The sequence below is a fragment of the Pinus tabuliformis genome, chromosome 3_1 (genome assembly GCF_031772625.1).
Source record: "Pinus tabuliformis cultivar Carrire ecotype Pingquan chromosome 3_1, CPIR1, whole genome shotgun sequence".
Classification (NCBI taxonomy): Eukaryota; Viridiplantae; Streptophyta; class Pinopsida; order Pinales; family Pinaceae; genus Pinus; species Pinus tabuliformis.
The window spans coordinates 991,132,061-991,204,149 of record NC_142301.1 but is presented as its reverse complement, the minus strand read 5'-3'; the positions used below and the strand labels follow the sequence as shown (position 1 = coordinate 991,204,149).

General features: G+C 35.9%; 1 pseudogene; it reads right to left on the bottom strand.

The window, feature by feature from the left end:
• Positions 1–37,874: 37,874 nt before the first annotated feature.
• Positions 37,875–38,493, bottom strand: LOC149191196 (uncharacterized; annotated as a pseudogene).
• Between the last annotated feature and the right edge of the window lie 33,596 nt (positions 38,494–72,089).

The window sequence follows — 72,089 nt, the reverse complement described above, 5'->3', positions numbered from 1 at the left end:
GACATCTAAATTACTTCTTTAGCGATCCCAACAACATAGGATTCAATATATTCAATTTTTCCTAACGCCCCGTTGGTAATAAAATGAATAAAAAAGAATCTCAAATAAGAAATTTAAGCTTATACCTCCTTTATGATAATAAACAATTGCATATATTAGCCTTTACACATATATTTCATTCTTACATATATAAAAACATGAACAAAATAACAAATCACCTTTCTAGACTACAATTGGATTCAAAGACCTATTTCATTCCATACTAGAGGATGGATACTCCATAGATTTAATAAATTCACCTTGGAGCTACTGTAACTCATATTTATTTTCGAGGGCTTAATAAAACTTCACCATTTTAACAAGATAACTATTTATGTAACTCTTTTCAGAAAATAAATAGTATGTTGATATAGGTAATTGGGAAAAGAATTGACTTCTGGTTATATGTAGAATCATAGGAAAATGTGAAGTGCTATATGCTCTAAATGAGTATTGGGCACTTTTTTTTGGGAATACTCAAGAGAATGTGACAATGTAATTGTGTTTACTATAGATAAAATTATGGATTTTTTAATAATAATAATTTAATTTTTAATGAGTTTAATAAACTTATTATTATCATTAGCTAATTATTTTGGGATAATTGTATATGAGAAAATGAGTTGATGATGAATGCTATAATGTAACTTAACCATTGTTTAGCATAAGAAATTGACATAACTTGATGAAAGAGAACAATGAACAATGAATAAATATAATACTATTATAAAACTTTTAATGTGAAAATATGACATAATATTGAAGTCAGCGATAATAGCATGTGACCTACTTCCACTACAATACAAAGGAGGGTTTTAAGACAATATTTAAGACAATTTTTCGGCAAATTGTCTTAACTTGAGACAAAAGAAAACTTGTGTATTGTTTTAAATATTGTCTTTAAGTGGGTGTCTTAAATTAAATTGTCTTAAAGTATTGTCTCTATAAAGACAATATATAACACAAGCATTTTTGTCTCTCTAGATACAATAGTTGATATTAAAGACATAATGTCTTTAAAGAGACAACGTCTTTGATCCTAACTATTGTCTCTCTAGAATAATAAAAAATTGCATTCAAATATAATACAATACTGCTTTTTTTTCTTTAGAATCAATATAAAATAATGAATCTAGAAAAATATGTCACCACTGAAATAAACCAATACTAAAAGTATTTAATTAAAAATAAACTGCAATATCATTGATTAATTCATATTAGGTCATAGTGGAATCGAACCACTGACGTCTTGTTTATAATGGAGGTGCTCTTCCATTAAGCTAGCACCCTTTAAATAATTATGTGAGAGTTATGGTAGTATTTCAAATTGCGTATATAGCAATTGATTTAAAAAATATGCTCGACACATAATCACGTAATCTTTTTAAAATCTAAAATCATGCAACCCCTATTTTAAACTTGATAAAATTAACTCAATGGAGTTAGCTCAATGTCACACCCATATAACATGATTCAAACAACAAGCTACCATTATAAATAATTTACAAACTATTTAATCTAGTCATACAGAAAAAAACTAACTAGAATTATCACAAGCCTTCAATATCTTGCAACAACTATTCAATGGTTTATGTTTACCATGTTTCCACTCTTCATATATTCCAGAAATATGAATTTTTTCAAGGAATTTTTCACACCAGCTAAAGATAAAGTATAGAGAAATTAGCATAGCCATCCTCCTGTCTATCCCTAAACTTTTTACAGCAAGTTAGATAATCCAACACAATTATCATTACCTGTTAGTAATGATAAAAAATGAGAGTCAACCATGTCCTCATATTTAACTTTGACCCTAGAAGAGAAGGCTAGTGCACAACCAGCATCTGCTTGGCCATTCAATGTAACCAAACCTCACAGCCTACTCTGAAATTACACTTCCAAAGAAGTCATGCATAGCTTTGGAAACTTGATTTAATCCTACTACATGGAAGTCAAAAGAGTATGGTGTATTTTGTTTTACCACATATCCAAATTACACCTCGAAACCACAAAAGTTGAAGCCCTAATTAAAAAGAAAAGTGATCAAGTTGCCTTGACTTCATCTTCAGGAGCTGCAGCAGGGCCCATATCACAACATTTTTGGGGTAAATTTGAGGATTCTTCACCCACAAGTATCTTTGCTAGATCTTGATGAGAAAATCTAAGAAGATCCTTCCCGGGAAACAAGTTAACCACCTACTTCCTCTGATACACAGACTTAAAACAATCAATCCTAACAAGAGGAACTAAACTCACTCCAACCTCTTCCTTAAGTCATTTGCAATTTCTACCATTACATACTTACATTTAACTTGTAGATGAGTGTCTTCGTTGCAAGTAGAATTATACTCTCTGTACATGGCCCAAACATCACCCTTTTGGGGAAATATCCTAATAGTTAATTTAGGACTTTTCTCCCATGCAAAAATATGAGAAATGATATTTAGCACGTCGTTGTTGGCAGATTTTCCATTCTTAGAATGCCCACAACCCTGGTAAAATCCATCATCCAGCTAGTTAGTGATAGTCATACCTTCAATGAAATCAAGATCCATTTTACAAGAATTACAATCTATGAAGACTAGCTAAAAAGTGCAAAGTTTTAACCAAAATTCTAAGCACAAACAAAAAAGTAGTTAGATTAGCGAGCACATATATAGAAAAAGAAATCGTAAATACTACATATAAATCTTTTGCTGAGCAACCAAAGAAATAAATAATAACATAATACTCTGCCAAATTAGAAGCCATTGCAGACAGAACAAAGAATCACCAAGGTGCACATGGAAGCAATTTATCAAGAGGTTCCTTATAGATAACTTCAATGGAAACAAACTCACCTAAAATATTCCCTACATTAATCTCAATGGCTGGACCATCATTGTTGGAATCTCCAAAAGCATCCACTCATCTGCCCCAATCACTGTAGATCTAGACAATATTATGGCATTGTTGGTAGTCTCCTTGATATTTACTAGATTTAACTCAATCTAGTATTGATTGATCTAATGGTTAAGATATATCCTCTGAAGATACAAAACCATGCTCTAAATCATCCTTTTTATCTTTAGTGATTTTAACATTACTTCTATTTCCTTCATCGTCATGTCCTTCTTCAAGAAAACATTCCTCTAGCAATAACAAAGAAGAATTTGCAGGGAGAGAATTTCCTAGTGAAATTTCGGCCTTATTGCTAGAATCCCTGCTCCCTTCGATGTTTTGTTGACCTATAGGTTGGAAATTATCATAATTTACGGCTGCTCCTTTATGTGTTGTTCCATTGTATTTCCTCTTAAGAAGTATTCACATACGAAGAGATTTTTCCACAAAATCTAGATTCCAGTATACTTGTGCATATATTGTACATATTCAATTAAAAATTATACATAAGTTTGAAATGAGTAGCATGTGAAACATTGTACAAGCTAAGACAATTCTTATTTAAATAAAGGTCATATAAAGGCCTTGAATTATTATTGTCTACTTTCAAGACAAGGAAAAATAAAGTAAAATGATTCAAAACTAACTTGTTCTGGATGACCAAGCTGGTATCCTAGTGGCCCAAAGAGAGGTTCATGTTCAATCAATCAGCAGATAAGTCTACGACATGCGCATGCTTCCACTTTTTCCTGAAATCCATTAGCAGTCGCAACTAATGCACGCCTGTCAATCTACATATAATAATAAGAGATAAGAAATCAAATCTATAAATTATAATTGAGATTATACCAGAACACTTTATGCCTTAGTCATAAAGCAATATATATACCTCTTCTTGCCTCATTTTTCTTTCCTTAACAATGCTTGAATAGCTTTCAACACAATCATAGAAAAATCATTTTCTAAAGCCACAACAAGATCAACTAATTCACAACATTCCAACCATGCAGTCCCCATTGCCTCAAAATTACCCCATCTCTTCACTCTTTCTCGATCACCAAGGCTCCTCCTTTGTGCTGATGTTTCCATCGCAATAGTACTTAGACCCCTGCCATAACTAATTTTGGAACTCTGCTCAAGATCTCGTGAAGCTGCTAAAGATGTTGCTTTTGCAGTTGTCTTGTCCTTTGGTACAGGTTGAGGACTTCGTGATAAAGTAGGTTCCTTTTGAAATCTTGTAAAACTATGTGGCCTTCATGCTATTCTTTCTAGAACTAGCATCTCACATCTCAAGGATGTATTTTTGGAAGATGCAACATCACCACCACCTACCCCAGCAACTACCATTGCTAATGTCATTACAACTGGAGAAGCAAATGAAGAAGCCCAACCTAGAGATATCACTGCAAGGAAAGCCTTACAAAGGACATACATTTTCATCACTACCATGAAATGAAGGAAAAGGTAGAGAGTGAAACATAAAATATTTTTCTGAAGCATCTAGGAAGACAACACCTCGTAAAGCTCAATTCTAGGGAATGTAAGTAGGGAAGAAAATATGATATCGTTATACATTGTATAGTTGTTCCCATATCCTCATAATATATAACTAACCATATTATATGAGTAGGATATATATTAAAAAAAATTCATATTTACACATAGTAGCTGCCTATAGAAATCAACCTATTTATCGAATTTACACATCCATATTTCCAAGGAGCCACTACTTTATCAATGCACCAAGGATAACATATACTAAGGGATCTCTTATGAAATTAGAAGTTGGATAATTATGCACTTGAAATCCATAAACATAAAGAGAACAACAAAGAATTAACAGAGTCAAGACCAAGTCCAACAATAGGGAACAAGAAAATAACTCCAACTAGCTCTTGTGAAATCTTAAATGGGATCATTATTCACTTCAACCCCATACATAGACAGAGAACAACAAAGAATTAACAAAGATTCAAGGCCACCAAAAGGAACAAGGAAAACACTACATTTATTATATTTGTCAAAGAAAATCACAACATCTATTAGATTTGTCCAGTGAATACCATACATAAAAGAACAGATGTGTATAAAATTAATAGACTCAAAATCCAACAAAAGGTAAACAAGTATCATTTGACTCAAGGACATATCAAGCAAAAAGAGAGTTAGATGTGTGACCAAGAAATATAGCACGAAACCCTTCATTTATATCTTACTTGTGAGGATCCCAACATTTAAGAAGGGTATTGATTGATATGCAAATTGGACAATAAATGAGAGTTTGTTGATATGCCAATTGTACACTAAATTACTTACTAAGTGTGCCTATAACTATGTAAACTGAGAAGCCCTCTTGGCACCCTATCTTAAGTGATACCTAGGGAGGTATGAAAGGGAGGTTCAACCTAAAAAATCATCTTAAACAAAAAGGAGGAAAGGAGAACTCAAACTAACTCCCTACCATCACAAGGACATCTGTCTTAACCCCAAAGCAAGTCTTTGGCAAGGGCTTAGTGAAGATGTCAACAACATGCAATTTAGTGCAATAACATTGCAAATCAATAGTGCCCATGAACCAATTGTTGGATGTAATAAACGTGGACTTTTATATGTCTGGTTCATTGATCAGTGAGTGGCTCCTTGGAAATGTGGATAATTACAATGAAAAGTAATTATGCATAAGCATCCCATAAAATTAGTTAACAAGCGAATTTCTCCACTTAAAACCAATATTACAAAAAATTTCCAATAGCTTGGCCCAATAAGGGAGTGGTAGTTGTTATCACCCCAAGAAACTATCCTAGGTTGTATATCAGAGATGCTCGGGAACATTACAAACTCAGCAAAAATGTTGGAAATATGGTGGATGAATGAAAGAAATGTTGCATATTCAAGCCAGATAACCACTTCTACTGTGCTTAACCCTAGACATGGGTGAACACCCCTAGACTACAAGGCTTTAGACCACCAATTACTCATAGTTTGAGGATTAAGTGGACATGGAGAATACTGACTGCACTAGCAGATGCACAAGACCATGTGATGGCCGGCTGCAACTAGTAAAGAGGCCTACAAATCTACTTCCTAATGCATAGACAAGATGACAGCTCTATGGCACTAAAACAATAGAAACCTGCATACACATTCAACAATACTAACTAGATTCTAACACAGAGGTGGTATGACAGCCCCTCTAACGCCAAACATCAAAGAAGATTAAAAATGCATAACAGGCACACCGTGGACAAAGAAGAAGAAGTGGAAAGCGAGCAATTAAGAACAAAAGAAGCTTTTATTAGCTGAAAATGAAGACTAGACGCTGTAGGTATCACAATAGTTACAGTCTCCAGAAGTTGAACCTTACATCAAAATAACATTCATCAACCCTGATTACATCTCATTTCTGGGTGTATATATAGAGTTTGTTTACAAAAATTCTCTGTTATTCTATGCGTGGAGGGGTCATAATGGACCACCAAGCACTTTAACTGTTTAGTATGGGTTTCTGCTGCAATCTGACTGTGTCTGAAATGGATTTGATCTTCTCGGACGCTCTGCTGTCCTTCCCAGGCAAGTGGACTGTAGTATGGAAGACATTCCATGACTAATAAATGTGTTTAACTGCTCGATGCACGTCCTTTTCTTCTCAGCCATTCTATTTGTTGAATGCGGTGGTTGAAGAGTAACTGTGCAGAGTGGTGAATACTGGCCACCTTCTTCCTTGGTATGCACGAGACCGGCTATGGACGCAGACAGTATGGCGGAGGCATGGGAAAGACGGGGAAAAGACATTAGCCGTTGGATTATGCAGATGGATGGAGGATACGGCTCAGCAGGAGCATGAAGGCAGGAAGACTGAGTATAGGCAAATACACTATCGGAAGTGGAAAAGTGGACTTGAAACCTTATACAAAGGAATGGTGAGTCATATCGGGTCTGACACCTGATATCGCATCAGTGCAAATGGAGTGGTCTACATTAACATCAAGCCCTGACCCTGCGACTTGCGATCATCGATGAGCATCACATCGGCGGAAGACAAGGGGGGAAGCCTTTATACACATGGGTGTGATTTGCGATAGTGATCAGATTGCATCGCAATATCGTAGTGGAGAAGACACGGGGCATAACTTAAAACACATATGGATGTGATATGTGATAGCGATCAGATTGCATCGCAATATCGCAACGGCAGAAGACAAGGGGCGAAAGGAGGTGGCGGGGTTAAGGGAGTGTAAGGAGAATACGGGGAAGAAGGAAGGAGGAGAAGATTGCTCCAAGCACCCCTTTCAACACAAACCAACCATCAGACCTAAATCTGACCTTGATGCACTGAAGTTTATAGCAGAGCTAACACTCGCTCCTTCTGGGGATGAGATGTTCCCTGTGAGGTCTCAAGAACCTACAGACCAATGCCTTCATACAAAATCATCTTTAGAAACTATTGCCTAGTATCCATTGGGCGTGGAGTCAAACTAGGTCTACACTAAAACCTATAAAAGAAAATGCTCACAATCATTAAGGCCTAAGAGCCTTAAACAACATAAATATTAAAAAACTGGCCAACTGATGGGCCACCAAAACTGTTTCTCCTGCTCTCAGCCCGGTTTATCATAGAGCAACAAAACTTGATTTATTTGATCATCTACCTCAAATAGATTAGGACATTTGAGCTTAATAGGTAGAGATGATCTATACTTCATCCCCTCTCTGTATGATCTCCTCCTTGGATGTTCTCCATGAGAGCTTTTGTACACCTGTTGAATAATCATGGTTGCTGTGTACTTCTCTGTGTCATTTGTGGTTTGCACAACTAATATGCATGATGAACCATCGTATTCTTTTGCAGGAGACACAGAGACATCATCTGCTCCAACATCTTTCATAGAACAGTCCTCATCCAAGGAGGAATCCCAAAACTGGGCATCCTCTTCCTCTGTCACTAGGCAAGCTGACCTTTCAATCTTTGTGGAGGCCAACTGAGCAGGTTTCATAATATAAAAGCTGAGGTGATAAGTATCATCCTCGAGCATTGAATTCTGTCTTGCCTCAGTGTTCAAGGGGAAACTTTGAGGGCTTTCCCATTGAGCGGACAGAAAGACAAAAGATGATGGGGATTTTTCTTCTCACTTAATGATCATTGGGCAGGGAACAAAAGAAGGATGGAAAAATTGCAAAACTCCGTTGGTAGCAAAAGGTTATTCCTAGGTGCCAAGAATTGATTTTGGTGATATTTTTTATCTTGTTGCCAAGGTAACTTTTATTACATTATCTATTGCTGCTACTTTTGATTTTGTGGTAGAACATATGGATGTGAAGAAATCATTTCTTCACAGGGATCTAGAAGAGGAAATCTACATGAAGAAACCTGAAGGCTTTGTGGTGAAGGGTAAGAAAGAACTGGTATGCAAGTTAAAGAAGTCTTTGTATGGGTTAAAACAATCACCAAGGATGTGGTATCAGAAATTTGATACATTTATACGGGGACTCGACTTCACCAGAAGCAAAGCAGATCACTGTGTGTATTTTAAATTAATTGGTGACCGTGTTATTTATCTGGTCTTGTATGTGGATGATATGTTGCTGGTTGGAAATGACAAAGAAATTATCCAGGATTTGAAGACCCATTTGTCCTCCAAATTCGACATGAAAGATCTTGGTGCTCCAAACTATATTTTGGGCATGGAAATTAAAAGAGATTAGACAAAGAGGAAGCTCTAGTTAAACCAGAGGAAGTATATCGAGACAAAATTGCAGAGGTTTAATATGCAGGATAGTAAACCAGTGAAGGTTCCTATTCCTGTAGGTGTGAATTTATCTGCTGAACAGTGTCCCAAGACACAAGAAGAGGAAGAGAACATGTCACGTGTTCCATATGCAAGTGCAGTCAATAGCCTGATGTATGTGATGGTCTGTACTAGACCAGACATTGCAGATGCAGTTGGAGTATTAAGCGGGTTTATGTCAAAACCAGGGAAGGAGCACTGGACAACAGTGAAGTGGGTTTTCAGGTATTTGCATGGCACTAGTGATTATGGTTTGTGATACCAAGGAAGACCATGATTGGACAAAGTGTTGGATATTCGTGGCTTTGTTGATGTAAACTAGGCTGGAGATCTGGATCATAGAAGATCTACAAGTGGGTATGTGTTTAACCTATTTGGAGGTGCAGTCCATTGGATGAGTAAGAAACAATATGTAGTGGCACTATCAACTAGAGAGGCAGAATACATGGCAGCCACTCATGCAAGCAAGGAAGCAGTTTGGTTGCAGAGATTGTGTTCAAGTATGGGGTTAGTATAGGGAGCTATAAGGATAGACTGTGACAGCCAAAGTGCAATTTTCTTGGCAAAGAACCCTGCATATCATTCAAATACAAGGCACACTGATGTTTAGTATCACTTTGTCAGGGATATGATAGAAGACAGAAAGGTGTTGCTGGTAAAGGTGGACACTTTGAAGAATACTGTAGATGCATTGACAAAATATGTGAGCTTTGAGAAGTTCTCTTGGTGTAGAGAAACAATGGGTGTTGCAGGGATGGATAAATGACTAAGCTCTCCTGTGGCCCCCTATGGAAAGAAAACAACAAGTGGGAGAATGTTGGGTTGTGTTATATTCTTTCCATGACTTTGCGCTGATTGCATAGCGGCGGGGGGGTCACAAGGGGTTTGAGGGGTGAAGGTAACCCCACTCTATGGGGTCAGGGGCAGCGCCCTAGAAAATTTTGTTTTTGGACCCTATATTAGGTTGGGTGTACCTACCTATGGTTTTGTGCATGATTTTTACACATGGTTTTGGACGCGATGGTTTTGAGTCCATGGTTTTGGACGTGATTGTTTTCGGTCCATGGTATTGGATGCTTCGGCATGTATAAATATGTATTGTAACATTGTAAGGAACATAATGAAAATTCAAGCTGGTAGTCTCGGTTTTGGGATCTAGGGAAAGTCTCTGTGTATATGTGTTTTATGTGTTATGCTCTTGCATTGTTTATTTTCTGTGTTTTAGAATTCGTATGCAGGTAATTTTTGTACGGGGTTGAAACCTACATTCGCCATATCCAAACTTGACATAGGATTTAACTCGTGGCTCATAGTTATGGATAACCCCCCTTCATTTCGATTCGAACTTCTCTAGCTCTAGTTCTCTATACTCGACATTCATCTCCTACCTTCTCTAAGGAATTGGAATCCCCCATTGTTATTAGTCTTGTGTTTACCAAGACCTTTGTTGGAAAACATAGGATTTTTAGGCAAACCAATTTCTTAATATTCTTTGGCCTTCAATTAATTATGTACTTTGATTATCATTTCTCATTGAGAATTTCCTACCTAATTCCATGGTTTCTAGTTTCAAATTGAGTAGTATGCTCCACTAGTGGTTTGGGATTTCATTGTAGATTGGCTCTTCAAGAGGCACAAAAATCATGGAAGCGACATCATTTCACTTCCATCCCACCCTCATTTCCATGGCATAAGCATATACCCCTCTTAGAAGCTTACCTAGGCCACGATTTTTGTAAAGAACCTTCATCAACCAAGCAACATGGACTATACGGATTTGCATATAACTAGGAAAATGTTAGAAATCCATTAAGGCAAAATTTGGGATTTGAAGGATCAACTGAGGATTTGAGATAATCAAATTCAATCATAGAATAAGCAAACCAATTGTCAATATTTGAAACTCAAGAAAAATCAAGTTGTCATGAGTTTATTGGTCTTCCAAACATAGAATTTCGCCCTAGAAAACAAAATTTATGCAATTCTAATTTGGATGGTCCACCTTTCCTCCAACACACTTTCTTTTCCTACTCATGGAACATCTTTGCACATTTTTCTCGATGCTTATTTATAGAGAATCATCATTGAGAACAAGGATAAAAAACAAGAACTTCATCACCACCACACTAATACTAGAAAGGTGTAACCACTAACTTAGCAAAATATAGAACACTAGATGAGTGACCTATCCTTATCCTTTTCCCTATTTTAATGTATTTTAAAGTATGTGTTGTTTTAGGAATATTTTATAAGATATATGTATTCAAGTCATTTAGATGTCCAACAACCACTACATTTAGTAGGCCAAATTTTTATATGGAAATATATATCTCTTTTATGCTAAAAACAATAAAAAAAATTATTTCATAATATTTATTTTATAGGCTTTATTGAATATCTTCATGTTTAAAAAACAAATAACCCCTACCACATTTCTTTATAAATTTGAACATATACTCTCTCGTTAAAATACACATATTCTTAAACACTAAACTCACTGAAAAATATAATAAAATTTTGAAGTAAAAAAGTGTTACAAAACCTTAGAATTATAGTAAATATTAAGTATAACGTTTCCCAATTAGAAATGTAAAAATACCATATCCCTCCAATTACTCCTAATTGTCCATTGAAATAAGACAAGTGTCTAGGGATCTAAGGCTCTCGTTATTCTAGCGTTTACCGTTTTTCTTTTTCATGTACATTGACCAGAAAACTGTTCATTGCAAACATCTCGTTTTATGAAATTCAATGCCAATTGAAACCCAAAAGAACATAAAATCTATCGATCATGCACAAGCTGTCCTTCCAAGACCTTATTTTGAAATCTACGGATCCCACTGTTACGTACTTTCTGAGGTTGTCCCATGAAGCATGCTTAGAACAATTACTCAGGAAAATGCACATCACTCTGCGGCTTCGAGTTGAGGCCTTAATCATGAAAATTATGCATAACTGTCATTGTTATGATTAACTATAAGCATCAAATCAAATCTGGCATCTGGCATGTGACTAACTTATTTACCACCACTTTTCGTTGTCCTCCATCAATGAACATGCGAAGGTTAAGAGTCTTAAGATAGAAATTTGACATACAGGCATTCTTATAGAGAGATTCCAGGTTGCATCTTCCACAAATACTCAAACTCTGTTGGAACTGTTTGACCGAGTAACTCTCAGTCTTTCACAGAGTGAAGTTTTATCTAATAGACGAAAAAATATGTAGAATGCAGAAGTTTAAAGATGAAGATAATATAAGGCATCCAAATTGAAGTATTCATTAAGGTAAGAATGAAAAAATAATTTATACTTATGATACATGAGAAATTATTAATATGTAACCCAGTTTAATTATGGTTAAAGATAAGCATAATGAGAAAAGTTATGTATAGATTTATGGAAATATTCATGGAGATAATTATGAAGATGATCGAACCAATTAACCATATTATAAATTTTGGTATGAAAACCACAATGCTATATTACATGGTCACATATTATATTAATGTAGGTGAGAGCCCCATATATCAATATTGTAAATTAATACTATAAATATTTTCGATTCTTATGTGATATTTCTATGTGTAAATGTTTCATTATAGCTACTCATATACCAAAGATGATTGTGGGTCCCAATAATTAGTAGGCTTTGATTACAATAAAATGTTGGGTAAAAAAAGTGGATGAATAACTAATAATTCTCCAATGATTTGGAAAGTCGTGTATTCGTCCTTGCATTTGGTAGGTGGTTGGCTAATCTAGGAGGAAAGAGGTGAGAAAATTCAAATTGGCCTTGATGCTTTGATAGGTATTAAAGCTTTACATAGAATAGCTCCTAAATTGATTTAGGATATTATAAGAAAATAATTTTATACACTTAGAAAATTTGTAATATGAGGGAGTACTATAAATTAGCAACAACAATGGCTTATTTAGGAGTTGTCATTGGGAGAATAATTTATTACATACTAGAAGTGGATATAAAAATATTAAAAGACAATATTTCATAATATTAGAAGATAATGATTATTTGATTTAGTCACTTAATCTTATAAGAATCTGAGCTAGGTGATAGCGAACCCATTGGAGAAGTTCGAGAGGACAATAGGCTTGCTAGTGGAAAATTATCTCAAAAATAAAGTTTCCCTCCAAAAATAAAATCTTCATGTGGCTAAATTTAAACCATAAGGACCCTACAATGGAACTTCTTCAACATAAAAACAATAACGGCCTAGGTTGGTGCAACTTATGCAAACAAGAAAATGGAACCATTGAATATTTAATTATGATGTATCCCTTTACTACATAGATTTGGAAATAAATTCAAAGAATTATAGGACCGAAAAATTTATGAAAAGGAGGAGAGACAAAAGAAGCTTTAAGATCTTGTTATTCCAGAAAGGACGCTAAAAAGATCAAAACCTTTCCTCTCAAAATAGTTTCGAGAGTATGACTAGCTAGGAATATGAGATCATTTAAAGAAAAAGAAACCCTCTCCCTCACATGTGTGATTCCACCCCTAAATATGTCAAATTACCCCTAAATATGTCAAATTCTTACCCATACAAGGAAGAAATAAAATTAAACATGAAACTAGACAAAATGTGATAATCAAGGATCTTCCTCGAGCATGCTTTGATAGATTTTTACAAGGAAATTCTCCGAAAAATGCTGTAGGAGGAATTTTATCTCTGCTTGTTTGAAAATATATTCTTCTAATAATTTTTTACTCTAAAAATAATAACATTTTTGGATTAATGACATCTAAATTTCTTCTTTAGCGAGCCCAACAACATAGGATTCAATATATTCAATTTTTCCTAACCCCCGTTGGTAATAAAATGAATAAAAAAAATTCTCAAATAAGAAATTTAAGCTTATACCTCCTTTATGATAATATACAATTTCATATATGAGCCTTTACACATATATTTCATTCTTACATATATAAAAACATGAACAAAATAACAAATCGCCTTTCTAGACCAGAATTGGATTCAAAGACCTATTTCATTCAATACTAGAGGATGGATACTTCATAGATTTAATAAATTCACCTTGGAGCTACTGTAACTCATATTTATTTTCGAGGGCTTAATAAAACTTCACCATTTTAACAAGGTAAATATTTATGTAACTCTTTTCAGAAAATAAATAGTATGTTGATATAGGTAACCGGGAAAAGAATTGACTTCTGGTTATATGTAGAATCATAGGAAAATGTGAAGTGCTATATGCTCTAAATGAGTATTGGGCACTTTTTTTTGGGAATACTCAAGAGAATGTGACAATGTAATTGTGTTTACTATAAATGAAATTATGGATTTTTTAGTAATAATAATTTAATTTTTAATGAGTTTAATAAATTTATTATTATCATTAACTAATTATGTTGGGATAATTGTATATGAGAAAATGAGTTGATGATGAATGCTATAATGTAACTTAACCATTGTGTAGCATAAGAAATTAACATAACTTGATGAAAGAGAACAATGAACAGTGAATAAATATAATAATATTATAAAACTTTTAATGTGAAAATATGACATAATATTGAATTCAGCGATAATAGCATGTGACCTACTTCCACTACAACACAAAGGGGGGTTTTAAGACAATATTTAAGACAATTTTTTGGCAAATTGTCTTAACTTGAGACAAAAGAAAACTTGTGTATTGTCTTAAATATTGTCTTTAAGTGGGTGTCTCAAATTAAATTGTCTTAAAATTAAATTGTCTTAAAATATTGTCTCTATAAAGACAATATATAACACAAGCATTTTTGTCTCTCTAGATACAATAGTTGAGATTAAAGACATAATGTCTTTAAAGAGAACGTCTTTGCTCCTAACTATTGTCTCTCTAGAATAATAAAAAATTGCATTCAAATATAATACAATACTGCTTTTTTTTCTTTAGAGTCAATATAAAATAATGAATCTAGGAAAATATGTCACCACTGAAATAAACCAATATTAAAAGTATTTAATTAAAAATAAACTGCAATATCATTGATTAATTCATATTAGGTCATAGTGGAATCGAACCACTGACGTCTTGTTTATAATGCAGGCGTTCTTCCATTAAGCTAGCACCCTTTAAATAATTATGTGAGAGCTATGGTAGTATTTGAAATTGCATATATAGCAATTGATTTAAAAAATATGCTCGACACATAATCACGTAATCTTTGTAAAATCTAAAATAATGCAACCCCTATTTTAAACTTGATAAAATTAACTCAATGGAGTTAGCTCAATGTCACACCCATATAGCATGATTCAAACAACAAGCTACTATTATAAATAATTTACAAACTATTTAATCTAGTCATACAGAAAAAAACTAACTAGAATTATCACAAGCCTTCAATATCTTGCCACAACTATTCAATGGTTTATGTTTAGCATGTTTCCACTCTTCATATATTCCAGAAATAAGAATTTTTTCAAGGAATTTTTCACACCAACTAAAGATAAAGTATAGAGAAATTGGCATAGCCATCCTCCTGTCTATCCCTAAACTTTTTACAGCAAGTTAGATAATCCAACACAATTATCATTACCTGTTAGTAATGATAAAAATTGAGAGTCAACCATGTCCTCATATTTAACTTTGACCCTAGAGGAGAAGGCTAGTGCACAACCACCATCTGCTTGGCCATTCAATGTAACCAAACCTCACAGCCTACTCTGAAATTACACTTCCAAAGAAGTCATGCATAGCTTTGGAAACTCGATTTAATCCTACTACATGGAAGTCAAAAGAGTATGGTATATTTTGTTTTACCACATATCCAAATTACACCTCGAAACCACAAAAGTTGAAGCCCTAATTAAAAAGAAAAGTGATCAAGTTGCCTTGACTTCATCTTTAGGAGCTGCGGCAGGGCCCATATCACAACATTTTTGGGGTAAATTTGGGGATTCTTCACCCAAAAGTATCTTTGCTAGATCTTGATGAGAAAATCTAAGAAGATCCTTCCTGGGAAACAAGTTAACCACCTACTTCCTCTGATAAATAGACTTAAAACAATCAATCCTAACAAGAGGAACTAAACTCACTCCAACCTCTTCCATAAGTCATTTGCAATTTCTACCATTACATACTTAGATTTAACTTCTAGACGAGTGTCTTCGTTCCAAGCAGAATTATACTCTGTACATGGCCCAAACATCACCCTTTTGGGGAAATATCCTAATAGTTAATTTAGGACTTTTCTCCCATGCAAAAATATGAGAAATGATATTTAGCACATTGTTGTTGGCAGATTTTCCATGCTTAGAATGCCCACAACCCTGGTAAAATCCATCATCCAGCTATTTAGTGATAGTCATACCTTCAATGAAATTAAGATCCATTTTACAAGAATTACAATCTATGAAGACTAGCTAAAAAGTGCAAAGTTTTAACCAAAATTCTAAGCACAAACAAAAAAGTAGTTAGATTAGCAAGCACATATATAGAAAAAGAAATCATAAATACTACATATAAAACTTTTGCTGAGCAACCAAAGAAATAAATAATAACATAATACTCTGCCAAATTAGAAGCCATTGTAGATAGAACAAAGAATCACCAAGGTGCACATGGAAGCAATTTATCAAGAGGTTCCTTACAGATAACTTCAATGGAAACAAACTCACCTAAAATATTCCCTACATTAATCTCAATGGCTGGACCATCATTGTTGGAATTTCCAAAAGCATCCACTCATCCGCCCCAATCACTGTATATCTAGACAATATTATGGCATTGTTGGCAGTCTCCTTGATATTTACTAGATTTAACTCAGTCCAGTATTGATTGATCTAATGGTTAAGATATATCCTTTGAAGATACAAAACCATGCTCTAAATCATCCTTTTTATCTTTAGTGATTTTAACATTACTTCTATTTCCTTCATCGTCATGTCCTTCTTCAAGCAAACATTCCTCTAGCAATAACAAAGAAGCATTTGCAGGGAGAGAATTTCCTAGTGAAATTTTGGCCTTATTGCTAGAATCCCTATTCCCTTCGATGTTTTGTTGACATATAGGTTGGAAATTATCATAATTTACAGCAACTCCTTTATGTGTTGTTCCATTGTATTTCCTCTTAAGAAGTATTCACATACGAAGAGACTTTTCCACAAAATCCAGATTCCAGTATACTTATGCATATATTGTACATATTCAATTAAAAATTATACATAAGTCTGAAATGAGTAGCATGTGAAACATTGTACAAGCTAAGACAATTCTTATTTAAATAAAGGTCATATAAAGGCCTTGAATTATTATTGTGTACTTTCAAGACAAGGAAAAATAAAGTAAAATGATTCAAAACTAACTTGTTCTGGATGACCAAGCTGGTATCCTAGTGGCCCAAAGAGAGCTTCATGTTCAATCAAGCAGCAGATAAGTCTACGACATGTGCGTGCTTCCACTTTTGCCTGAAATCCATTAGCATCTGCAACTAATGCACGCCTGTCAATCTGCATATAATAATAAGAGATAAGCTATCAAAGTTAAAAATTATAATTGAGATTATACCAGAAAAATTTATGCCTTAGTCATAAAGCAATATATATACCTCTTCTTTCCTCATTGTTTTTTCCTTAACAATGCTTGAATATATTTCAACACAATCATAGAAAAATCATTTTCTGAAGCCATAGCAAGATCAACTAATTCACAACATTCCAACCATGCAGTCCCCATTGCCTCAAAATTACCCCATCTCTTCACTCTTTCTCGATCACCAAGGCTCCTCCTTTGTGCTAATGTTTCCATCGCAATAGTACTTAGACCCCTGCCATAACTAATTTTGGAACTCTGCTCAAGATCTCGTGAAGCTGTCAAAGTTGTCGCTTTTGCAGTTGTCTTTTCCTTTGGTACAGGCTGAGGACTTCGTGATAAAGTAGGTTCCTTTTGAAATCTTGTAAAACTATGCGGCCTTCATGCTCTTCTTTCTAGAACTAGCATCTCACATCTCAAGGATGTATTTTTGGAAGATGCAACATCACCACCACCTACCCCAGCAACTGCCATTGCTAATGTCATTAAAACTGGAGAAGCAAATGAAGAAGCCCAACCTAGAGATATCACTGCAAGGAAAGCCTTACAAAGGGCATACATTTTCATCACTACCATGGAATGACGGAAAAGGTAGAGAGTGAAACATAAAATATTTTTCTGAAGCAACTAGGAAGACAACACCTCGTAAAGCTCAATTCTAGGGAATGTAAGTAGGGAAGAAAATATGATATCGTTATACATTGTATAGTTGTTCCCATATCCTCATACTATATAACTAACCATATTATATGAGTAGGATATATATTAAAAAAAATGCATATTTACGCATAGTAGCTACCTATAGAAATCAATCTATTTATCGAATTTACACATCCATATTTCCAAGGAGCCACTATTTTATCAATGCACCAAGGATAACATATACTAAGGGATCTCTTATGAAATCAGAAGTTGGATCATTATGCACTTGAACTCCATAAACATAAAGAGAACAACAAAGAATTAACAGAGTCAAGACCAAGTCAAACAAAAAGGATCAAGAAAATAAATCCAACTGGTTCTTGTGAAATCTTAAATGGGATCATTATTCACTTCAACTCCATACATAGACAGAGAACAACAAAGAATTAACAGAGATTCAAGGCCACCAAAAGGAACAAGGAAAACACTACATTTATTATATTTGTCCAAGAAAATCACAACATTTATTAGATTTGTCCAGTGAATACCATACATAAAAGAACAGATGAGTATAAAATTAATAGTCTCAAAATCCAACAAAAGGAAAACAAGTATCATTTGACTCAAGGCCATATCAAGCAAAAAGTGAGTTAGATGTGTGACCAAGAAATATAGCACGAAACCCTTCATTTATATCATACTTGTGAGGATCCCAACATTTAAGAAGGGTATTGATTGATATGCGAATTGGACAATAAATGAGAGTTTGTTGATATGCCAATTGTACACTAAATTACTTACTAAGTGTGCCTATAACTATGTAAATTGAGATGCCCTCCTGGCACCCTATCTTAAGTGATAACTAGGGAGGTATGAAAGGGAGGTTCAACCTAAAAAATCATCTTAAACAAAAAGGAGGAAAGGAGAACTCAAAATAACTCCCTACCATCACAAGGACATCTTTCTTAACCCCAATGCAAGTATTTGGCAAGGGCTTAGTGAAGATGTCAGCAACATGCAATTTAGTGCAGTAACATTGCAAATCAATAGTGCCCATGAACCAATTGTTGGATGTAATAAATGTGGACTTTTATATGTTTGATTCATTGATTAGTGAGTGGCTCCTTGGAAATGTGGATAATTACAATGAAAAGTAATTATGCATAAGCATCCCATAAAATCAGTTAACAAGTGAATTTCTCCACTTAAATCTAGTATTACAAAAAATTTCCAATAGCTTGGCCCAATAAGGGAGTGGTAGCTGTTATCACCGCAAGAAAATCTCCTAGGCTGTATATCAGAGATGCTCGGGAACATTACAAACTCAACAAAAATGTTGGAAATATGGTGGATGAATGAAAGAAATGTTGCATATTCAAGCCAGATAACCACTTCTACTGTGCTTAACCCTAGACATGGGTGAACACCCCCAAACTACAAGGCTTTAGACCACCAATTACTCACAGTTTGAGGATTAAGTGGACATGGAGAATACTGACTGCACTAGCAGATGCACAAGACCATGTGATGGCCGACTGCAACCAGTAAAGAGGCCTGCAAATCTACTTCCTAATGCACAGACAGGATGACAGCTCTCTGGCACTAAAGCAATAGAAACCTGCATACACATTCAACAATACTAACTAGATTCTAACACAGAGGTGGGATGACAACCCCTCTAATGCTAAACATCAAAACAGATTAAAAATGCATAACAGGCACAACGTGGACAAAGAAGAAGAATGGGAAAGCGAGCAATTAACAACAAAAGAAGCTTGTATTAGCTAAAAATGAAGACCAGACGCTGTAGGTATCACAGTAGTTACAGTCTCCATAAGTTGAACCTTACATCAAAATAACATTCATCAACCCTCAGTACATCTCATTTCTGGGTATATATAGAGTTTGTTTACAAAAATGCTCTGTTGTTCTATGCGTGGAGGGGTCATAATCGACCACCAACCACTTTAACTGTTTAGTATGGGTTTCTGCTACAATCTAACTGTGTCTGCAAATGGATTTGATCTTCTCGGACGCTCTGCTGTCCTTCCCAGGCAAGTGGAGTGTAGTATGGAAGACATTCCATGACTGATAAATGCGTTTAACTGCTCGATGCACGTCCTTTTCTTCTCAGCCATTCTATTTGTTGAATGCGGTGGTTGAAGAGTAACTGTGTAGATTGGTGAATACTGGCCACCTTCTTCCTTGGGATGCACGAGACCGGCTATGGACGCGGACAATATGGCGGAGGCATGGGAAAGATGGGGAAAAGACATTAGCCGTTGGATCATGCAGATGGATGGAGGATACGACTCAGCGGGAGCATGAAGTCAAGAAGACTGAGTATAGGAAAATACACTATCGGAGGTGGAAAAGTGGACTTGAAACCTTATACAAAGGGATGGTGAGTCATATTAGGTCTGACACCTAATATCGCATCAGTGCAAATGGAGTGGTCTACATTAACATCAAGCCCTGACCCTGCGACTTGTGATCGCCGATGAACATCGCATCGACGGAAGACAAGGGGGAAGCCTTTATACACATGGGTGGGATTTGCGATAGCGATCAGATTGAATCGCACTATCGTAGTGGAGAAGACATGAGGCATAACTTAAAACACATATGGATGTGATATGCAATAGCGATCAGATTGTATCGCAATATCGCAGCGGCAGAAGACAAGGGGCGAAAGGAGGTGGCGGGGTTAAGGGAGTGTAAGGAGAATACGGGGAAGAAGGAAGGAGGAGAAGATTGCTCCAAGCACCCCTTTCAACACAAACCAACCATCAGACCTAAATCTAACCTTGATGCACTGAAGTTTATAGCAAATCTAACACTCGCTCCTTCTGGGGATGAGATCCTCCCTGTGAGGTCTCAAGAACCTACAGACCAATGCCTTCATACAAAATCATCTTTAGAAACTATTGCCTAGTATCCATTGGGAATGGAGTCAAACTAGGTCTACACTAAAACCTGTAAAAGAAAATGCTCACAATCATTAAGGCCTAAAAGCCTTAAACAACATAAATATTCAAAAACTGGCCAACTGATGGGCCACCAAAACTGTTTCTCCTGCTCTCAGCCCGGTTTATCATAGAGCAGCAAAATTGGATTTATTTGATCATCTACCTCAAATAGATTAGGACATTTGAGCTTAATAGGTAGATATGATCTATACTTCATCCCCTCTCTGTATGCTCTCCTCCTTGGATGTTCTCCATGAGAGCTTTTGTACATCTGCTGAATAATCATGGTTGCTATGTACTTCTCTGTGTCATTTGTGGTTTGCACAACTAATATGCATGATGAACCATTGTATTCATTTGCAGGAGACACAGAGACATCATCTACTCCAGCATCTTTCATAGAACAGTCCTCATCCATGGAGAAATCCCAAAAATGGGCATCCTCTTCCTTTGTCACCAGTTAAGCTGCCCTTTCAATCTTTGTGGAGGCCAACTGAGCAGGTTTCATAATATAAAAACTGTGGTGATAAGTATCAGCCTCGAGCATTGAATTCTGTCTTGCCTTAGTGTTCAAGGGGCAACTTTGAGGGCTTTCCCTTTGAGCGGACAGAAAGACAAAAGATAATGGGGATTTTTCTTCTCCCTTAATGATCATTGCGTAGGGAACAAAAGAAGGATGGAAAAATTGCAGATTTGCACAGCCATGTGAAGATGAGCAGGCTTCAAGCACAGATTCTTGGAAGAAGGGACCCGCTGCTAGCTGCTTTTGCTGAAAAGCTTGTTGTTCTGCAGGTACAACAAACTGATAAGCAGTGCTCTTGGATACTGCTTCTTCGTAAGTAGCTCTGGTTAGGAAAGGGGCACTGCCCTTATCTTCCAGACCATGGACCTCCTCCTCTTCATCAAATTGCTCTTCTTCTGAATGCTGCGCAGCTCTTAACTTGGAAACTTCAAAGGCTAATGACTGAATCATCCTGGCCATTTCGTCGATCTTATGATCTGAGGATGATGAGAGCCCATCCCTTAGTAAGTTCCCAAACTCAGTATGCTCATAGAGAAGATCCTCTTTGTCCCCCCAGTGCTTTAGGAACACATCATCTAAGGTCTCAATATCTGCTATGGACCTAGGGGCTAATTCTTCAAACCATTTTCTAGCCTCCCCATCTAGGCTCTGGACAAAAACCCTCATCCACACATCATTTTCACTTATATATAAATTATCAGCATAACTGTAAAAAGCTTCTAAGTGTTCTTCTGCGGTTACTCCCTCTGTACCAGTAAACTTAGGCATAAATTCTTGATAATCTCCAGCAAGCATGGGATTTAAAGGGATAGGCAAGGCCAAAGGTCGGTACCTAGCAGCAACTATTTTTTTTTATCTTCGTAATACCTTGCTGACTTGCCATGACTGGGGTATATGAAAAGATATTCGTAGACTGGGTGATATAGATCAATTAAAATGATGGCACAGACAGAGGAATATGATGAACAACATGGAATGCTTCTTTTTGGACTGAAATCGGAAAGGGAAATGAATGGAGAAGGAGATGAATGAATCTTTGAAGGAAATAATTCACTAACAGAGATACATGGGACCTTTTCACCTTACCTGATCCTGATGCTCCTTCTACAATGTTTTCTTCTGCTTACGGTCTTCTCAGGGTCAGGCACTGGTTCAACTACTGATTTCTGAAGGTAACTCTGAACATGCCTCACCAACTATGCCAGAACTACAAAGTGGAGTCGCCAAAGAATGGTCTTCCTCCAATGGAGTCGCCAGATAGATGATTACAACCAGAAATGTGCCAGACTTTGTCTATCATCGAAATCTGGAACTCTATCGTCTGCCAGGGAAGCTGAGCTTCAATTCTCCTCTCCTCGACAACGAAGCCAATTAATGTTATCACCCCAAGAAACTCTCATAGGTTGTATATCGGAGATGCTCGGGAACATTACAAACTCAACAAAAATGTTTGAATTATTCAAGCCAGATAACCACTTCTACTGTGCTTAACCCCAAACATGGGTGAACCCCCCCAGACTACAAGGCTTTAGACCACCAATTACTCACAATTTGAGGATTAAGTGGACATGGAGAATACTGACCACACCAGCAGATGCACAAGACCATGTGATGGCCGGCTGCAACCAGTAAAGAGGCCTGCAAATCTATTTCCTAATGCACAGATAGGATGACAACTCTCTGGCACTAAAACAATAGAAACCTGCATACACATTCAACAATACTAACTAGATTCTAACACAGAGGTGGGATGACAACCCCTCTAATGCTAAACATCAAAGCAGATTAAAAATGCATAACAGGCACAACCTGGACAAAGAAGAAGAAGTGGAAAGTGAGCAATTAACAGCAAAAGAAGCTTGTATTAGCTGAAAATGAAGACCAGACACTACAGGTATCACAGTAGTTACAGTCTCCAGAAGTTGAACCTTACATCAAAATAACATTCATCAACCCTGATTACATCACATTTCTGGGTATATATAGAGTTTGTATAACTGTTTAGTATGGGTTTCTGCTACAATCTGACTGTGCCTGCAAATGGATTTGATCTTCTCGAATGCCTTGTTGTCCTTCCCAGGCAAGTGGAGTGTAGTATGGAAGAAATTCCATGACTGATAAATGCATTTAACAGCTCGAGGCACGTCCTTTTCTTCTCGGCCATTTTGTTTGTTGAATGCAGTGGTTGAAGAGTAACTACGCAGAGTGGTGAATACTAGCCACCTTCTTCCTTGGGATGCACGAGACCGGCTATGCACGCAGACAGTATGGTGGAGGCATGGGCAAGACGAGGAAAAGACATTAGCCGTTGGATCACGCAGATGGACAGAGGATATGACTCGGTGGGAGCATAAAGGTAGGAAGACTGAGTATAAGCAAGTACACTATCATAGGTGGGAAAGCGGACTTGAAACTTTATACAAAGGAATGGTGAGTCATATCAGGTTCGACACTTGATATTGCATCAACAGAAATGGAGTGGCTTACATTAACATCGAGCCCTGACCCTGCGACTTTCGATCATCGATAAACATCTCATCGGCAAAAGACAAGGGCGGAAACCTTTATACACATGGGTGCGATTTATGATAGCGATCAAATCGCATCGCAATATCACAATGGAGAAGACATGGGGCGTAACCTAAAACACATATGGATACGATATGCGATAGCGATCAGATCGCATCGCAATATCGCAGTGGCAGAAGACAAGGGGTGAAAGGAGGCGGCGGGGTTAAGGGAGTGTAAGGAGAATATGAGGAAGAAGGAAGGAGGAGAAGATTGCTCCAAGCACCCCTTTCAACACAAACCAACCATCAGACCTGAATCTGACCTTGATTCACTGAAGTTTATAGCAGAGCTAACAGTAGTCATAGAGACCACTCTCCTCCATTTCCCCTTCATCTTCTAGGAAATGAACTAACAACTAACCTTGATGATTAAATGAGATAATCAATTGAGGATTGAGATTACCCTATGGGATTGGCTGCTTCGACCCTCAACAACTATGGAAAACCCCTTTGGCACTCTCCAAGACCTCAAGGGAAATGAGACACAATGCATAATTCACTGGTTTGGAATTGTTTACACCCAAAACCCATTACAGTGGCCAATAGAGCCTCAAAGCAACTTTAGACACATCACCCACTATTAGCTTAGTGATCATTTCTACTTCAGACTGGTTCTTTTCCAACCTCAAGGAGTGGCCTTAAGCGCTACTTCTCACCTGAAAATCATGCTAAAAGGAGTAAATTAAATCAAGAACTAGAGAAAACTCAACGAATGGTCATATGCACTATGTTACTAGTTTATAATTGTTTTCTTCCAAACTAAACTACAGTGACCAATGGAGACATGATGCAACTTTAGACATAATGCCCAATATCACCTTAGCATTCATGTCTCTTGATTCAGGCTAGTGATTTTCCAACCTCAAAGGGGGCCCTAAACCTTGCTTCCAATCTGCAAATCAAGCTAAAAACAAGTAAATTAGATCAAGAAACAAAGAAAATTCAATGAAGGATATATCAATGAGGGAAGGATGAATCCAAAAAGATCAATCCCTACTCCCTAGGCTCTTAAATCAAAAGAAAAATAGATGTCAATGATAAAATCCAATCTGGCATCTGGTTCAAACAAATACAACTAGATCAAGGCCAAACAACCTCCTTATCACTAATGGCCAAGTGTGACCCATAGGGGAAAGAACCATGCATGCAATTCTATCCTGGCCACTTCATGACCAAGTCAAGCATAGGGAAAAGTAAGTACTAAATTCAAAGCTACAAGTAGAAAAGTCTAATTAACAAAATAATTGAACCTTACCCTTACACTATTACATCTAGGAATTGAATCATAATGTTAGTCACAAATTCTCATACAACTAAGGAAAGAACTAATCCACATAGCATACAAAAAACAGAAAGTTAATCAAATAGGAAAATCATTCCAGCAACAAGATAAATCAACATGTTAGGAGAAACAAAAAATAGGGCAAAACTACTCATTTTATTGACATCAAAGCCTAAGAACAAATTACAAAACATGGGGGAGTGAAGCCCCATGATTCAACCACTTTCTCCTTATCTAAAAACTAAATAAATAGATAGTTATTATTCTAAGCGATTGTGACTTCATCAACCAAGAATAGTCATGCATGTGAACTCCAGCTAAATATTGAGTTGAATTGGAACAGAAATTGAATATATAAGGTTGAGTTTCACATAAAGTGTGTGTATCCACATCAAGTAGTGAACCATACTTGTGGAAAAGGGTTTATTTATTTGCTGTAAATAATATTCACTTACACTACCCCTTGCAAGTATAAGATGAAATATTTTCCAAATATATCTTGGACAAGATATTTTGTTAAAATTATTAATTATTTCCAGCTTTATCCACACCGAGACACGGGTCAGTATCCTCATGCTCATCAAATTATAATTATGGAATGAATTTGTTTAGTTGTTCCCATATCTTGGTACTATATAATTAACCATATAATATGAGTAGGATATATATTATTTGTTTTTACATTTTTAAGCATAGTAGCTGGTTATAGAAATCAATCTATTTATTGAATTTACACATCCATATTTCTAAGGAGCCACTAGCTGATCAATGCACCAAGGATAAAATAGACCGAGGGATCTCTTATGAAATCAGAAGTAGGATCATTACACACTTGAACTCCATACACTTAAAGAGAACAACAAAGAATTAAGAGTCAAGACCAAGTCCAACAAAAAGGAACAATAAAATCACTCCAACTAGCTCTTGCGAAATAAAAAATGGGATCATTATTCACTTCAACTCCATACATAGACATAGAACAATAAAGTGTTAAAAAAGATTCAAGGCCAATAAAAGGAACCATAAAATCATTGCATTTATTATATTTTTCCAAGAAAATCACTAGATTTATCATATTTTTCCAATAAATTCCATACATAAAATAATAAATGTGTAGAAAATTAATAGACTAAAAAGCCAATAAAAGGAACACAAGTATCATTTGACTCGAGGCCATATCAAGCAAAAAGAGAGTTAGATGTGTCGCCAATAAATATAGCACGAAGCCCTTCATTTATCTCAGACTTGTAAGGAGCCAAACATTTAAGAAGGGTTTTTGTTGATATGCGAATTGGACAATAAATGAGGGTTGGTTGATATGCCAATTGTACAATAAATTACTTACTAAGTGTGCTTACAACTGTGTACATTCAGATGGCCTCTTGGCACCCTGTCTCAAGTGATACCTCGGGAGGTATGAAAGTGAGGTTCAACCTAAAAAAGCATCTTAAACAAAATGGAGGAAAGGAGAACTCAGACTAACTCCCTACCATCACAAGGACATCTTTCTTAAGCCCAACGCAAGTCTTTGGCAAGGGATTAGTGAAGGTGTGAGCAACATGCAATTTAGTGCAATAACATTTCAAATCAATAGTGCCCATGAATCAATTGTTGGATGTAATGCAAGTGGAATTTTATATGTTTGGTGCATTGATCAGCTAGTGGCTCCTTGGAAATATGGATAATTACAGGGAAAATTAATTATGCATAAGCATCCCATAAAATCAGTTAACAAGCGAATTTATCCACTTAAAACTAGTATTACAAAAAAGTTCCAATAGCTTGGCCCAACGAGGGAGTGGTAGTTGTAGAGATCACTATCCTCCATTCCCCCTTCATGGTCTAGGAAATGAACTAACAACTAACCTTAATGATTGAAGGAAATTATCAATCGAGAATTGAGATTACCCTGTGGGATTGGCTTCTTCGACCCTCAACAACTATGTAAAACCCCTTTGGCACTCTCTAAGACCTCAAGGGAAATGAGGCACAATGCACAATTTATTGGTTTGGAATTGTTTACACCCAAACCTCATTATAGTGGCCAATGGAGTCTTAGAGAAACTTTAGACACATCACCCGCTATCACCTTAGTGATCATGTCTACTTCAGGAAGATGTTTTTCCAACCTGAAGGAGTGGATTTAAGTGCTACTTCTCACCTAAAAATCATGCTCAAAAGGAGTAAATTAAATCAATAAATAGAGAAAAACCATAGAAGGATCAGATGCACTATGTTACTAGTTTAGAATTGTTTTCTTCCAAACCACACTAAAGTTCCCAATGAAGACATAATGCAACTTTAGACACAATTCCCAATATCACCTTAACATTCATGTCTCTTGAATCAAGCTAGTGATGTTCCAACCTGAAGGGGGGGCCCTAACCCTTGCTTCCAAATTGCAAATCAAGCTCAAAACAAGTAAATTAGATCAAGAAACGAAGAAAAATAAATGAAGGATATATCAATGAGGGAAGGATGAATCCAAGAGGACGAATCCCTGCTCCCTAGGCTCTTAAGTCAAAAGAAAAATAGATGTCAGTGAGGAATCCAATCTGGCATCTAGTTCAAATGAATCCAACTGGATCAAGGCCAAACAACCTCTTTATCACTAATGGCCAAGTGTGACCCATAGGGGAAAGAACCATGCATGCAATTCTATCTTGACCACTTCATGACCAAGTCAAGCATAAGGGAAAAGTAATTATTAAATTCAAAGCTACAAGAGGCAAAGCCTGATTAACAAAATAATTGAACCTTGCCCTAACACTATTACATCCAATGATTGAATCACAACGTTAATCACAAATGCTCATACAACTAAGGAAAGAACAAATCCACATAGCATACAAAAAAGAGAAACTTAATCAAACAGGAAAATCATTCCGACAACAAGATAAATCAACATGTCAGGAGAAACAAAAAATAGGGCCAAACTACTCATTTTATTGACATCAAAGCCCAAGAAAAAATTACAAATCATGGGGGAGTGAAGCTCCATGATTCAACCACTTTGTCCTTCTCTAAAAACTAAATAAATAGATAGTTATTATTCTAAGTGGTTGTGACTTCATCAACCAAGAATAGTCATGCATGCGAACTCTAACTAAATATTGAACTGAATTGGAACTGCAATTGAATAGATAAGATTGAGTTTCACATAAAGTGTGTATCCAACTCAAGTAGTGCACCCTCCTTGTGGAAAAGGGTTTATTTATTTGCTATAAATAATCTTCACTTACACTACCCCTTGCAAGGATAAGATGAAATATTTTCCAAATATATCTCGGGCAAGAGATACTGTTAAAATTATCAATTTTTTCTAGCTTCATCCAAACCAAGGCACAGGTCAATATCCTCATGCTCATCAAATTATAATTATGGAATGATGTTTTCCACACACTTCAACACATGGCACCATCCTTTGACCCATCATTTCCATGTAAGCACCATGTCATTACCCAAAAATAGGTGTACTAAAAATAGTAGTGACCCCTTCTAAAAGGTAGAGTCTCAAGTAGTCGAGTTGCACCTCCTAAAATATACGAACCTCAAAATGCCAAAATATCTCCCATGGCAACACTTACTATAAAATAAATGTCTAGAAATAAATGTTGCTAAAATAGCACCACCTGGCATGTCATCCATCATCAAGCTATCTACCTCAAAGGAACCTCAATATGTGCTCTACTTTTCCATGCAAGCTTTGTCGAGTCTTCATCTTTGCCATGAAATCAAGTCTCCAGCTGCAAAAGATTGCAGTACAACAAAACACCTCACCTATCAGGCATTCTTCTCTCAGGACTATCATGTCTTTGACATCCATTTTTGGTTGGAAATTATATCAGATGGATATAAATATAGTCTTTCTCAATGGTGTGAGAAGTATACATTAATCAATTGAGAGGACTTGAGGTGCATGGATAAGAGACCCATGTGTGCATGTTAAATAAAATCCATTATGGGCTAAAGCAAGCACTTTGTGAATGCTATTACAAGATTGATGAGTACATGTTACATTTGGGCTTAAAAACTTCTTCATATCCCATTATTTATTATCTAATTGATAGATCTGATTTTCTTGTTTTGGTCCCAAGAATCTAATAGCAGGATGCAAGGAAAAGTTGGCAAAGCCCATGTAGGTGTGTAGTTGATTAGGCGCTCAGTTTTTATCTCAAAAATAAAAGTTCTCAGAATGGCTCGAAACCTGAACGACCACATCCGTCTAGGAAAATTGATCCTAATGCAACTCGTTTTCACGAAAATCAAGTTCGTATGACAAAGTTATTGTCTTACGATCGCTTTCATAAACAGGCAAAATTTGCAAAAAAAAAATGCCTAGTCACTACATAGTTAGCAGTCTATACTGCTGACATGGAAAGTGACTAGGCAAGGTCAAAGGTGGTCAACATTGAATTACAGTTCGCCAAGTCTCAGCTTGTTATTGGATCACGCAGGTGGTGATGTGGCACATTGTGATTGGTTTATTTTTGGGCCAATGAAAGAATGCCATGTGGCAAGCTCAGACACCGCCACATGGCACCTCCAAACCACCTAGATAGTCTTGAAAATGGAGAAATTGTTTTGGGTGGAGGTCGGGGTCTAACCCATGACCTTCACTATACATTCCAGAAGCCTTAACCGTCTCTACTACCGGGTGATTATTACCCTATTAGCTCTCCGCTTGTATTTAAAGTTAAGCGATGCTGGAACAGGTGGTTAGGAGAACCATCCCTCCTTATTTTATCACAACAACCCATAACGCAGTTACAGTTTATATTACCCCAATGGACAGTTCAAAAACCATTAACGCATATTATTTCCACATGTGAACACCCAAATGATGGTTGTTACTGTTATGTCACCCAACAGCTCCAGCATAGACCATTTTGATGGTTTAATGTATGCCATGTGAACACCATGATGCAGTCACTGTTACAGTTTATCCGACGGCTCCGACAAACTCCAAAACTGCAACATGTGTATAGTTTTCCAGCGGCAGTTAAGGTTACAGTTAGCCTAATCTGCGTAATTAGTGCTAAACCATAAGTTTAACTCAACTTAACAGTAATTAAATATTAGTTTAAAATGACAGAAGTTTGGTGGTACCACCAATTTCAGACGCGCATCCACATTTGGTGGCTCTAATTGGAGTTATTCCAGAATTAGAGGAGTTTTGCTAGGAAAATATTGTCTAAGTCATAGAGAAGGCAATTTTCAACCAAATTGAGCCATAGAGCTTTTTAAAACAACATTTTCCCATAATTGAGCTAATACAGAGGCCCAAGCCATGGAAGTTGGACGAAGGAGATGTAGCCTAGGAGGGGTGAACTCCTTCATAAAACACTTTTTTAAAGTGTCTTTTGGATGGTTTGTTGTAGTTTAGATATCTGTTGTTCAGTAATTTTGTTTGAAGCTATTATTCTCATGAATGTAATATTAAACTTAAGGAAGTTTACCTATCTACATACACAAACAACTAATGAAAACTCAATACAAGAAGCAATAATAAAGCACATGTTTACAAATCTTTAATTTATATTAACACAACAAATACTAACAATAAAAAACAGATCAAGTTGGTATCATAGCCAGGTTGAATTGCTTGATTGCTTGAGTTTGTGCAAGTAGGGTTTTAATGGTTGCAAAATTGTGATGCTTACAAGGTTAAAGTTGTAGAAAGGAGAAGGGAAGCTATTGTAGCAACTCTTGAGGTAATTCCTAGAATAAGGAGAGCCACGGGGCCATAATATCCACCACCCAAAGTTCCAATTCTAGCTGCACTTGAAACTCCTCAAGTTTTTCCTTCAATTGAGATTGAAGAGGTACAAGTAGTACCAATTTCTGACCTTGAATCCACAACCATTATGTTTGGAGAAATAGAACCTAAAGGTCCTTCTTCAGAAGAGGAACACTAGAATGGTTGGACAGAGTTCTAAACCTCCACATGGAGAAGGAAGCTCAGAGGATAAAAAAGATGAGAAGAAAGATTCAAAATGGAATGGTAGAAATCCACCTCCATCTCCACTATCCTCATCATCTCACATAGCATCATCTTCCACTACCACCATAGAAACTTCCCAAACTCATTCAAAATTCCCAAAAGGAAAGACTCCCTTACTTAAATTAGACATAAAATTTGAACTTCCCATGTACAATGGAGAGGTGAATACAGAAGAGTTGGACAATTGGATTTGACAGTTGGCGGTATACTGCAGAATTCATAACCTTTAAGAAGATGACATAAAGATCCAGTTGGCTTCACTGAGGCTAGAAGGAGCTTCACTAGGTTGGTGGGAAGCAAAGACTCAAGAGGAAATGTGAATCCACAGTAAGATATCCATTACTTGGGTTGAATTTGTTTTTGCAATTAAAAGACAGTTTTATCCTTTAGCCTATATGCAAAACGCCATTATGAGTTTGTAGAATTTTAGGAAACTCAAAGGCCAAACAGTCCAAGATTATACATACGAGTTTAGGAAAAGGGCTTTGTTGTTAGGAGTAAATTTGAATTCCCAAGATACATTACTGAAATATATTGCAGGTTTATATTGCTATTTGAAGCATACTATTCTTATGTTCAATCCAAACAATTTAGATGAGGTATGTGTGCAAGCCACACACATTGAATCTAGAGGAAAGAACATTCAGGAAGAGGGTAGTAGGAGGAATCCATTCAAGGGCAAGGATAAAGAGAAGGGTGGAAAATGAAAGGGAAAGAAGAATGCAAGTGTCAAGAAAGAAGGGGAGAAATCACATGCAAATAGTGTTCCAAAGAGGGCATGATGAAGCCCATTACTCGAAATTGCATCCTGAATTAAGGCCTAAGAAACAAACAATAAGGGAAAACAAAAGAGGACCACTACCACACAACATGACCTTGGTTTAGATTTTGGTGATGAGACCAATATTTCAGCCATGGTTACAAAAGGAAAAGAAACTGTTGCAAACACTAGTTCCTCACATAGTAAAAAAACACTCCAAATGAAGAGTCAATAATAGAGTTGTTTCATGTAAGAGTGATTTCAAATCATACAAAGATTGATGCATTATTCGATAGTGGGTGACAATCAAACTTGATTTCAAAATACTTGGTTAAAAAACTAAACCTTGAAATTGTACCTCATCATAAGCCATATCCATTCGGTTGGATAGTTAACAATGAAAAATTACAGGTTCCAAGGAAGTGTTTATTCGAGTTCACCATTACTGAAAACTTCATTGATGAAGTTGAGTTATATGTAGTTCCACTTGACATCTTAGGAATCATTTTGGGTAGTCCTTATTTGTATGATAGGAAAGTAATATTTTATCGCCATGACAACAAATACATATTGCTCAAGAATGGGGTGGAGTACATCGTGAGATCCCATCACAAAAAGATGAACATTTCTTTGGTTAATGCAGGATAGATGAAGAGACTAGTAATTGAAAGTAAAAATTTTGTGCTTCTCGTGATTATGAAAAAGAATGATATTTATTATGAATATTTTGAAGGTTTCAATGATAAATTGAAATATTATTTGTTTGATGTGGTAAGCAAGCATGGCGAGATGTCTTAGGAACCAAAGGGGTTACCTCCCAAGAGGGGAATTCAACATGAGATTCAGTTGCAATAGGATGTTCCACATCCAAACATAGTCATTTATCGCATGTCGATTATGGAGAGCATTGAAATCAAAAAGAAAATTCAAGAATTACTAAACAAAGGTATCATATGCCAATCTAATTCGCCATGTGGTTTTCCCATTATCTTGGTGCCAAAGAAGGATGGAACTTGGTGCATGTGTGTGGATTTTCGTGCACTAAACAAAATCACGGTAAATAATCATTATCCACTCCCAAGAGTTGATGACTTGCTTGATTAGTTGAGGTATGCAAAGTATTTCACTAAGTTAGACTTACGAAGTGGTTATCATCAAGTTAGGATAGCTAAAGAAGACATTTTGAAAACCGCATTTAAAACTAAACAAGGATTGTTTGAGTGGCTTGTTATGCCTTTTGGTCTTACAAGTGCTCTAGCTACTTTCATGAGGGTAATGAATGATATATTGAGACAATTTCTAGATGAATGTATCATTGACTACTTAGATTATATTCTAATATTCCGCAAGTCAAGTGATGAACATGTCATGCATGTAAACAAAGTATTATATGCCTTGAGAAAAGAACAATTGTTTTTAAATATGTCGAAATGTGAATTTGGAAAGACTTCTTTAGTGTATTTGGGACACTTTGTTGGAGGAGGTGAGTTGAAGATTGACCCCTCTAAAGTTGAAGTCATTCTAAATTGTCCCTAGCCCAATACAATTACAGAGGTAAGAAGCTTTTTAGGGGCAACACAATATTGGTGAAAGTTTATTGCTAATTTTTCTTCCATTGAAGCTCCATTACATGCATTAACAAGTGTCAAGAAAGTCTTCCATTGGGGAGATGTACATTAGAAAGCATTTGATGCTTTGAAGAAAAAGATAAGCTCAACACCGGTATTGGCACTTCAAGATCTTAGATAGCCATTCAAGATTCAAATCGATGCAAGTGATTATGCCATGGGAGTAGTTCTACTGCAAAATGGTAAGCCCATTTCATTTCATTCTGAAATTTTTAATGGAGTCATAACTAACTATCTCACCTATCACAAAGAACTTTATTCATTGGTACAAAGTGTTAAGAAATGGAAACACTATTTGATAGGGGAGGAGACCATCATACATACCGATCATCAACCATTGCAGTATTTACAGTCAAAGTCAAAGTTGGAGCAGTCACAACATTTTAGATGGATGGGTTTTCTACAACAATTTCATTTGGTTATCAGGTATAAAAAGGAAATCTACAATAAGGTAGGTGATATGATTTCAAGGCCTATTGTAAATTCCTCTGTTATACTCAAGCATAATTATGTTTTTGCATGAAAGTTACATACGACAATATGAAAATGATAGTGACTTTCAAGAAGTATATGCAAGCTTGAGTTAAGGAAACCAAATTGAAGAGTTGGATTATCATGTACATAACAGTTTGTTGTATCACTTGGGAAAGTTGTGTATTCCACAGGGAGAAAGAAACAATATCACAAGGGAGGCGCAAAATTCATTGATTGTTGGACACTTCGGTGTAGGAAAGACAGTAGCGAACATTCAAAGGTATTGTTATTCGCCACACATGTTGGATAATTTTTCTCATTTCATAAGAGGATGTTCTTTATGTGCTACAAGTAAGCCTAGCAATAGGAAACTTGGTTTATACACTCCACTTCCGGTACCTTCACATCCATGGCAGAGTATCTCAGTGGATTTTGTAGGAGGTCTTCCATTATCAAGGAAAGGTCATGATTACTTGTATGTAGTTGTAGACAGGTTCAACAAGATGTGCATACTAAAACCATGTAAAAAGAAAATTACAGCTGAACAAACAACTCATCTTTTCTTCCAAAACATTTAGGTTCCTTTTGGTCTTCCTACTTTTGTAGGACATGATGGACACAAAGTTGAAGAAGAGTACAAAATTTCATCCATAAATAGATGGACAAGTTGAGGTGGTCAATTGAACAATCATTCATCTTCTTAGAGGATATTGCAGCAAACATCCCAAGTTGTGGGATGAGTAGTTGCAATACATACAACATGCATACAACAGGGTAAAGAATTCTTCCACAAACAAATCATCATTTGAGGCATGTTATGGGTACTTGCCAAGATCGCCATTGGACTTCATATTTGAGAAATATGTCGCTATCGATGGTCACAATGACATCAATAAGGCAAGGAAGTTCATAGAGAAAATTCAGTTGATACATCATACAGTGCAGGAACAACTTGAGAAAGGTCAAAGAAGCTACAAGGCAAGGCTTGTAGCAAGGCATGAAAAACACTGGGTCGATCATAAATTTCATGTTGGCGATGAATTTTGGTTATATATTAGAAAATAAAGAGTTCAAGAATTTAAAAATTGTAAGCCAATCCATTATGGTTCTTTTAAAATTCTCGAAAAGATTGGTAACAATGCATTTAAGCTTGATTTGCCTCCTTATATGAAAATATACTCTGTTGTTAATGTTGAGAATTTGAGATTATTTGAGCCTCCTTTGATTGATGATAAAGGAGAGCATGTTCAGCTACCATCAATAGATTATTTCTTGCCAGAATATCTTGATGAACTTCAGTAGGATCTCATACTTGACAGAAGAATCAGGTGCTTCGAAAAGAGGGGATGTTGAATGCTTTAGAGTGGGGCTCCAGGGACAAAATCCTTCTAAAGCCAAATGGTTGCAGATTGAGAAGGTGAGGAAGTTGTACCCTCACCTGCTGAACAATTAAAAGTATATTTTGCGGTCCAAAAGGCTTCTTGTTGGGAGGAATGATCAGGCGCTCAGTATTTAGCTAAAAAATAAAAGTTCTTAGAATGGATCGAAACTTGAACGACCATGTCTGTCTCAGAAAAATGATCCTAACGCAACTCGTTTCGCCAAAAACTAAGTTCGTATGAGAAATCTATTGTGTTCTGATCTCTTTGCTAAAGAAGCAAAATTTGCAAAAAAATGCCCAGTCACTGCAGAGTCAGTAGTTCGTACTTTTGACATGCCGAAGGACTAGGCAGGGTCAAAGGTGGTCAACAATGAATTATAGTTCGCCAAGTGTCAGCTTGTTATTGGGTTACATAGGTGGTGATGTGGCACAATATGATTTGCTTATTTTTGGGTGAATGAAAGAATGCCACATGGCAAGCTCGAAGGCTGCCACGTGGCACCTCCCAACGACCTAGACATTCTCGACAGTGGAGCAAAATTTTGGGTGGAGGTCAAGCTCAAACCCATGACCTCTGCTATACATTCCACAAGCCTTAACCAACTCCACTACGAGGTGATGCTTACCCTATTAGCTCTCCTCTTGTATTTAAAGTTAAGCGATGTTGGAACGGGTGGTTAGGAGGGCCAAGCCTGCACATGTGATAGCAACAACCCATAAAACGATTACAGTTTATGTTACCCTGACACACAGTTCAAGAAATGTTAATGTATATTGTTTCCACATGTGAACACCCAAATGCTGGCGGTTACTGTTATGTCACTTGGCGACTCCAGAATAGACCATTACCCCGACAGTTTCATGTATGCCATGTGAACACCAAGATGCAGTCATTGTTACATTTTATCCAACGACTCCGACAAACTCCAAAACCGCAAAACAAATTTGACCACCTTGACAGTAAAATTACAAGCATAATAGGTGCAAAAAAATGCTTCCTAAATTTGTTCCAGTTAAGAATTATCAAACTACACATGAATCAAAACAAATCCCATAAGAATCAAGAAGAAAATTAGCAGGGGAAATTCCCTATAAAACTTCACTTTTTCTACAACTGTAATTGAACTATAGATAAGGCATGGTAAAATGTCATGACGAACTCTTTTTGAAAAAAAAATGTCTGACAATTTTAGAAGCTTCTATACTCACATGCCTCTCACATTACTAATAGTGATGCAGTTCCAAATCTAGCACAAAATCAAATATCCTCGGTAAATAATTCAAAGCTGAAGACAACTCCTAATCTACATTGCAATCTTTCAAAATGCTTCCAATGATACACGGCTCAGACGGTGTACTTTGGATTGGATTACTATAACAATACCAACTCAATTTGGCTTAAGAGTCAGCAACCGACTTAGTCTAAGTCAGTTGAGTTTGTTAACACATAATCCTGCCAGTAGGATAGATAAGAAAATGAGACTCAGAAAAAAAAAAAAAAAAAAATAAAAGGCCTATGTTGCTTTGGGCTAGGCCACTGCCTTAAAAATGGATGTACTTGACAATCTCACATTTGAGGGAACCTTGGGACAACTCAGAAATGTTCTAATTTTCTCAAGGAGGTCACTGGGATCTTGAGAATGTTTAGCCCACACCTGAACTCTAGAACATTTAGCTCACACCCGAACACTTTGCATGAAGTAAATGTTGTGAGGGATTAACAAGATCAAAATGAACATACTAGAAAAAAACCAATGGTATGAAGTAAATGTTGTTAATTTCACAAGCACATTTATGCATTGGGGATTAAAGGGTGAAATTCAAATCCATATTAGAGGATTAAAAAGACAAACAAAATTAATAAACATATGGAGGAAAATAACTTCCATGCAATAAATGATGTTACATTCACAAGGGAATTCATCATTCAGGGATTCGAGGGTAAAATGCAAATCCATGTTAAGAGATTTAAAAGGCTAAATCAAATAAACATATTGGAAGAAAACAAATAGCATGAGAGAACTTTTGTTAAATTCACAACCCTATTAATGCTTCAAGGATTCCAGGGTGAAATTCAAATAAAATATTAAGGGATTAGAAAACCCAATGTGAATAAAGATACTTGAGAAAAACAATGGCCTACAAGAAATTATGTTAAATTTACAAGTGCATTAACCCTTCAGCATGAGAAAGTACAATAAAACAACAAAATTAGAGAGGAACAAAAGCATGCCATTAAGAAAATCTAGTTTTGGATCGTTTTCATTGGATGTACTGAAGATAAATGTACAACACACCTGTATAAAGGACGAATCATCCCAATCGATGAATATTGAATAAAACATCTATATATGTTTAAATAGCCATGGAACTTTCATTGTAGTTCTACTAATAAATTAACCTTTTGTTTATAAGCAAGAAAGTTGCCTCTTCTTCTGGAGAAAGTACAAGGGAGTTTGTGGTTGAGATAAATGAGATCATATGTGATGAGGAAAGCATATTCCAAGATCTCAATTGGAGCACTGGTAAGATTAAAATTTGGTAGCCGTAGTATTTGGGATCTGAACATAGAAGTAGGTGTAGGGTTTAAACCATCCGACTGAAGTTGAATCTTGAAATCGACCCTTCTGTAAATGTAGTACATCTCATCGATGGATTTCGGCATGAACATACTCCATCTAGCGCCTGACATAACTCTGATAAACTTGTCTATGTTATGTATGAATTCCCTATTCAGATTCGGACCCAAGGACCCAAACCCCATATTTATCCCCCTCCCAAAATCTAAATAATAATTAGAATAAGAATTACATGGGGGAAGTGGGAGGCTAAGGTTTTAAGCTCTAAGGAACCCTCAGTTCAATTTTGTGAAGCCATTTTGTTCCTGAAGCTACGCATCCATGATATGAGGAAGACACAGTTGTAGAGTCCAGATCATGTGCCCTAATGTCAAGCGAAGTCCAGATGCATGACATAGAGCCTAAAACGTCCATGACCTACAAATGGTGGCGAGGATGGCCCTATCCCTATAATTCAAGAGTGAAAAAAATACAACCACGCTTTGGTTAGAGACTTGAATAATCTACCTCTCTTTTCTCTTTCTTATGAACTATCTCTAACAAGTACCTTATCCTGTAGGGTTTTCTCTTAACCCTCAAGTCATTCTGTTTGTTTCCCTCACTATGCATGCTCCTCTTTCTTCTAAACTGTGTTAGGTCCCTATAATACTACTGATTCCCCCATTAATATTGTCATTGTATCCCTTATTGTTATTTTTGTGCCCCTATTGTCCACATATTGTTATTATTGTGCCCCATATAATCCCACTATTATTATTTTTGTGCCTTTATATTATTATTGTTAAGTCGTCTTTGGTTATATTGTGACCCCTTCGACTCTTATATATAGAAAGGAGGCTTTTTCATTTGAATCATCTAAGAACTGTTCATTTGTGTAATGTAAAGGAGCTTCCCCTCTCGAAGAGGCTTATTTCTAAGGCGTTGGTCTATCTTTTCTATCTTTTTGTGAGCTGGTTTCATAACAATTGGTATCAGAGCTTTGGATTCTAGGGTTTTGCTGCTCCAAACAGGTCATCATGGAATTTTCACTATAACTTTTTCTCTGTGACATTTCAGAAGCTAAAAAAAAAAACCATTTGAGATGAAATATCGCTAAACCTCGGGCCCAAATTTCAGATCTTTTCTCGCTATATTTTAAGAGATATAATCTAAGGAAGTTAAGGTTTTTGCAGACCCCTGAATTACATTCCAAATAGGTGACCTTGGGAAAATCATCATAACTTTCGCTCTGAGCATTAGATTGAATTTTTGTAGGAAGTTATAGAAAGAGGATGGACTGTATGCTTTTTGGGTATCATTTTTAGAACCTAAGGTTGAAACAGTGACCCGCAACACATTATACAAGTTCACTCTACAGAACCAGTCTATAATCAGGTCATCGTGAGAGATTTGGCATAACTCTTCATTGCAGAATCCAATCTTGATAAGAATTGCAAGGTTAGAAATATTACTCAGAGGGTTACTGAAGGAAGAAATTTTGGACCTTGGAGATCCACAATTACAGAGATACATCATTTTCAATATCAAGCTCCTACAAAGTGAAAAAAGGTGTGTAGTTTTTTTTTTTTAATTTTTGCATAAGCTTGGTTTGAAAAATTAGTTTGAAGGAATTCAAAGGGAATAGTGAAGCATTATTATTGGTAATTGATGACTCAAATAAAAAAAATGGAAACACCTAGTAAGCAACCTCAAAGCTCTAGCATGACTCATGAAGAAGAGGAAGAAATGCAACATGACATATCAAAATTGCGAGACCAAGTGAAACAAATTTCACTCACACAAAAAGTAACAGAAGCTAAGATGGATGGTTTAAAGAAAGACGTAGAAGCTAAGATGTATACTGTGGAAGCCAATATGGATGGTTTAAATAAGGGCATAGAATCTAAGATGAATGACGAGGAAGCTAAGATGGATGGCGTGGAAGATAAGACAGATGGCATGGAAGCTAAGATGGATGGCACGGAAGCTAAGGTGGATGATTTAAAGAAAGGAATGGAAGATTTGAAGACATATTTGACAAATTTTCTACAAGAAATGCTTACTAATGGAGAAAGGGTAGTAAAGGAAACTCATGATGAGAGAAAAATAAATGTTAATCATGATTTCATAGACTCTAACATTGGATCTAAGAACCACCATGTTCCAAAGATCGATATGAGGAATTTTGATGGCAAGGATCCCGGAACATGGATACTACAGATGGAGCAATTTTTTTATCTCCATAATGTGCAAAACACACAAAAGGTACGTTTTGCAACTTGATATTTGGAACCAAATCAGTTTGTATGGTATCGATGACTTTGCTCTCGTAAAATAATTGTCACTTGGGCTATTTTTATGGATGAAATGATAGCACATTATGAGGATACAAAAAGCAACACTTTTTTTAGCCAATTGATAAATCTCAAACAAAATGGTTCAATGATGGAGCACATTGAGGACTTCCAAAAATTGAATATAAGGGTAAAATATATTCCAAAGGAGCATAGAATTGATGTGTGCATATGGAATTTAAAAGATAACATCCAACTTGAGGTTCGCCTTTGTGAACCAGATTCATTGGAGAAGGAATTCAGGTTGGTAAGAAAAATGGAAAGAAAAATTAGGGCAACAAGGAAGCCTACCACTCACAATCATAAAGATGGAAATGTTGCTACCCTAAGCCATCCACAACCTACAAGGTTGACACCACAACAATTGGAATACAAAGGAGCAAAAGGGATTTTTTATAGTTGTGATATAAAATACACTAAAGGTCATAAGTGTGCCGATAAGAAATGATTTTACATAGATTGTGAAGAGGAGGAAGAAAAGGAACAAGAAACGTCAAAAGAAGAGGATATACACCAGGAACAAAAACCTAGAAAATGAAGAAATGAATCCGACCATATCTTGTAATGCATTGGCTGGAATTACCACTCCTCAAACTATCAAGATAGAAGGGCATAGCAAGAAGAAAAGGGTAATAGTGTTGATTGATTCGGGAAGTACCCATAATTTTATTCCTTGTAAGATAGCCAAGGAATTGAATTTCTTCCTATATCCAGCACAAGAGTGTCAAGTGATGGTTGCAAGTGGAGGAACCATAAATTGCTTAGGAAAGTGACATAATATCAAGCTATCCATGGGAGAATATGTATTGAATAGCCTAATGCTTTCCATTCCAATGGGTGGTGTTGATGTTGTACTAGGAGTCCAATGGCTACAATCCTTGGGTACATTAGCTTTTAATTTTCAAGAAATTTTCATGAAATTATCTTTAGAAGTAAAGGAAGTTGAATTAAGGGGTATCGCAGGGAAGCCAGGAAAGATAATCAGCTCTAACAGAATGAAAAAGCTTCTAAAGAAATAACAACGATGCACAATTGCACAATTATGTTCACTAGAGGTTTCCACATCAAAATCATCCATTTCTCTATATCTCCAAAAATTCTTGGACAATCATTCCAAGGTATTTGAGACTCCCAAAGGCCCCCCACGTATTTGTGATCATGATCATGCTATTAATTTGATTCCAGGAAGTGTTCCTCCAAACATCAGGCCTTACAAATATCCTTATGTCCAAAAGAGTGAAATTGAACGTATGGTTGTAGAAATGCTAGAGGCTTGTATAATTCAACCTAGTCAAAGTTCTTTCTCTGCTCCAATAGTATTTGTTAACAAGAAGGACGGATCATGGCACATGTGTCCAGATTATAGGGTGCTCAACAAGCTCACCATTAAAGATAAATTTCCCATTCCTGTCATTGATGAATTATTGGATGAATTGCATGGTTCAATTTACTTCACCAAGTTGGATCTTCATTCAGGATATCATCAAATCAGAATGAAGACTGAAGACATTCCAAAAACAACATTTAGAACTCATGAGGGTCATTATGAATTTTTGGTCATGCCTTTTGGCCTTACTAATGCACCTTCCACGTTTCGAAGTTTGATGAATTCCATTTCCAAACCCTTCCTTAGAAAATTTGTGTTTTGATGATATACTAATCTACTGCAAGTCTTGGAAGGATAATGTCCAACATGTTGACATGGTGCTCAAACTATTGGAGGAGAAACAATTATATGCAAAAATCTCCAAATGTTTCTTTGGAGTACAAGAGGTGGAATATCTGGGTCATATTGTATCTCATGAAGGTGTTAAGGTAGACCCTAGCAAAATTAAAACCATTAAGGAATGGAAAATCCCCACATCCATAAAGCATATACGAGGATTTCTCGGGTTGACAGGATATTATCGCAAGTTTGTTAAGAATTATGGGAGAATAGCGGCACCTCTAACAACATTATTGAAGAAAGATGCATTTTCATGGACTCCAGAAGCAACGAAGGCCTTTGAATATCTTAAAGAGGCAATGTGCGAAGCACCAGTCTTAGCTACACTAGACTTCACAACAACCTTTATTATGGAATGTGATGCCTCAGGAAATGGAATTGGTGTTGTTTTAATGCAAGAAAAAAGACCCATTGCTTTTGAAAGTCATCCAATGAAAGGAAAGTATTTACACAAAGCTATTTATGAGAAGGAAATGTTGGCAACACTACATGCACTTAAGAAATGGTAACCCTACCTAATGGGAAGACAAATCAAGGTAAAAACAGATCATGATAGTCTTGAATATTTTTTAGAACAAATATTATCTTCAGAACATCAGCAAAAATGGGTCACAAAGATGTTGGGTTATGACTTTGAAATCATCTACAAAAAAGTGAAGCAAAATGTTATGGCAGATGCACTCTCAAGAAAGGATGAGGATGTTGAAGCATTTCTTTGTGCCATTTCTATTATCCAACCATATTGGATAAATGAATAAAGGGATGAATGGAAGAATGATGAGGAAGTGTTGGCACTCATTCAAAAGATACAACAAGATCCTAATACATCTGATACATTTAGCTAGAAAAATGGTTCCTAATGGTACAAGGATCAGTTATACCTAGGTAAGAATTCACAACTAAAACAAAATATTCTTAGGGAATTTCACACCTCTCCCTTATGAGGGAACTTAGGATTTCTAAGAACCTACCACAGGGTTAAGAAGGAATTTTTTGGGATGGCCTTCAATCGGATATTCAAAAGTTTATGGCAGAATGTTTGGTTTTCAAACAAAATAAAGTTGAAACAATTAATACCCTAGGACTATTACAACATTTATCCATTCCAAGCCAACATTGGGAGGAGATTTCAATGGATTTTATCATAGGTTTAGCCAAGTCCGAAGGAAAGAGTGTTATCATGGTGGTAGTTGATAGACTTACCAAGTATGCACATTTTTGTGCATTATCTCATCCATTCAAAGTGAGTACAGTTTCTACTACATTTATGGAAACAATTCAAAAGCTACATGGAAACCCAAAGATTATTGTAAGTGACAGAGATCCCATTTTCACTCGAATTTTTTGAACATAATTATTTTCTTGTCTTGGTACTTAGTTAGCTCATAGCTCATCTTATCATCATCAATCTAATGGGAAAACTGAGATAGTAAACAAATGTTTGTAAGGATATCTTCGTTGCTTTGTATTTGATAAACAAACACAATGGGTCAAATGGTTGCCTCTGGTTGAATGGTGGTATAACACTTCCTTCCATACTACAACAAAAATGACCCCATTTATGGCACTTTATGGATATCATCCACCATCCATCACATCATATTTAAGAGAAAATTCTAAGGTTCAAGTAGTGTAAGATCACATGGAGCATCAACAACAAGTAATCCAACTCTTAAAGGATAACCTAACCTTGGAACATAATAGAATGAAACAACAGGCAGATCAACATCGCAGCGAAAGAAGTTTTGCTGTAGGTGATTGGGTATTCCTACGGTTACAACCATATAAATAAATGTCCCTCAAGCAAGCTAAGAAGGATAATAAATTATCACAAAAGTATTATGGTCCATACAAGGTGTTACAAAAGATAGGTACTATGGAATACAAATTGGAGCTTCTTGCAGCTTCCTGAGTGCACCTAGTTTTCCATGTCTCATGCTTAAAGAAGGTTGTAGGTGACAAGCTTCTAGTTCAAATAATATTGCCAGAACTTGATGAGGAAGGAAAAATCATATTGGAACCTGAAGAATTCAAGGAAACAAGAACACGATAGCTATGAAATCGATCAATTTCAGAGTATCTCATCAAGTGGAAGAACTTGGTCATTGAAGATTCCACATGGGAGGATGAGAATTTTATATAGAAACATCCAAAACTACTCAATCATTGAGGACAATAGTTTCTTGAAGGAGAGGGGCATGTTAGGTCCCTATAATACTAGTGATTCTCCCATTACTATTGTCATTGTATCCCTTATTGTTATTATTGTGCCCCATAGAATCCCACTATTATTATTTTTTTTCCTTTATATTATTATTGTTAGATCTGCTTTGGTTATATTGTGAACCCTTAGACTCCTATATATATAAACGAGGTTTTTTCATTTGAATCATCTAAGAATTGTTCATTTGTGTAATGTAAAGGAGGTTGCCCCCTCGAAGAGGCTTATTTCTAAGGTGTTGATCTATATTTTCTTTCTTTTTGTGAGATGGTTTCATAACAAACTGTCTCTAACATTTACCTTAGCATGTAGGGTTTTCTCTTAACACTCAAGTCATTGTGTTCGTTTCCCTCGCTATGCGCATTTTTTGAGAAGTTGACACCCCATCGGGATTCATTTAATAAATTATAACTCAAACACATTTCTCTTAAAAATTTTACATAATTTTGTAAATGTGAGAATTAGTTTCAATTTTTTACTAAAGGAGAAAAGAAATATAAAAGATTTTGATAAAATTTTAGTAGTCATTTTCAATATATATATATATATATATATATATATATATATATATATATATATATATATATATATATATATATATGAAAATAACATTAATATCAATATGTTCTTAAAAGCAAGATTGTTACTCAAAGTATTTCTCACTCTAAATTCATTATAAAACCTTAATAACTATCTTATTTATAAATATGATTAAAGTAAACAAATTACATTTAACAAAGGAAAACAAAACTATTTTTTAACGATGTCAAACTAATCCTATTTTTTAATGATGTCAAACAAATTGGTATAGATTATTCTTAAGATTTAATATTATCGTAAGTCTATCACATTGTAGAGATGATTTTTGTCCCAACCAATGTAAACAATAAGAAACCAATAATGCTATTTGTGAAGGGCTCCAAGTCAATGAGAATATTGAGTGACTCATTCACCTAGCCCTAAACTCAACAAGAAACACTTTTTTCACAAGTAATTATAACAATTGTTAATATGACATTGATAATAATAATTGTGTGGTGAGGGGCCTCTAGTTGCAAGACCTCTCCAACTTGAGAGGAAAACCAACAAGAATTCTTCTTCTTATAGAATCTTCAATTGACGAATTCCAAGACCTAGACCATTGACCAATATCCCCTCCAAGACAAAGTCAAATCCTTCTCCTTGATGTGCTTCCCTTTCACAAAGTCAACTTTAGTCAAACTCACTTTCTAATGGAAGTAGTTTCTCCTTCAACCTCTTTCTTGGCCCTGCAACTTCTTGACTACAACTTGACCTTACTGCGGAAACCCTAGGCCACACATGTGAGTGACAATATGGAGAAATTGTCCTCTTTTATTCTTCCCTTGGTAGGATACTTCCTATTCAACAATTCAACCTACAATATGAAATATTTGTCACCCAAATTCAATCCTCTTAGAGTGTGTAATTTTTTGGTCTTCTTGTTGTAGAGAGATGCCCTCATCTTTGCATGTGTGAAGGAATTTTTTCCCCTAAAACTGATAAAAAAAATCTTCGCTTTTCCTTCTTCCTCCTTATCTCTAGATCAAACTTTTGTGATGCTTGAGTGAGTCATCTTGAGAGAGGTTGACTCCTCCTTTATATAGGTGTTGTTTGGCTCCAAAATAAATTGAATTTATTGGCAGGATGACTTGATAATCCATATAGGCTGACTTGACTTGTCGCTTGTATATTTGGTCTTGGAGGGGTTTCCTTGACAATCTTTAGACGCGAATAATTTTCTTATAATATGTAGCATGCCCAAATGGGTCATTTATACATGATAATGACTCATAAACCCTAGAATATCTTAATGTGAGGTTGACATATAAAATAAATTCTTCTTGAGCATGAAACCCACACCTCAAGAAAACAATAACAAATTTATTTTGTCTTTTTAAACCGAATACATAAAATATTATTACATATGCCATTATGAAGATCAGATCTAGTTACATATTTCAACACTCCCTCTTAACTAGGGAGGCATTCATAATCCATACGAGGTACTTTGACATTCTTAATATTAATAATTCTCATAAGAGTATTATCATTGGTAACCCATCCGTTTAACATCATATCCTCCAGAATTTTCACATAGCAAGGCCTTGACTAACAACTCTTTCTTTCCACAAGATCAGAGCACAATACTGGTGAGACCAATGATTAATATACACCATCATCATTGTCTCTCTCATAACATACCCCACTCAGGTTCTCTCAAAGTATGTTCCAATGAGACTATTCTTATCTTGGATTCCTAGTCCTCAAAGAATATCGGTCATTTACAACTATTCTTATCTTGGATTCCATACCACATCCTCAAAGAGTATTAGATTTTAGACTCTAACCTAATCCTCCTTTCTTTCTTCCCAATTTAAGACAAGAATTATGTTTTTATCTCTCCCTCTCAACCATGGAGGATATACCCATTCCAATGAATGAATGTACCCATTCTTATAAATGAATGTACCCAATCTCCCTCTTAACCAGGGACTTGTCCAAGATCCCTCTTAACTAGGGACTTGCTTATAGAAACTCTTTAGGTGGAGATAATGGAACAATCAACTACTTCTAGGGCTCCCTCTTTTGATGTCATGAATTTCATATTCCTTGATATGGAGCCTTCATCATTGGTACTTCTTCATAGGGCATATACCATCCATCACTTTCATTCATGAATCATGTTAGTCATGCCTTCCTTTCTTTAATCATAAATTGATCCACTAGTTCATATATGGCCTCACTTCATGCCTTGCTACCTTCTTCACATCATGTTTCTTTCAATATATTGCATCCATCACGTGAGTACTAGTTGTAGGTAACATCCACACCTCTTCCTTTGGTAGCCTTGTATTAGCCTATCCAGATATTTTTCAAAAATGAAAATCAAATTAACATTGCCTTTGCGATGGTATTTTCATCATGACATCTACTTGTTTGCATCGACATCCTTCATACATATTGACAAATCTCAAAAAATATATTAAATGTCAAGGGTCTTCTTATTTTCTAGACTTCATTAGACTCTTCATATATTTTCCATGGAGATGTCATGGCCAATTATTCTAGTCATCGAATGTTGATCTCCTTTTCCATGTGGCCATATTTGCATTTTTCACGATCTCTTCTTCCATTCTTCGCATATTAACCCCTTGGAACTTTCATCCTTAGTTCCCCCTTTATTATCAACCACGTCATATTCCATATGAGGACATATTATGTTGATTTCATCTAATCAAAATGTGAACCATACCTTCATACATCCTTCCAAATGATGATATCCTTTTCTCTTGATCATGCTTATAAGGTAGAGCATTTATCCTTGCAATCATATGACATGAATCAATTTTATCAAGCACATGCATACATACCTCATTTCTTCATTTTGATCATCTAGAATTCCTTCGATAGCTTCCTAGATTGAAAGTTTTTCAATCATCTTGACTTGCTTTACTCTCTTGTCATCATACCATCATCCCATGAATCCCTCATAAGGTGAAATTATTGGTGAGACATTTTCCTTTTCCGATGGGTGAATCTTCCAATGAAGATTCCAATAGAGTATCTTGATTATCCTTATCCTACAAATGCTTCTTTTGAATGATGTATGATGAGCTATGTACTAGATGAATTTATTCTATCCATAAGCATTATTATGCTTCCAATTAGGTTACCAAGAGCTTGTTTCCACTCTAGGTGACTACCATAGACTACTACTTCAACTCTTTTGCAAGCTTCTTATGATCTCCCAAGATCTTTCTTTATATCGTATGCTTCTTATGATGCCATCTCCTAACATGATGAATCCTATCATGCCTCTAATGTTTCCTACCATGATAGCTATACAAGAACTAAAGAACAAAGACTTGAAAAGAACTAGGTGAAGAAGATCATTTCAATCGTAGTATAGATCCTTTACTTCTTCTTTCTTGGACTTCTTCTTTTCATCTTCTTCCACTTCTTTAGTGATACATGATTCTTCCCTTCATCTTTTTTTTTTATCATTCTTGAGATTTGGACAATATCTCTTGTAGTTCCCACATTCGTGGCATCCATAGCATTGAACTATCAACGTGTTCTTATTCTTTTTCTAAGGACCAAGCTTCCCTTTTCTTCTATCCATGGCACCAAATGCTTGAGCTTGCTCACTTGATCCTACATCGATTTTTTCCTTCAACCGGGTTTCTTCGATTTTACATAATGACCATAACTCATTGAATGTAGTGGATTCCTTCTTCCCATAGATGCTTCAAGTGATGTTTCCCCATCCGTCTAGTAGTGCATTGAGCACTATGATATTCATTTCCTTGTAAGACATTATTTCTCCCAACTCATGGAGTTGGTTTCTTATTTCTGACACCCTCATAAAGAAGACTCCATTCCTTCTTCTTTTGATATCTTCATCTTGTAGAGTTATTTCCTTAACTAGATGACTTCTCTTGTAGTGCTTGCAGAGAAGAATTCTACAAGTTTTTCATATATTTATTTTGATGTTTCTAGTTTTGATACATAAGGAATGAGGGGATCCTTGATGGATTCTATGAGAATCCTTTGAGCCTTTACTTCCCCTTTCATGTACTTTTTAAGAGCTTGAGCTTATTCCTTTGGAGGTTGTGTGATTGAGCCCTTAACATGTTCCACAAGTTCATTTTATATGAGGATTAAATATGTCCTCTTCTTCCATGCAAGAAAGTTTGATGACCCAACCAACTTATTTCTCTGCTTGAAAAAATACATTATGATAGATTCATATATGTGCATAAAGATAATTTCTTGTGAAGATACTCCTTGATGACAATATCTTCAATCTGCTTCCTTCTTACTTTTGATGATGATATGATAATAGAATATTTCTTCTTGAAGAAGATGTATTCCTTCAAATAGTGATCCCTGTCTTAGAGGGAGATCACCTTGACTTCTTGATGATGTTAACAACTCCTTTCTTTTCTTCTTTTGGATGAGTAGACCTCAAGATGTTTTGAGCTTCTATTTGAGTAGAGATAAGGGTCTTTTTATATTTTCTTCCTCAAGATTATGATTTGAGCGATGTTCCCAAGAATGCTTCTAGTGTGGGATTCTTCTTTGATCGGTGTAGTTTTTTGGCACTTCCTTCAAGATGATGATGAAATCCTTGTATTCGAAATGCTTTGGAGATGAGAGGATATTCTTGATGCTTTGAAGCCCTTGATATTTTTCTAGAAATTTGGTTCTTAAGTGTCCTTTATTGAACTTCCCTTGCTTAACTTACCACCTTAGCTCTGATACCATGTTGAGAAATATAGGAGAAAGGAGGGATGATTTTTCTTCTTGATAACTGCTTGTGATGTGTTTTTAATTTAAATTTTTTAGCTTATTCTTGTACTTATTATTATTTATGTTTTTCTATCATAAAATGGTTACCAAAAGATATAGAAAAATGAGACAATAAGACACAGTATGTAGGCCATCATCGAAGGCCAAAACCTCTCCAACTTGAGAGGAAAACCCATAATAATTTGTCTTCTTATAGAACCTTCAATTGATGAATTTCAAGACCTAGACCCTTGACCAATATCCCATCCAAGACCAAGTCAAAGCCTTATCCTTGATGTGCTTCCCTTTCACAAAGTCAACATTAGTCAAATTCACTTTCTAATGGAAGTAGTTACTCCTTCGAACTCTTTATCCACCATACAACTTCTTCACTGCAACTCAGCCATACTGCAAAAACCCTAGGCCACACGTGTGAGTGAGAATATGGAGAAATTGTCCTCTTTGCTTCTTCGCTTGGTAAGATACTTCTTGTTCAACAATTCATCTTGGAATATGAACTCTTTTTCACCCAAATTCGGCCCTATTAGAGTGACTATATATTTTTTGGTCTTCTTATTATAGAGAGATTCCCTAATCTTCACAGTGTGAAGGAATGTTTCCCTAAAATTTATCTGAAAAATCTTCGCTCTTACTTCTTCCTCCTTTTCTTGATATTGTTAGGATATTCCGACACATAGGAAATAGTTAAGTTCAACTTAGTCTAGTATAGAGTTAGGTATAGAGTTAGGTAAAGTGTGTTTCTTTACCGTTGTACATTTTGTAACTTACAATCCGACGGTCACGATATGTAGTGATCCGACGGTTCACTCTCTCCTCGGTATTACCGACACTTGATCTATGGCTTGACTCCCGATTGGTCCATGAGTTCTATTTAAAGCGCATGGAGGGTCATTGTTCGGGTAATCCGTCTATGAGAGAAAGATTATGTAAATTTTCATTCTTTGATTAATAAATTGCCTGAAGTGGCCATGTTGGCTCAGGCCGTGGACTGTTTCCCTCTTTGAGGGTTTTAACCACGTCAAAAATACTGGTGTATTAATTTGAGATCTGTTTGTGAGCGGTGTCATTTTGGTGTTCTTTTTGAGGAACTTACCCTGTAAATTCCTACATGGTATCAGAGCTATTTGAGGGCCGCGTCCGTTGGTGATCCAAATCTGAAGGCGGTAGAACTGCATGCGGTTGTCGTTTCCTAGATCTACTGTTGCTGACTACTTTCGGGCCGAGAGGACTGCTCTGTTGTGTTCGGAGCATCTGTTCCAGTGAGGAACCCCTTTCGTTTCACGCGAAAAGGTTTCCGGTAGCCCTATCTGCGTCATTTTTAAGATCTGGAGGTATACAATGTGTATCTGCAGTTTACTGTTATTTTCTCTCTGGTTATTTCGGTTTCTATTTATTTAGATTTTTTTTATTACCAGATCTATACCTTTCATTTCTGCGTATGCTCTTTGCCCTGCAACTCTGTGCGATCTGGGCAAATCAGAAACAGAAAGGAAGTTTTTTTTCTCATGTGTATGCTCTTTTCCCTGCACCTTAGTGTGATCTTGGAAAATCAGAAACGTTGAGAAAAATATTTAGTTTCCGGCTACAGCTAACTTTGAGCCGTAAGGTTTGTTTTTCTTTGCATATTCATGTTGGGTTTTGTGTTTTTGTTTTGTAGGAAAAAGAGCTTTCTCAAGGCAAGCACGCAACCCAAGCCCCCCCCCCCGCTCTCTCTCTCTCTCTCTAATTTTTTGTATAGCTCAATTGGTTCAAAGCTATTTTAAGAGAGTAGAGGTCTTGGGTTCAAATCTCCATTTTGTGGGGGCGTTTTTTTTCATTCCCGCACATTCGCGCACTTTGCCGGCAACTTCAACAATTTTTTTTTCAAAAAGCCATAACTTCTTCATCCGGAAGCCTTTTTCAGTGCCCTTTTTTTTAAAAAATCCTAATTTTTCGAGATATATCCATTGGAACACTTACTTTCAGCATCTTCAACTTCATTTTTTTATTTTTTTAAATGGAAAGTCCATGCCAAGTCATTCTTGACAGCACTAACTACTTCCAATGGATAGCCTACATGGAAGATTTACTTAGAAGTAAAGGTCTCTACAGAATAGCCACAGGCCAAGAGAAGAAACCAAAAGATGAAGACAAGGCTGCAAAATGGGAAAATAGACAAGATCAAGCATGTGGTTTGATAGGGATGTCTATTTCTCCTGATCTTAGATTCCATATTGCAGAACTTGATACTCCTCATGAAGCATTGGAACAAATCACTAAAGTTTTTGGGATTAAAAATGAAATTAGAGCCCATCAACTTGAAAATGAGTTGCTTACATTGGATCCTAATAATTTTTCTTGCATTGAAGATTTCTTGTCCAAATTCAAGACCCTTAGATATCTCTTGGAAGGTGTTAAGGTTAATAAAGAAGATAGTAACCTTATTTATTCCATCCTTACTAAGTTGGGACCAACCTACTCTGTATTTGTTTCCACCTTCCATTCTACAAGGGAAGCTTTCATTTGTCAAGGAAAAGACTACAAGGCCCCTTCCTTTGACTCTTTTTGTGATTCTTTAATAAGAGAACAAGAAAAACTCTTACACCTTGGTCTTCTTAATCTTGGAAACTCTTCCAAGAAAGCGTTAGCCACCCAGCAGCAACCAAATTCAAAGAATCCTAAGAAGTCATATCCTAAAAAGAATGGTCCTAAACCAAACAAGGGTCCTAAGCAAACTCAGCCTCAAAATGAAAGATCATTTCAGCAAAATGATAGGACCAATAAAAACAAATGGAAGAAGACTGATAGACATTGTAACTTTTGTAATCGAGATGGCCACTTAGAATCTAAATGATTTAAGAAGATGGAAGCCTTGGAAGCCGCAATGAAGAAACATAACATCCATGTGGAGCATTCTTCAACTTCAACTTCAACTTAATCTTCAGGAATGGCACTTTCTACATGTCTTTGTCAATCATCTCAGTCTGGTTATGCATTAAATGTATCTTCTTCTTCTCATTCTCATGAGTGGCTTATTGATTCTGGAGCCTCTTATCACATGGCCAAAAAAAAAGCCATGTTTTCTTCTTTAAATGATTGTAACACCAAAAATATATATGTTGGTGATGATAGATCTCTTAATGTTGTAGGGACTGGAACTGTTCATCTAGACAATGGTCAGTTTAATGATGTATTATGTGTTCCAACCTTATTCTGCAACCTTCTATCTGTATATCAGATAACTCATTCAGGTGAAGGTAAAATTGTTGAATTTTCACCTCATGATGTTGTAATCAAGGATCTAAGAGATCCTAAACAGATTCTAGCTACTGGTATTGCTGATGATTCCACAAGGTTGTATAAGTTTCACAACTTTGGGTCATCAAATCTTCCCTCAGTATTTGTTGCTCATAATGATGAAGTGAGCAAAATTTGGCATGAGCGATTTGGTCACTTAAACTATCGCTCCCTTCAGCATCTATGTAAAGAAAATATGGTGACAGGTCTTCCTATGGTATCTTGCAGAGATGGTGTTTGTTCCGGATGTGTACTCAGAAAACATCATCGGGACAGTTTTGAAAAACGTGCCTCTTGGCACGCCTCAGCCCCTTTACAGCTTGTGCACAGTGATTTATGTGGTCCACTTCCTATTGCTTCATTCTCTGGCTGCAAGTATTTCTTAACTTTCATTGATGATTTCTCCAGACGCACTTGGGTATACTTCTTAAAACTCAAGAGCGAAGTATTTAACACATTTTTGGCCTTCAAAGCCTTTGTTGAAAAACAATCTGGACATCAAATTCTTAAGCTAAGAACTGATAATGGTGGAGAATATGTTAAAAACAAATTCATCAACTTTTGCACCGAAAATGGAATTCAAATGAAACATACTGTTCCATACACTCCTCAACAAAATGGTGTAGCTGAAAGGAAAAATCGCACCTTAAAGGAAATGGCTAATTGTATGCTGCAATCTAAAGGACTCAGTCTTAGTTTTTGGGCCGAAGCAATTAATTGTGCAAATTATATAATCAATCGCACTCCTACTAAGGTTCTAAAGAATATCACTCCAGAAGAAGCTTGGAGTTCCATTAAACCAGATGTAAGTCACTTTCGTGTTTTTGGAAGTGAAGCATGGGCCCATATTCCAGATGAAAAGCATAAAGCTTTAGAACCTAAGAGTGAGAAATGTTCTTTTGTTGGATATTCTGAAGATGTAAAAGGTTATAGACTTATTCCATTTAAGTCCAAAAATGTTATCATTAGAAGAGATGTAAAATTTGATGAAAATAAATCGGCCTGCGAGCCTAGTCTGGCGGATGTGCCACCTCTTCCTATCTCTTCTACTTTTGAAAACATCTCTTCTTCAGATGATGAAAGTGAGGATGAGAATACTCCCCCACCTTCTCAGGATCCTCAACCTCCAAGATGGGTCCGTGCTACTCGGGATGCAGTAGGCGATCTTGCCGGTGATCCTACAGATCAGCGACGTACACGTTCTCAGTTTGAAAGAGCCTCTTCTTTACTGGCTCAAGCTCCAGTAAATCATGATCCTGACACTTTTGCAGAAGCTTCAGGCCATCCACATTGGGAAGAAGCTATGAATGAAGAATATCATTCATTGTTGGCAAATGATACATGGGATCTTGTTCCTCTACCAAAGGGACGCAAACTTGTTAGATGTAAATGCGTTTACAGAACCAAGTATGGACCAGATGGGAAAGTAGATAAACATAAAGCTCGTTTTGTTGCTAAGGGCTTTTCACAGGTTGAAGGCATTGACTACACTGAAACCTTCTCCCCTGTTGCCAAAATGAAGTCTATCCGCCTTGTTCTTTCCTTTGCTGCCTCTTTAAAATGGGAAGTCCATCAGATGGATGTTAAATCTGCCTTCTTGCATGGGGACTTGCATGAAGAAATCTATATGGAACAACCCATTGGCTTCATCCAAATAGAATCCAGCCTTGTATGTCGACTTAAGAAATCCCTTTATGGTCTCAAGCAAGCTCCTCGGGCTTGGTATGCCAAAATGGATAGCTTTCTTTTAGAATCTGGCTTTTCTAGGTGTTATTCTGACAATACTGTCTACACCAAGAAAGTGGGCAACTCTCTTATCATCCTTGTTCTTTATGTTGATGATCTTATTCTTACTGGTAGTGATCCCAACCTTATAAACCATGTGAAGTCCAGCCTTAAAAAGAAATTTGAAATGACAGACTTAGGACACTTACACTATTTTCTCGGTCTTCAAGTCTTGCAATCCAAGGAGGGTATTTCCCTTTCCCAGTCCAAGTATGCTTGTGATATTCTTCCTCATTTTCACATGGAAGACTGTAAGCCAGCCCCTTCTCCCTTTCAGTCTGGAGTCAAACTTTCAGTCTCTTGTACTTCTCCTGAAGTTAATGCTACCTTATACCGTCAACTTGTAGGAAAACTCTTGTATTTAACCAATACTCGTCCTGACCTTTCCTTTGTTGTTGGCCTTGTTGCTCGTTTTATGCAAAACCCCCATGAAAGTCATTGGAAAGAAGCTAAAAGAATACTTCGTTATGTTCGAGGTACAGTACAGTTTTGGATTCATTACAGTGCCAAAGCAGCTCCTCTATTAGTTGGTTTCACTAATTCTGATTGGGCTAGTGACCCTGATGATCAAAAGTCTACTGCCGGTTATGTCTTCACTCTTGGTTCAGGACCTATTACATGGGCTTGTAACAAACAGGCTGCCATTTCTCTTTCGTCAGCAGAAGCAGAGTATCGTGGTGCCATGGAAGCTAGTAAGGAAGTCTTGTGGCTTCGTCAGATCCTATCAGAGTTTGGCTTTGAGCAGCAGCATCCAACCACAGTTTGGTGTGATAATAAAAGTGCCATTCAGCTATGCAAAGATCCAGTCCAGCATCAGCGCAGAAAACACATTGAACTACACATGCACTTCATCAGAAAGCTCATTCATGACCATGTTCTTGAAGTGCAATATTGTTCAACAAATGATCAGGTTGCAGACATCTTCATAAAGGCTCTCACAGAGGCGAAGTTCACTAAACTTCGATATATGCTTGGAGTTCAGGAAGTTGTCACTAAGGGGGGATAGGCTCTAGTGCCTCCTTCCTTCTCCTATTGTGTCATATTTGTAAATCCTTCAATCCTATCCCAAGTTGTTCTTAAGGGGGGATGTTAGGATATTCCGACACATAGGAAATAGTTAAGTTCAACTTGGTCTAGTATAGAGTTAGGTATAGAGTTAGGTAAAGTTTGTTTCTTTACCGTTGTACATTTTGTAACTTACAATCCGACGGTCACGATATGTAGTGATCCGACGGTTCACTCTCTCCTCGGTATTACCGACACTTGATCCATGGCTTGACACCCGATTGGTCCATGAGTTCTATTTAAAGCGCATGGAGGGTCATTGTTCGAGTAATCCGTCTATGAGAGAAAGCTTATGTAAATTTTCATTCTTTGATTAATAAATTGCCTGAAGTGGCCACGTTGTCTTAGGCCGTGGACTGTTTCCCTCTTTGAGGGTTTTAACCACGTCAAAAATACTGGTGTATTGATTTGAGATCTGTTTGTGAGCGGTGTCCTTTTGGTGTTCTTTCTGAGGAACTTACCCTGTAAATTCCTACAGATATTAGGCTCCTCCTTGTCTCTAGATCAGACTTTTGTGATGATTGAGTGAGTCCCTTTGAGAGAGGTCGAGTCCTCCTTTATATAGGTGCCGCTGAGCTCCAAAATAGGTCAACTTCACTAGCATGCCAACTTGATAATGCATATAGGCCGACTTGACTTGTATCTTGTATATTTGGCCTTGGAAGGGTTTCCTTGACAATCTTTAGACTCAAAAATTTTTCCTACAATATGTAACATACCCAAATGGGTCATTTATACATAACAATTCATAAACACTAGAAGATCTCAATGGGAGATTGACCTATAAAATAAATTCCTTTTGAGCATGAAACCCATGCCTTAAGAAAACAATAACAAATTTATTTTTCTTTTTACATCGAATACATAGAAACATGATTACATATGTCATTATGAAGACCAAAAATAGTTACATATTTCAACATAAAGACAGTTGAAGAACCATATTTTCCAAAGAAGATATAGATGTACCACTAACAAAGGTAGGTGTATCTATAGGTTGACTTTTGATTCCTACAGTGGAGGCGAAGGTTAAGAAGGTAGGGTGAATGGTATGGCAAACAAAATTTGTGTCCAATAGAAGTGTTTACTAAGGGTGAGTTGGAAAGTCTATTGATATTAGTCTTTTTGTATTGGTTATGGGACATGCTAATGGAGAGGGACATACCTACAATTTATAGTTTGAGAGGTGATGATGAGGTTGGTAGATAGGAGGGCAAGCTAGTAAAGGAGACAATTGAGAGCACAAGAGAGGTCACAAAGACACTACCTCTTTTTCCACTGACCTTGGAGAAACCAGGTAGAGAGGTAACACCATCTTGGTTAGTGACTAGATATAGAGAGTATATGGAGCTTAGGGAGAAAATTGATTAGGATCACACTATGATGGATGAGACAAATGATAGGCTAGGAGAGGGCCATCCGTGTACATACTATATATGCATCTCATATGTAGTTATTATAGGTAATGAAATATTGGAATATTAGTAGACACAGATTTATGTTCCTATTGGGAAAGATGACACCTACACCAAAGGATGTAGACTGGATCATGGGTATCCATGTAGATGGTGCCATCATAGAGGCTAAGGTGTTTGACCAAGAAGAATAGCTTTTGTGTGAAATAGAGGTAATATATTGACTCTCTCCACCAATATAAATCTTCTCATTTTATAGCTTTCCTTGAAACCCTATGGTGACTAGGTCAAGACTTGAACAATCCTCTCATGGAACACCATCTCTATGGAATTTGTGAAGTCTGAGCTTATGATAAAGTCCAATTCTGTTTTGTGATGAAATTTGAGCCCATTCAAAGGGTTGAATTTCAAGCCTTATTTGTGACAATATCTAAGCCCATTCAGAGTTGAAATTACATTCTATTATGTGGTGAAGGCCAAGTTATTTGGGATAGTAAAGAAAGCCTAAATTTGGCCCTAGTACAATTATAAATCAAGATTTCAATCGACTTCAATGTGGACAGTTGAAAGACAATTTGTAGACAAGTTTTGGAGGGTTGTCTTTGTACTCATTGGACACTTGTCTATCTCACATTATGAGAGAGAATAAATTTATGTGTGTCTTTCATGTTATAGATTTGCATGCAACATTATATTAAATGTTTCAACATGTTGTTTTGACACCCATAAAATGTGGATTGCTTATCATTCTCTTAGGAAGGGTATGATATCTTACATCTTTATAAGTATAGATATTTTCATTGGAATGTGGCTAGGGAAATGGAACAATCTTATACTTTGTAGAAGTCATTTTGTTCGATCTTCTACTTTGTAGAAGTTCTCTTTCCCAAGCTAGTTGGACTCATTAGCATTGTATAAGTTCCAAACTTTAGTGATACCACATTTGACTAGAATTCTCTAAAAATGACCAATGTCGAGATTATCACTTATTGATACCCAGGCCTCTTCACCTAGTATTCTAGAAATGTACGCATTTATCGACCTCATCATTATTGAAAGTGAAATTTGGCGTCACTCTTTTTCATATTTTTCATGCAAATTTCCCTAGATTCTAGGGGAGGTGTCTGTAAAAGGATGACAAGGACCAGATAAGGATTTCTTCATGTTTAAAACACCCAATTATGTTCATAACATTTGTTTTTCAATGAAATTTTATTCCATATTTCTTCACATGGGTTAATATGAGAACCCAATAGATTGAAAAGGTTAATTCCAGTTAAGGGAATTGTATAAACCTGATCCATAAATTGTTTTTGAAATGTAATTGTTCCATTTGAGAAGAAGCCTTGACCACTCTAAGGCTCATTCGAGTTAAGGTAATTGTATGGAATTGAACCATATATATATATATATATATATATATATATATATATATATATATTTATTTATTTATTTATTTATTTTATTTTATTTTTTATTTTTATTTTTATTTATTTTTTTTTTATTTTTTTTTCTGAAATGTAATTGTCCCATTTTAAATGAAGCCTTGACCACTCTACCTTAGAACTACTTGTCCTATAGGTTTCATTCCTACTAAGGGAATTCCTAGCTTGTTGAAACTTGTGTTGCTTCTTAGCTTGTTGAAACTTGTATTGCTTCAACCAGACATTATCAGTCTTTTTGCAATGTAACTTAGATATTTTTTACTTAATCGCCCTCCTTATCAAATTACTTCAACTATCCAAGTTGAAATATGGATAATGAACAATGTAACATGTGAAAATTCAAGATTTTACATGTGTCTGATTTCCAAAGCTTATGAAGTCGATTGGAGCTAATGAGGAAAATCACATGGAATTGTTGAGAAGTTGGAATATGATCAAGGATATATTGTGTATCCATGAAAAACATGACATTAGTCAGATCATTGAGAAATAATTGGATCCAACATGGATTGCAACTCGCTTGAAATTTGACACAGAAACATTGTTTTGAATTCTCACTTCAAATTTAGAATATTTGTAGAAGCCTTTATGTGGACTCATATTCTATCAATATTTGCATCCACATCTTGCTATGGATCACATTCATTGCGCTATGTTTCTTAATTATTTTGGTTCTCTAATAGAATGGAAAAAGTTTGATGGATTGTCAATTTTGGTCAATTGCAATAACATTCTAATAAACAAGATAAAAACTTGAATATCTGATCTTCTCATCTTTGAGATGCTTCACAATAGTATATTTTATATAAATTTAATTTAATGGCCTTGGCCATCATCTTCAGTCCATTGAAATTATGGACATTGGACTACATAGTAAGGTTTTGTCCTACTTTTTGGACCTTTTATGATACTATGAAATTGTATCATAATAATATCCCAAAACCTAAAATTAGAGAGTTTAGGATACTAGGCATAGTTGGATAAAACAATGATAGTCCAAGTGAAAAATTAGAAGTGCCTTTAAATCTTATATTCTAGGATAAATGACTCTTAACCATAGCTCATTGGTCAAATATTATCTTCATTATTCGTAATTAGCTGATGTCTTGTCTAGTTGCCAGAAGGAGTACAATGATGGTTAAATCATACATTCATTCTTCTTAATTAATTGATGTTTTGTCTAGTTGCAAGAAAGTGGACAATGTAATAAATGGATTCAAGGTGGCTTAATAATTCAAAGGATATATTTCAAGAGAATATCCATTACTTTTTTTTGGTTATCTTTGATGGAATGGAGCATTGCTAAGATACATTTAGATGATTAGAAAAAAGGAAAAGGACTTTATACGATCATTTGTCGTATACCTATTTCTTCCCATAGAGAAGAAAGTATAAATCTACATTTAGATAAGGACTCCACCAACCTACAATTTGGAGAGAGAATGACACATTAGCCACACATGACACCATGGATGTAACAATTGATGAAATCATGTTGAATATTTAATGTAATATCAGATACATTATAATCAATACAAATGGAACATCCAACACCATGGTTAAAAGTTCTTTCTCCATTGGAACATATTGTAACATAATTTGCTTCTTTATGTCACTTTCCTTTATACCAAATTCTACTTCCAGGGTCTTCCATGCTTCCTAGGAAGATGTAGTTTTTTCTATCTTACACAAGGACTTATCATCCAATGCATGCTTTATAAGATCCAATACTAAGGTGTCAGATACCTCATCATATGGGTTATTAGACCGATACTCAATCAGTTGTTTACATCGAAGGAAAGTTTTCATTTTGACAATTCCCTAAAATTAAAAATTTTACTAGTAAATTTTGGAAGTGTTAGCAGATCTATCTTGATCCATTCATCCTCAAATTGTTCTACTTCATCTACTTGTCTTTTAGATGCCCCAATTCTTGCGATAACCTCTATGATCTCTTTCAAAAACTTTGTCTCTTCCTTTCGATTTCCTTTCTCAGTTTGCTCCAGTCTTGCTTTGTGACCCATGACTATTGTCTTTCTTTTGTATTTTTTCTTCTTTCCTTATTGTGTCAGCCTTCTAGAAACGAAGGTCACATACACTTGATTATCTCTAAAACTAAACTTTTTAACCTTGACTTTAACGGTGGCTCCCAAAAACTATTATCAACTTTGCTAAGATCATTTACGCAAATTCTTATGGAGGCTCATGGCTACAACTTACAGTGGAGACTCATTTTGTCAGTGGTGGTGTCTCTTTCCTCTTGATATGGTAGTGGCTCTATAGCCTATTCAACTTAATATTTTATTAGTTGGGTTTACAGACTCTCAACAAACTCTAGTTTATGCTTATGGACCAGTGGATGCAAACTTCGATTTGTAGGCTACCAACAATAGCCAAGGCTCTTAGTGGAAGTAGCACATGACCTTATTAATTCCTTTGGTTCTTTGAAACCTTGATCTGATACCACTTGTTATTTAGAGGAAGAGATAAACATGCAAACACAAGACAAATAAGTACACAAGCTTATGCTTGAATAAATAAATTATTTTCATTAATTATTCTCTCATATACATCCACTGACTTACTGTAATTCTCTCTCCTTACTTCCCATTACAATGACCCAACCATGAGTATATAAGCACTAAACTTTCTAAATATGGAATCATGCAAACTCTAACTTTATTTTCCTCATGAAAACTATGACTTGACACTTTAACTAAACTTTTCTAACTTCACTTTAACATAAATCAACATTTTTCTTTTCCTTAACTTTTCTTGACAAGGCATTAACATTTTAGCCTTGACTCACTTGACTTCTAATATTAGGCTTAACTTGCTTTTCTTCAATTAACTTAACTCTTCATACATTGCATGCATATGAGAGTACTTACTATTTCTATCAAGTGAAACATTTTTGATCTATGAAAATGTTGTGATCAATGACATAAATCAAATAGGAAATTTGGGGATAGGTTTGTATGAATTGTGTGCTATTATAATTTTTGAATTGCTATATGAGACTAGATTTCACTTGGTTGTAACACATTTGAATATTTGGAAACTGTTAGGCCAGTTGGGTTGTTGATTCTATAAGACTACTTTCATTCATATCATTTGCATATTGGTTATGTTAACGCATAATTGTATGGAATGATATCTACATACTTCAATAAGTGTTAAACTTATGAATATTAATAATCATGAAATACAAAGAATGAGGTGTAGTATGGAATCATTTAGTTTCATATTGAGAAACTCGATGAGTGAAATGAGTCATGATGCACCACAAACCTATAGTGATGGGTCATCTGAGTGCGCTAAGTCAACCTTCGATGTGGGTGACTATAGGGGCATGACAATGGCTTTTTAGGTTAAATTAAAGTTTATGCTAGAGGTACTCTTTCAACTTCCTTCATAATTTATTTATATATATCTCTATTAAGTGAGGAAGATAAATCACATTGTTGTTATCCCCTAGTTTGAAATGATAGAAATTACTAATATTACTTGGTTTCTTAATAATGCATTTATAGTTTTCTAATTAATAGATGAAAATATTTTTTAAAAATCGTAATACCTAACAATAAATTAATATCCAAATATATATATATATATATATATATATATATATGTATGTATGTGTGTGTATATATATATATATATATGTATATATATATATATATATATATATATATATATATATATATTATTTACAATATATGAAGGTTTAAAATGCATATATAGATGAATTTGCATTTTTTTTTTTTTTGGATTTCTTTATGTATGTATATGTGTATCTATATTTATATATATATACACACACACACACACACATATATATATATATATATATATATATATATATATATATATATATATATATATATATATATATATATATATATATATATATATATATATAATCGTTATATTGTATCTAATTTCTTGCAAATTTATATCAAAGTTTTAGTTGAAGTAATTTAAAGATTTTCACATATTTAAAAATAAAATAAAATTAGCTCATAGAGTGTAACTCAATTGATAATCACCTTGTTATGATATATTATGTAAAAAAGTGAGATTGAATGTTCAAATCCTTATGAATTAGGCTAACCAAAAATTAATAATTTTAATTTATTTATTTATTATATTTTTAGAATGTGGTATGTATATTGTAATTGTTTTGAAATTAAATTATCTTTAATTTATTACTTTATGTAAATTTTAATATATATATATATATATATATATATATATATATATATATATTATAGTTAAAAATTTCTAAATTTCAAAATGTTATAATATTTAATTAAAAATGATTAATGAGAAAAAAATATAAAAGAAAGAAATTGATATGATTAAATTTAATGCAATTTGAATATCTATTTCAAAAATTAAAAATATAACTATCTCTTATCCACTCATGGAATCTTTGTGCAAACTTTCTAAATGCATCGATAGACAAGTTGTCTCTGATGAGATTGAAGGGACAAAGAGAAATTGAAGTCTGGGAAATCTTGCCAGCAGAGATTGAAGGTACAAAAGAGGTATTGATGTCCAGGAAATCTTGCGAGGAAAAGTTATCATGTTCTTCAGAGTTGTCTACCCCCACAAAATGAAAAGCCCAACAAATCGTTGTCTTTATATAGGATAACGTGAATGGTAAGTGAAATAGCAACCTCGATATAGGCACGAGACAGTAGTAGTCTGTAACCTGACAGACTTAGGGCACACGATGATAATCAATTTTGCAGGTGTTAGATAATATTGTCTTAAATTATATGGTTTTGTCTTAATTGTTAACCGTTTTAAATGAGTTTCATCTTAATTTCCACTGTCTTAATTGTCCATTGTCTTAAATATAAAGTTTTGTCTTAAGATATTTTTGTGTTTTTGTCTTAAATATAAACTTTTGTCTTAATTTTTTTTGTCTCAAACTATTTTTCTTAAATTGTTTTTGCCTTAAGTATAAATTTTGTCTTAAAATATTTTTGTATCAAACTATATTTTGTCTTAAATATAAAGTTATGTTTTAATGTATTTTTGTCTCAAACTATTTTTGTCTTAAATATAAAGTTTGGTCTTAAATATTTTTGTCTCAAACTATTTTTGTCTTAAATTTTATATTTAAGACAATTCAATTGATATTAAATTTTAAGGTAAAATAACTGAAATAAAAGGTGCCTTTTGAAGATAGAAGATTTCTTTCGTCTTAAAAATGCCCTTTGTGTAGCAGTGTTCATTTCACAATGTGGTGGATATTGGAACATGGTTAAACAAATTCAACCATATTCAAATATGATCAAATCATATTAAAAGATTATCAACCATAGCTAGACATCATAGAACCATATCTACATGATCTACTATTGATATGTAAACTATCGTGGATATGCCACTACACAACAATTCATCACAATAGAGCTTATAATTTTATGAAATATTAAATTATGCAACTTTATTTATTTATTTATATTGTAGATTAATTAATTGTTAGTTTTCTTTAAATTTATGAATAACTGAAATAAGAAATGAAAATAACATGCACATAAAAACATTATCAACACAAATGAAAATAAAATTTATCTCGGGAAACCTAATATGGGAGGAAATTTTGCTAGAAAGTGAAGCATATCTTCTTCTCTCTTTCCTTGAATTATGAAAATGCACATACAAAATAATGGGCACTCTTGTGAAGTTACGTTTCACAATATGGACTAAAAATCTAGTATAGAATACTCCTCCCCCTTTTTAACACTCTAAAAATACCACTTTAAAATGTTGTTCTCAACTATGGAACAAGTACAATGTAAAGTAATGGAACCCCTTCTCCTCCTACTAGGTTGGTATTTATCTTATTGCAAACACCATATAGAGTTACGGGTTTGACCCGCTTAATCTTCAAGACAAGGTTTTAGACCTTCTAGACTCTTCATCGAGGTCCTCATGTGACTAGGCCCACATGTGAGAGTAAAGGGAGCTAACATGGACTCCACTTGTAACATGTATGTCAACTAGGTAGGTCATCGAGCGAGAGGCATAAATTCGACATATATTCTCCAATTGAGGTGATATTTGGATTGTTGGAAAAGGTCTTAATTTGTAGATCAATGTTGTGGGTGTGTGACAAGTTTTGAACCATATGACCCCAAAATATATCATTTTATGCCTAGAAATGGAGTAGGAATGTTCAAAACCTCAATTTTTCAAACTAGAACCTAAAACTAAAATGGTCCCTACAACTAAATTCCTCTAAAATTTTTATCTCAAGATTATGAAGATAGAGGAGGAAAGGTGTGTTGATTCAATCTGTATTAACCCATCATTGTTAATAATCCACTACATGGGGACTTCACTCAATGAACCTCTGACATATCACGTGCATGGCATACTAAAAAATACCCTTAATTTAACTACATATTAGAAAATACCTCTAAAAATTATATTATTTAGCCTCCTATCAATACGAGCTCAATACACATTCTCAATTAAAAAAACTCTACTTTCACTAGATATTGTAATTATCCATTTTTCATTAACATTTTTTATACCCCTTTATATTTTTTCATTAACTTTGAGCTCTATTTTTTGTCTGCCAATATAAAAACCCTTCACCCCCTATTATATGCTCAATATATTATGTCATTTTTTCCTCAATATATATCCCTGAAATATGAACACACATGGTATGGTATTCCTCCCTAGTGAATCCCCCGTGACCCACTATAACCTCTTAATGTCACATTCTCACAATAGTTTTAATTGAACCTCTTAATGATATAATTGTTGAACCCCATAATTGCTTCCTTTTGACAATCCTTTTTCTCTCAAATCCTTCCTTTTTGGCCTTCATAGCTACAATTTGGGTATCAATTTACAAGGTTGAAATAATATCAGGTACATAGTCATCTTATGTTTCATAAATGTCACTTGTATTTATTATTTAACTCTATATCTGCTTGAGCTACCGAATTACAATGATCCTACAGTTGATGAATGTTTCTGCAGCTAAGTCCAAGGTTCGATAGGTTTTAGAGCCTCAACTAAGAAACGTGGCACATGGGTAGTTGGCAATTAGTTGGGAAAACAAATTGTTCCTATTTGCAAAAGCTGGATCAATGAAGAAGGCACTCTATTAGTTTGGTCAAAGTATAACTCAACCATCATCGAAGGTGAACCAAGTGAGTGAGATGCATATTTTTCGCCTCATGGTTTGCTGCATTGATAGAAAATCATGAGAAATATTACGATATATTATCTCATCATTTAGTTATTGCTAATGTAAATTAGCATAGGTGTAAATATCTGAAAACATTTATTATGTAACGGCTTTATAAATATGCCTCTTGGCATAGTTAAAGGTGTTGGGTTGTGTTATATTCTTTCCACGACTAACCTAGCAGATGCATTGACAAAATCTGTGAGCTCTGAGAAGTTCTCTTGGTGTAGAGAAACAATGGGTGTTTCAGGGCTGGAAAAATGACTAAGCTCTCCTGTGGCCCCCTGTGGAAAGAAAACAACAAGTGGGAGATTGTTGGGTTGTGTTATATTCTTTCCACAACTAACCGACGTAGTTAAACGGGGGGTTAGAAGGGGGCGGTAGCCCCCCTTCGTTGCGCCAATTGCGCAGCGGGGGGGCGGCAGCCCCCCCTGTCCAGGGGGTTTGAGGGGGGTGGGTAGCCCCCCTCTACGGGGTCCGGGGCAGTGCCCCGGGAATTTTTTTTTTTGGACCCTATATTAGGTTGGGCGAACCTACCTATGGTTTTGTGCATGATTTTCGCACATGGTATTGGACGCGATGGTTTTTCGGTCCATGGTATTGGATGCTTCAACATGTATAAATATGTATTGTAACATTGAAAGGAACATAATGAAAAATCAAGCTGGTAGTCTCGGTTTTTGGATCCAGGGAAAAATCTCTGTGCATATGTGTTTTATGGGTTATGCTCTCGCATTGTTTATTTTCTTTGTTTAAGAATTCATATGCAGGTAATTTTTGTACAGGGTTAAAACCTACATTTGGTATCAGAGCTGTTTTGGCTTCAAGGGGACGCCTTTGTTGCTGAGGGGTTTCGCTCGGGCCTGTGGTAGACCCTGTTCAGTGGGAGATCTGCGAGATCGATTCGGGTGGTGAAAGAAGATGGCAAGCAGTGGAAAGATCGAGATTGAGAAGTTCAATGGTCAGAGTTTTGAGTTGTGGAAACTCAAGATGGAGGATCTGTTGGTCGATAAAGATCAGTGGATCGCGGTAGATCCGGGTACTAAACCATCGGGAGTGACCGATGAAGAATGGAAGAAATTGGATCGAAAGGAAAAGAGCACAATACGATTGTGTGTCTCAGATTCAGTATTGCTGAATGTATCAGGGGAAGCTACGACAAAGGCTTTGTGGGTCAAGTTAGGGACTTTGTACCAATCTAAGTCTCTGGTGAATAAATTGTTCCTGCGGAAAAAGCTGTATAACCTGAGGATGAAAGATGGAGACTCGGTGACAGAGCATCTGAATGCGTTTAATACTGTGGTAAGTCAATTATTATCTGTTGATATTAAAATTTCAGATGAAGATAAGTGCATCAGTCTATTGTGTTCTCTACCAGATTCGTGGGATAGTCTGGTTATTGCAATAGGTAGCAATGCAACTACTTTGCAGTTTGATGAAATAGTCTCAGCCTTGCTGACGGAGGAGATGAGACGGAAGAATATGGACAACCAGAATGGTGATCCCTTGTCTGTACGAGGACGGTCCCAGAACAGAAACAAAAATAAGTCATCGAGTGGGAGATCTAAATCTAGAGGGAGATCTAAATCTCCAGGAAAACCTACAAAGGTGGTGTGCTGGAAATGCGGAAAGGAAGGGCACTTTAGAAGGGATTGTAAATCTAAAGCTCCTGATAAAGGAAAGGGATCTGATGATGCTCCTTCTGCAGAGGGGAAAACCACCTTAGATGAAGGTGGGGATGTGTACTTGGCTTCTTCAAGTACACATGTAGATCATGAGGCATGGTTGATTGACTTAGGTGCATCCTTTCACTTCACTCCCCATAGAGAGTGGTTCTACGAGTATGAGAAATACGATGGTGGTGATGTCTTCTTAGGAGATGATAGGAAGGCTAGAATCATTGGTCGGGGAAAAGTAAAGTTGAAGTTGCAAGGTGGAACGGTTAGAACACTTCCGGGTGTTCTACATATTCCTGCATTGGCCAAAAATCTGATTTCTGTAAGCAAGTTGGATGATGCAGGTGTAAAGACGGTGTTCGAGAAAGATACCTGCAAGATGGTTCGAGGAGCACTGATATTGATGCGGGGAGTTCGGACTAGAACTTTGTACAAACTGCAAGGTAGCACTATTGTTGATGGGTGCAATAGTTCTATGGTTCCTGAAAATGGAGTAGAAAATCTAGTGGTCTCTGGAGAGAAGACCATGTTGTGGCATCAAAGGCTTGGACATATTGGAGAGAAGGGCCTTCAAATACTTCATGGTAAAGGTATGGTAGAAGGTATGAATGATAGCTCTCTGGATTTTGATTTCTGTGAAAATTATGTGTATGAGAAGCAGAATCGAGTGAGTTTCCCCTCTGGTGGTAAGAGGACGAAACAGATATTAGAGCTTGTGCACAGTGATGTGTTTGGACCTGTGAAGGTTCCATCACTGGGTAAGTCTGTGTACTATGTATCATTCATAGATGACTTCTCAAGGAATACATGGATATATTTCCTTAAGAAGAAATCTGAAGTCTTTGACAGGTTTAAAGAATTTAAGGCTCTGGTGGAAAATCAGACAGAGAAGAAGATAAAGGTGCTGAGGACAGATAATGGTGGAGAATTTTGCAGCAAGGAATTTGAAGAATTTTGTAAGAAGTGTGGTATAGCATGGCAGAAGACTACTCCATATACACCTCAGCAAAATGGAGTCGCAGAAAGAATGAACAAGACGTTGATGGAAAGGGCAAGAATCATGCTCAGTGGTGCCGGGTTAGGACAGGAATTCTGGGCAGAGGCGGTGGATACCGCACGTTACCTGATCAACAGATCACCCTCATCAGTGTTGGAGGATAAGACTCCACAAGAAGTATGGACTGGTAAGAAACACTCTCTTTCACATCTGAGGGTATTTGGATGTGATGCATATGTACATGTTCCAAAGGAGAAACGAACCAAGTTGGATAGTAAATCTGAGAAGTGCATCTTTATTGGGTATAAGGATGGTTTAAAGGGTTATAAGCTTTGGAACCCAGTCACACGGAAGGTTGTGTACAGGCGAGATGTGGTATTCAGAGAGGTAAAAGATGTTATTCAATCTGAAGTCCAACCAAAGGAACCTGAGAAGATAGAGTTTGAGCCAAAGGAGGAAGAATCAGACTCTGCAGCAGAGGAGGAATCAGAAGATGAAGAGCCACAAACTCCGGCTGTGAGAAGATCAGGTCGAGAAAGAAGGTAGCCAGAAAGGTATAGTCCATCTGCTTTCAGTTCAAATTTTGCTTTGTCTGTTACTGATGATGATCCCAAAACTGTGAAGGAAGCAGTGGATTCAGAGGATGGAAAACTCTGGAAAGAGGCCATGGTTGATGAAATGGCATCTTTGCACAAAAATGAGGCTTGGGATCTGGTAGAGTTGCCAGCTGGAAGGAAACCCATTGGCAGCAAATGGGTGTTCAAGAAGAAGACTAATGAAGAAGGAAAGGTGGAGAAATACAAAGCTCGGTTGGTAGCAAAAGGTTATTCCTAGGTGCCGGGAATTGATTTTGGTGATATTTTTTCTCCTGTTGCCAAGGTAGCTTCTATTAGATTACTTTTATCTGTTGTTGCTGCTTTTGATTTTGAGGTAGAACAGATGGATGTGAAGACAACATTTCTTCACGGGGATTTGGAAGAGGAAATCTACATGAGGCAACCTGAAGGCTTTGTGGTGAAGGGTAAGAAAGAACTGGTATGCAAGTTAAAGAAGTCTTTGTATGGGTTAAAACAGTCACCAAGGATGTGGTATGAGAAATTTGATACATTTATACGGGGACTTGGCTTCACCAGAAGAAAAGCAGATCATTGTGTGTATTTTAAATTAATTGGTGACCGTGTTATTTATCTGGTCTTGTATGTGGATGATATGTTGCTGGTTGGAAATGACAAAGAAATTATCTAGGATTTGAAGACCCAATTGTCCTCCAAATTTGACATGAAAGATCTTGGTGCTGCAAACTATATTTTGGGCATGGAAATTAAAAGAGATCAGGCAAAGAGGAAGCTCTGGTTAAACCAGAGGAAGTATGTCGAGACAATACTGCAGAGATTTAATATGCAGGATAGTAAACCGGTGAAGGTTTCTATTCCTGTAGGTGTGAGGTTATCTGCTGAACAGTGTCCCAAGAAACAAGAAAAGGAAGAGGACATGTCCCATGTTCCATATGCAAGTGCAGTCGGTAGCCTGATGTATGCAATGGTCTGTACTAGACCAGACATTGCACATGCAGTGGGAGTGTTGAGCAGGTTTATGTCAAAACCTGGGAAGGAGCACTGGACAGCAGTGAAGCGGGTTTTCAGGTATTTGCGTGGCACTAGTGATTATGGTTTGTGCTACCAAGGAAGACCAGGATTGGACAGAGTCTTGGATATTCAGGGTTTTGTTGATGCAGACTGGGCTGGAGATCTGGATCGGAGAAGATCTACAAGTGGGTATGTGTTTAACCTATTTGGAGGTGCAGTCAGTTCGATGAGTAAGAAACAATCTGTAGTGGCACTATCAACTACAGAGGCAGAATACATGGTAGCCACTCATGCAAGCAAGGAAGCAGTTTGGTTGCAGAGATTGTGTTCAAGTATGGGGTTAGTACAGGGAGCTATAAGAATAGACTGTGACAGCCAAAGTGCAATTTTCTTGGCAAAGAACCCTGCTTATCATTCAAAGACAAAGCACATTGATGTTCAGTATCACTTTGTGAGGGATATGATAGAAGAAAAAAAGGTGTTGCTGGTAAAGGTGGACACTTTGAAGAATACTGCAGATGCATTGACAAAATCTGTGAGCTCTGAGAAGTTCTCTTGGTGTAGAGAAACAATGGGTGTTTCAGGGCTGGAAAAATGACTAAGCTCTCCTGTGGCCCCCTGTGGAAAGAAAACAAAAAGTGCGAGATTGTTGGGTTGTGTTATATTCTTTCCGGGGGGGTCACAGGGGGGGTTTGAGGGGGGCGGGTAGCCCCCCTCTACGGGGTCCGGGGCAGCGCCCCGGGAAAATTTTTTTTTGGACCTTATATTAGGTTGGGCGAACCTACCTATGGTTTTGTGCATGATTTTCGCACATGGTATTGGACGGATGGTTTTTCGGTCCATGGTATTGGATGCTTCAACCTGTATAAATATGTATTGTAACATTGAAAGGAACATAATGAAAAATCAAGCTGGTAGTCCCAGTTTTGGGATCCAGGGAAAAATCTCTGTGCATATGTGTTTTATGGGTTATGCTCTCACATTGTTTATTTTCTTTGTTTAAGAATTCGTATGCAGGTAATTTCTGTACAGGGTTAAAACCTACAAAAGGAGACCTAAATTTTATTTGTAAGCACTCTATTTTGATATATAAAAACTTAGTTTCAATTCCATTTTTTTGTGCAATATCAATGCGTGGATAATTAACTTGTGAAAGCTCAATAGTGCTACCTACTTCTTGTAGGAGGCCCCCGTCGAGATAGTAAGGTATTCATTCATTAACAATTAGTATTTCAGTTTATATTTCCTGTAGACTTTTGTGAATTCATTTGAGTAATTAAGTTTTGATTCTTAGATACAAGTTTGAGTTTTTTTTTGCTAATCATTTTATTGTTCAAGTGAAGAGAGATTTCAGATTCACATGGATAGATTATAATCTAACATAACAGTAAAAGTATAAGCTTTGCATTGTATTGATTTTCAATCACAAAACTAATCCTTCTTTAAGTTAGAACATATTCATTTGTAAGTGTGATTTTATTGCAGAGAGTGATTTCATTCTAGTACATGTGTGATTTATATTTAAGCAAGTGTGGTTTTGAGAGTGATTTACATTTTAGAAGTTATGGTTTTCAAGAGTGAATTTCATTCAAGCAAGTGTGATTTACATTTAAGAAAGTATGGTTTTTAAGAGTGATTTTTCATTTAAGCAAGTGTGATTTTAAGAGCAAGAGTTATTTTATTTTAAAGCAAGTGTGAGTGTGATAATTATTCAAGAAATTAAAGTAGAATTGATTTCATTTTGTATAAGTTACATAGCTATAGAAGAACATGTTCATTTCGATAACTCTAATTAACTTAGGAATTTAATGAGTGACAAAGAGTCCTAGCACATACAGTGCACATACATTTCATTAGTTTAGTAGCCATGGTTGATAACTCATGTAAGTAATTTAACATCCATAAAATTACTAAACATTTTGTCACCAT